Source organism: Ambystoma mexicanum, chromosome 4q (assembly GCF_040938575.1).
Source record: "Ambystoma mexicanum isolate Mex_15411 chromosome 4q, UKY_AmexF1_1, whole genome shotgun sequence".
Classification (NCBI taxonomy): Eukaryota; Metazoa; Chordata; class Amphibia; order Caudata; family Ambystomatidae; genus Ambystoma; species Ambystoma mexicanum.
Genome location: NC_090928.1, coordinates 600,050,566 through 600,122,654, shown reverse-complemented (window position 1 = coordinate 600,122,654; position 72,089 = coordinate 600,050,566).

Sequence of the window (72,089 nt, the reverse complement as noted above, 5' to 3'; positions counted from 1 at the left end):
TCCCAATTCCACCACTTACCCTTAAGTGTGTGATCCTGGGCAAATTGTTTAATCCTACTGTATTTTATGTGTTGTTCCTGGAAATAATTCAGTTCACAGTGTGTGCTACTATTAAAAGACGCCTCCCTCATGGTTTACTAGACTATACCGTGGTTCCCCATATAATAAAGAAACACAATTCATAGATTGCACACCATCAACTTATGTGGCCCTTGATTTGCACATAGCAACTTCTTGTAATGTCACTTCCCATGATACCCTGGAGTATCACAAACAGGTGACACTCCTTGGAGTGTTCATGTTTTGATGACACTTCTGATAATGTTAACACATATGCAAATGAGAAAGGTTGCAGTTGCTAGGTCTGGAAAAGACCCGGGGCTAAGCTGATGTCGGAACTGTTGGGACTGGGGGCTAGCTAGTCTTTTGGCTGTAGCTCCTGAGATTCTATCCGGGGCTACAACCAAAAGATCAGGGGCTATAGCCCCCTTAGCCCCCCCCCTAGCAACGCCCCTGGGTTGCATGCCTTTTCCCAGAGGGCCTCCGAAATCCCAAGACAGCTAGGTCCTGGTCTAACAAGTTGGTAATGTGTGTGCAAAATGGTCCTGTAATTTGTTGTGCTCTGAATATTTTAAAATGCAGTTTGTCATGAAGGGTTTCCCCCAAAAAAGTGGATAAATGAGGAAAACTTCGGCGTGAAAGGCACCGCCCGGAGCCAGTACATAACAGACTGCGTCAGATGCGCCACCGGGATATGCATTTTGTAAAGTTGGCCAGACTAGACCGGACAGAAAAGGAGACAAATTGGCCTGGGTAATCTAGTGGTGTCTGCTGGTCTTCGGACCTTTGCACACACTTACCGCGCGGACGATGCGGCCTGTTCCCGTGCTGAGGAAATTCACATGCACTTTGTAGAATCTGTGGGTGGAATTGATTTAAACAACTTTCATAGTCGGCAAATGGCTTCTTGCCTCACTTTCTCTGCCATGGAGGAGCAGCTCACTACACAAACCGAAACAAATCCTGCTAACACAGTGTGTGGCTGTTTCAGACGTCGTTCGGAAGACATAATCTCTGCATTGTCACCTTAGATGTCAACACAAAGGTTTAAACGCCGTGCTTGCTATCTTCGTGGAGTCATTCCGGTGTTAAAACGTGCAGAACAGCCAGTTGTGCAACTCGCAGTTTTTAAACTGAAAAAGGAAACTTGCGAAAAAAGGATTGTTCTGCTAACACCATGAGGGTATTTGGTGACAGTTCGCTGCGCAGCTTTCTCCGTACTGATGTATACATGTGTGCAGTAAGTCAATAGTAAATCTCCTTTCACGTGGCACTAGACCTTTTGATGCACCAGAAGACAAAATAAATGGGCTGACACTGCCCTCTACAGTCTTGCCATAAAATTGACATTCATTATAATAAAAACTGACGAAAACGGCTCACATCAGCGTACAATCAGGACCCCTGGTATGATAGGCAAAGGCCGATATCAGATATCAAGCTTCGAGCCCTGTAAAATGTATCACTTTAGTTAGCGGTGTTACATGGATTTCATAATCCGTGGTTTCCACCTTCACTCGCAACACAGTGATACGTACTCAGACGTATTGTCAGAAACACATGATATAATAAAACTATTGTCCTCACATTTACAATGTTCAGAATGTGTATTTGCTTAGGCAGTTATTTATTTAATTGGAGTTGTATGTTCGGCCCTCACCACTGAAATGTTGCGTCACATAGCTTAACCTGCTCAGTCTCTACCCGGGGAACCATTTTAACACAAATATTTAGCAGGGGGTTCAAATAATTGTAGACAACCCCGTATGCTGAATGCTGCCATTCGAATGCAGTACTAATATAACGTTGGTCAGGTATTCCTCACGTTGAAACACTGTTAGTTAAATATAAATCGGCAAACTCTAAGCAGAGTAAGAGCGAGAACAAATTAAATCAACAACGTATGTCACCAATGTATATCTCCGTCTGTCCCAGGCTGGCCCATGCCCGATTGAATAACTTTACCACCTGATGTATGTTCTGAAATGAATGTAAATAAAATGCGTATTTCCTTGAGTGCACGTTCTTCTCATTTACTAACGGCCACGTCACAGAGAGCAGTGCATGTTTGTCGCACTTCCTGTCGGAAACTAAGGGACGCATTTCCGGTGTGCATTTCCTTAGTAAGGGCCTTGGTCACTGAAATGCGCCATTGGAAAAGTGCTGTCAATCAGAGCGCGCAGGTAATATAGTTTAAACGTGTTGTCATTCCAACCAAGTCCTTTCAAATGTGCCACAATCCAAAATATGACGTGCCTGACGTTAAAAGGGGTTGGAGGTATGACTAGGAAAAAAGGAGCGAGTGGGTGCTCATATTCAATACGGACTTGTAGGTGTTACGTTCACTTGCAATATCCCCCCATTGGCCCTTTTCCAGGCACCCCAATTTCATATGAGGAAATGGCTGTAACCGAAAGCCGATGGACCCCCTGCCTTCCCTCCACTTGCGTAGGTTTGCACGCAGATAGTGCGCACGCGGCGCATTCCGCGCTCTAATTTGCTTCCGAGGACATTTCGAGAATTAGTTTCCTGTGGGGAAATTGATTTTTTTACGGACATTAGCACTTTAATTCTAAAAAAAAAGGTTTTGAATCGGACCAAGTTTTGTTTTTCTGCCAAATACTAATAAAGCATTGTGTGAGGAAAACTGTCTGCTACCCTGGAATCCTCCGAACGTGCCCTTTAACAGACTATTTCCATGCTGCTAGACAAGGCTTTTGATTAATTGAATTGTGTCACGTTTTATGGAAATGAAACTAATCCCCTCTTCAGTGCCCCCCCTAAAAGACCTTGGTATCGCCTGCCCCTTGGGAGCGGTATTTTCTGAAGTCTGTTTTTCCTCTTCCTTCTGCGCCTTCTGTGAGTTTGGGTTACCGAAGGTTCACGCAGGGTTCATCCTGCTGTGAATTCCTCCCTATCAGACCCCTGGGGAGGGCAGAGATAAGGCCGTATTTCTAAAATGGTCGTCCTCTTAGCTTTCGTCTGGTCAATCGCTTTATCTGATCTCCGTCATTACGTTCCACTTCCACAACGTGGCTAGATTACACTGACTTCACCCTTCCCTAGATCCTGTCGCTCACTTGCATAGGCTGCCATGCGATTGATATCATACGTTAAGTGGGGGCTGCAATTCTCTATTTGACGCAGAACTAATTCCACAATTACTCTTTCATGGTTTTAACGCCAGCGGCTTATGCAAGAAAAGTTTGGCCCCGTGTTAGTCCAGTTTTAAAATCACACCATACTTGTGTTTTTGTACGTTTTATTGGACTTCCTAAAAGTCTAAAAGTACTATACAGAAATGTTCCATCTCCTGCTATTGCTGATAACAATGAGGCGAGAGAGAGAGAGAGAGAGAGAGAGAGAGAGAGAGAGAGAGAGAGAGAGAGAGAGAGAGAGAGAGAGAGAGAGAGAGAGAGAGAGAGAGAGAGAGAGAGAGAGAGAGAGAGAGAGAGAGAGAGAGAGAGAGAGAGAGAGAGAGAGAGAGAGAGAGAGAGAGAGAGAGAGAGAGAGAGAGAGAGAGAGAGAGAGAGAGAGAGAGAGAGAGAGAGAGAGAGAGAGAGAGAGAGAGAGAGAGAGAGAGAGAGAGAGAGAGAGAGAGAGAGAGAGAGAGAGAGAGAGAGACCTACCTTGTGGACAGGCAGAGGCGACCAGCCACTATTATCAAAACGGCGAGTGGGGCTAAGTTTCCAAAGCATGTTTGCATGCAAATCTAGGGTCCAATTCATGGAATAGTTTTGCACGGTTCAAAGTGACTTGGCACTGCTGAGAAGTGACTTTGAACTGCCGGCAGAAGCCCTGATTCATGGAACTGTACAAAGTGGATTTTTGCAGTGCAAAGTCAGCGCAAAGTCATTCTTGCGGTACAAAATGACGTTGCACTGACTTTGCACTGCAAAAACACACTCTGCGCAGTTCCATGAATCAGGGTTTGTGTCGGCAGTGCAAAGTCACTTTTCAGCAGTGCCAAGTCACTTTGAACCGTGCAAAAAAATCCATGAGCCGGGCCCAAAGCCCTTTTTCATGGAAAGAAGTGTAAATGCGCCCGCAAGGGAGAGAAGTGGGAAGCCTTCCCCAGGAATCCAGTAGTTTGCTGTCAGCAGGTACAAGCGTTGCTGGCGGGACAGCATCCAGGGCCTGGTTTACAAGAACGCGTTTGAATGGGAAAACCCCACTGAAAAAGGCTTTGTATATCAGACCCTCGGTTTATTGCGGTTTATTGCAGGAGGAGTAGGAAAGATGGTGGAAATGGGGGGGAGGGGAGGGATTATCCAGGCATGTCTTACGTCTGCCTGGTTTGTCACCTCTTTGTGCGCACTGGGCACTTAGAAAAGGAGTCTGAATAGATTTTAGGCTGCAGTTGGTTCCATTAGAGCTGAGTGGGTTGCTTTTCATTCGCATGGCACACGAGAGAGGGTAAACCTACTAAGCCGGGATGACACCTAGAACTACAAAGCCCTCTAGAGACACTGCAGGGTGCATACATTCATTTGTAAACCTCCAAGCACGACACCTGTGGCCTCGCCACAGCCCTGTTTAAGTGATGTACATGGCCCTAAATCATGTGTGAGCGGGCACGTGCAAGCAGTGGGCACGTGCAAGCATAGTAGATGCAATGGGCGGTATTTAATATCAGGTGCATTTTGCCCGGAAACATAACACAGGTGGATCCAGTTCAAATGCTGGAAAACGTATCACAAATCATCGAAACCCAGCGAGAACCAACACAAAAGCTCAAACACGTTGAGTAAGCTTTATGGATGGGAAGGCATTCACTAAAACATGGGCATATTGAAATAACACGGGACTATTTAAACTGCTACAACCTTATAATGAATGAACGTATATTTTATAAAAGTGCTACAGTACATTTAATAAGCAAACATTTCGGAGCTGCTTCACAAAGGTAGGGTTTTACACATGTAAATGACACCTTGTAAATGTGTGTGTGTGAGTGAGTGAGGGCTGTTGCACGTGCGTGTGTGGGTATTATGCATGAGCAGGGATTCAGCAATGTTGCGCATTTCTGCATAGATGCTGAAGTTGGGCAGCATTTGCATTGCCCACATCTCGCGCGCCCCTGGCACTCTATTGGCAATGCCTTTTTGCAGAGCTCTAGTAGCAAATTAAACTGGTGCATTCTGCACACATGTGAATAGCCTGTGCTCACGTTGTGCACTTCCAGATTAGGCATGCAGTGTGTGGGGATCATGTGTGTGTGTGCATGCATGTCTAGGTAGCCTAGCTCAGGGGCAACGCGCTCGCCTTGGAAGCAAGATGACGCGGAGCAACACAGGACCCGTCATACAAACATCTGGGTATTAAGCGTGTTATAAATAACCAATATTAATGATGTCTTCTTTTCGATGTATAAATCACAGAAAAGCTTACAAGTCATGCCAACAAGCTGTGTTCTCTTGGGCGCGCCCTGCCATGCTAGGGCAGGATGTTGTGGCACAGGTGCATTGAGAGGGTGTGCAGAGATCCGTCCAGAAGATGACTGTCTTGCAGGGTTGCTTCATCCTAGCGGAATTAGCGTTTCATTAGGATGCTTTGCTGGATGGTCCACAGATGAGTTTTCTGATTACTCGGCAGATTCCGGATGTTTTTGTGGAAGGTCTTTTCAGGACTCTTTGGTCTGATTCACAGACGTGTTTTATAATGGCACAATCCCATTGAAAAACGATCTGTCAATGTGTGATCGGGGAAGTTTGTATATTTTTTTAGTTTTTATCCTTTCATAATTCAACAGGTATTTTTCAACTACCAGAAACTTTTCAGGCGGTATTAAAAAAAAAAAAGTGCAGGGCTGCAAGTGTAATTAGTGCTGGGAAAAATGACTTATTTCAATAAACACTTTCTTTCCGTGGATGCTTGTAGCAGGGCAACATTTGCTCTAGTTCTAGTACTTTGCCCTGGTGCTAAAGAGTAATTCAAGTCATGTTTCTTGCAAGCGCTATAAAAGCATTTGCACAGATGCAACGTTTCTGTAATACGGCTCTTGCAATACTTTTTCGAAGTTCTTCGCCCGAAATTCTTTCAAGACAATAAAGGCATGAACTTTTCTGTTCCGCTCCTTTAGGTTTTCGTGAAAAGAGTTTCGGTATTTGTCTTGCTTCACATTTGGCTCAATATTGAATTTTTAAATGTGTTTGACCTGCAAGGGTTGTTCACACCGACGTTCTTTTTTATTTTTATATTTGTTTCGAAATCATGTTTTTCTTTGTCTTAAATTCCATATTGTTAGACTCTGCAATGATGTTAAATCAGAATGGTTTGGGATTCCTCCCGGTGCAAAGTGTTCAGAATTTGCTTTTTTTTGCTGCTTTGTGTTTATTGGCAAATGCAACTGTTGAAATAGAAAGGTAGATAACACTCATTGACAGTTGGCAGGGTGGGCTCGTAGGCCAGCCGTCCCTAGCCTGCCTGCCTGCCGTGGCACATTCGCTGAGCTATGACTCGAAGGCAGCCAGTAAAGTTCTGCTCACTGTGGGACAGGCGTGGAATGGCTGAAACGGCTTTGGGTTCAGGCACGACAGGCAGGAACAGTCACGGTTATTGTAATATACGGCTACTTGATCTTCAGCCAACTATCAGTGAAGTGGTTTTTGAGGAAACGGGTGTGGTACCTTTTTATTTGTCCACCTTTTTAAGACTCCGGGGCCGATTCATGGAATTTTTCAGGCAGAAAAGCAGCTACTTGCACCCAATCTGAGGGTGCAACTCTGTTTGTCGATTCATGGAATCAAATGTGCGGGACTTTACCTGCACTTGCGTGGATTTCGCGCTGGCCTGGAACACCTGTGCGAGCCGTCGAGGCCCTTGTGCAAGACTCAGAGCAGTGGGTGGGCATGGCCTGCGCAGAGGCATGGCAAGGGGGCTGAACACCAGAAATGGGGAATAACTTGCAAAGAAGTGGGCCTTGAGAGGGACGGCCTGCAGGCGGTCCTTCCCATGCTCACTATTGTGTGACAAGAGTCGCATTCATGGAATCGACCGTGCAATATCTCGGCTGGGAAATGCCCACACACGTCCTTCACAGGATCCGCCACGCGAAAAGCTGGCGTAAGTACACTTGCACGTAGGATTTTCAGCATGCAGGTGGGATTGCATGTCGTATTTTGTGGTTCGTGGACTCAATCAGGGTTCCAATGTAACATAGGGGTGCGCGTACCCTGTGTCGTGGGGTGCAGGAACATTTTACGTGTGTTTTCACGCATTTACCCCTAGTTTTTGCTGAGTTACAATTATTTTTCATGCACATGTTGTCTGGGTGCCCGATACAGTTACGGGGGACACTGCACATGCTCCCCGAGCCACATGCCTGCTTAAGGGGGACCCCACGCACTGTGTGAAGGGTGCGTGTATTCGCGCCTGGCGGACCGTGCAAATGCAGCTGATCTGGCCATTTCCTGCTTTGCGTGTGTGCATGTCAGGGGCGTTCCAGTCGGGACTTGTGAATATGGTTACTTTGTGCAAACAATTCCATGAATACGCGATGCACGCAGATTTTCTCAATCGCGCAGTCTCGTGCAATGGCCTTTTCGGCGCACAGCCATTGTGCGATTTATGCGCATAATTCCATTAATTGGGCACCAAAGAGTTGGCTTAATCAATTACTAATGCACTTGAAAACTCTACATATTTTGGGCAGTGCTACAGAAACTGTGCTCCCGTGCAAAGGCAGTTAGCATTAGGGCAAAAACAATTGCTCTAGTTCAAAAAACACATTCTTTCAATGCATTTTTGCTCCCAGGTAAATAACTGTAACTATGGCAAGCATTGCCCTGCTGCAAAAAATGCTTTGAAAGAATAGGATTTTTTTTTCTATAGGGAAATGTTAGCCCCAGTGGTAATTCCACTTGTACCAGTGAAAAGTGTATGTAATAAAGTCCTATGGCCTTTCAGTGCATTTTTCCACGGGGTAATGCTTACCCAAGTGCTAGCACTTATGAACAATGTGCCCTTGTGCAAAAATGCATTTTACAATAGGGCAATGGTTCCCTATTGCTAATTGCACTTGAGGCTAGTATACGTAATGTGCCAAAAACCAGCTGAAAGAAAATTCCCTTTCCAAATGTTGGTGCAATTTGCCGTTGTGGAGCTTATTTGAAGGGCATCGCATCGTCCCAGGTGCCTTATGGGGATTTAGATCACGTGACCCTACATCCCGAAGATGTGCAGAGGGGCTTGGTTCTGTGCCGGCTTCCTGTTTCTTAGGAAAACGCAAATTAAAAATGAACAGTGGTCTATAAAACAAATGCAATATATAAGGACACATCTTTTCCATCTCGTGGAACTGATTATTTATATTTCTAAATATGTTTTCTAAGGATTGGTCTAAATGTACAATTTAATGGATGTGTTACTCGTTAACGACGCTTGAGACCACGAACCCAGCTGTGTAAATCAAATATGTCAGGCCGGGAAAGGTTTACAAGTTCTTCGGCCTACCAGGGTCTGTTTCATTAGTTTTCATTGAATTTGAATAGAATTCAATATTGTGTTCGTTTTTTATTGGTAACTGTGCGTCGGATGTGTGTCTCTGTATGAATAAATACACATCCGTACATGACAGGCAAAGAGGAGTTTGTCTAAAAAAAAGTGTGTCAGGATGTGATGGCAGTGATCTGAAGACGTCGACCCATTAGATATTGAGAAGTCGCTGCCCCTGCGCGCGCTCTGAGTGAGCAGTGTGTGTTTCTCTACAAGCAACTCTGCATAAAAGCTGATGAACGCATCATTACTTAAAATGCTGGTTATGTGTGGACTAATCAAGGGGCCCCACGTTAGATTGTGTAAAAGAAAGACCATGGTTTTAAAATGAGCCCGGATACACATTAGATAGCAGAGAAATAGAAAAAACACAATGCCTGGTTTGCAAACCACAGCAACTCCGAGGCTGCATTGCAGTTTGCTTGTTCATTGGCTTGTAAATGAGAACTTAACTGAGAAATGCAGTGTCCCACCTCATTTAACAAATATACTCTTCAGTTTGTGATTATTTATCAAAAACATCCATGAACAGTATGTGTTTATGTTCTCTTCTGATGCCTGTGCATTGGGGGCAGAGCACGCGCACAGCCATCCTCACCCTGCTAAAATTCTGCAATGAGAAATAAACATGACCTCACAGCAGGCATTTGGCCCTAATGGAATGACTGAGGTCACAGCCATTTTTATCCTCATATCAAGCCACTGAGTCTGTCTAAATCATTATATATGCTTCAATGTTACATCCACTGAATTGTTACTGTAATTGTTGTGAAAAATGAATGAGCACCAAGTCCAGTGTGCATTACATAGTGACTGAAGCATACAACCCTTTAATTACATATATTTGTCAAATGTATAAAGATCTGTGGTCATTTTTATGTTCCTAAAGTGCTCTTTAATTTTATGCAAAGAGGCCAGTAACCTTCATTGCTGCTATTTTGACCCTTTCCTTTCTCAAATTGGTATTTTTAACGAGTACAGTAAGTGTGTATCAGGCTGTCCCTCTTCAAATTATAACTTTCGATCAGAAAACAATGTAAATCGTTATTATAGGTCTGATAAAGTGATTTGCTCAGTGAGATCATTGTGATATTCTTATTATGACTATGCTACACTTTGGAGGTGGTTAGAAATATATATGTACAATTTTGAAAAGTACCAGTTTACAACTGTAGTAGAATTAAATAATTTCCTTTTTTTCATAGCTGCTTTGGAAAAATAGAAAACTGCACACATGAGATAGAATTTGTTTGGATCACACAGCTGTCTGCATTAGCTGACATAGCTCTAGCAAGCCCGCATGACAATAGGACTCTGCCCCACAATGAAATAGACAGAGACGTGTTGCCAACATTCCATCACTGATACATTTTGACTTGCATGATGGATCTGGTTGAAGTTTTAGGAGGAAAAAAGTGACTCGCACAGGCCCGCTGAGTTGGAATAATTAGGTCAAATTCGGGAAGCTAGTTCAAAAGCTATTAAGAGCAGACCAAAAATCTGTTTTTGGACTTAACCCATTAATTTAATTCTTTGAATAGGCACAGAGAGAAAACCTGCCGGGTGAAGTTGTTTGCCAAATGAGAAGCAAGATGGGCACAAAGCGGTGCTGATGTTGCCTTTTGTGGTTTGGTGTGAGTCCATCCCTGTTTCTAAAAAATGTAGAGGAGAAGACGGTGCTGCTGTCCACATGTTTAAAATGTATTTCCCATGGAGCATTGCACAGATGTGAAGGCTCATTTTTTTTTTTTGTTGGATGTAAGCAAAAAACAATTGCTAAAAATTAGATTTGGAGGAGGCAAAGAGGAGGATTCCCATTAATGTAGGGGTGGGAGGGTGAACGAGGACCAAATGGCGAGTTTGACACTTTAGGGAGAGTTTGGGAGGTCTTTTCCAGTCGTATCGTTTTTTTGTTTTACCGCAGGAATCCTGTGGGATTGCTGAGGTACACAGTGAGATTACTATGGCAATGGCATTGTGTCACGGGAAGAAACAAGGAAAACATTAAATTAGGAGAGGGTCTGGGGCATTAATGAAATGACATTGCTTGTCGGCGGGAACCTTTTTCATGGGAATGAAAATGAGTGCAATCATTTTCATGGTTAACATTTTACAAGTAATTCTTAGGGGAAAGTTTCACCCGAATGAAAGCGGGGCAAAGGAAAAAAAAAAGGAAATACTTGCCAGTGGGTCACAGTCTTTCACTCTAATCAGTGTAAAGTGCACAGTAGCCACGACTGAAGCCCACAGACACTGGGCCACAGTCGTTTACCCTAATTGGTGTGAAGTGCATAGGGGACACAATATTTAGCCTGAATTAGTTGGCTGTATACAGGGAGCATGGCTGAAGGCCATGCCCAGTGTGTTACTGTCTTATAGTTGCCCAATAGTGGACATAGCCCACTGCCAAAGACTGTGGTCGCTGGCCATACCCAAATGTTGTGGCCAATGAGACACAGTCTTTTATCCTAATTGGTGCAAAGTGTCAATAGGCCATGACCAAAGGTTATGGCCAGTGGGTCACATACTTTTACCCTAATTGAGGAATAGGATACAGTTGCCATGTCCGAAAACCGGTGACAGTGGGTTTGTTTATTTATTTATGCAGGGGATATAGCATAGCAAAACCTGAAATTCACTGAAAAAAACTTTACTTAAGATACAGTGGAGGTGACCCTATTACCACAACACATCCCATGAAATATTATGGATGTTCGAAGTGACAAGAACCTTACCTCAGAGTCCCTCCCATTGCTCGGGCCATAAGCACATGCATTGTGTCATCAACAATGGCATCAGGGATTACATTAACGGGGTGGGGGTTTGGCCGCATTGTCATATCCAGCACAAAGAAAATGTCATGGGATATATAGGTAATTTGACACATATACCACTTCGCCACCATCCATGCCTGGAAGTTCACCTCTAAAATGCATAGCTCAGTGGCTCGAAGTGAACTTCCAGGGACGGCCACTGGGTGGCCGTGAAGCATGTGTGCGTTGCTAGAGGACATGGCTTATTATACTCTGACATTTCAGGTCGAACGTTTTTTCATGCAATAATGCGTGTTTAAACCTGCCATAATATTGAAGGTATAATACAGGGCAGCGGTCGCCACTCTATAGTTAATATAAAAACAATTTGCATGGACTTTTGTCGAAAGCTCTATTGCTAATAACCTTTGACAGGTGGGTCCAAAGCTATTAGAAATAGAATTTTTGGAAAAGCCAATACTTATTAGTTGTCTCATAACTATAGGGTGGTTCGTGCCACCCTACACTATTGCATTTAAATATATAATCTATGGAAACCCTCTTTTTTGTTTTATGTTACAAAACATTTTTACGCAGTTTGGAATTTTATAACAGTGAAAGAGAAAAATGCATGCCAGGTGATGCCAGGGTTGTTTACAGATGGGAAAGCCTGTTTTTTGCAGTTCTTTCTCAATTTCAACATGCTGCACTATTCTGTGCTGGTCTTTCTTCTTTTTCAATGAGTGACAGTTTTATTTAAGTACTCATTGGTTAGTTGAACTGTTGCAAACCAAAATTGTTGGAGATTTTTCTTTCTGTGTTTTGGTCAGTGGTCAGAAGACAAGTTCCACTATCGCATTCAACACTCTTCATCAGGCTACTGTATTTATGATTAATACAATTAAGCCATGACAGATAGTCTTTATGTACGAAATGTGTTAGGTGTCTGATGAAAAATATGACTTTGCCACACAGATACTCCAACTGCAGTACCACTCAGTTTTGCATGGTGTAATGATACAATTAGTCTGGACACGCACCATGTGCTAGCAACTGGCATAACCAACCACTCAAATCCCAAGGAAACACATACATTGCAACCCCAGCATTAACATGCTGACAAGTACTGGTAATGAAACGTATGCTTTACTTTACTGATTTCTTATAATATTCTGGGCGGATTTCTCTCTGAATGCCCAATTCCAAAGTACAAATGTGCAACATGTTTACCAGCATGCAATTGTCCTACTTAATGGCATTTATTATTAAGCACTGGTGGACCATATACATTGGAGGTACCTGTAGCAGTGTTTTGTGGCATCCCCTCACCCGAAATCAAGACTAGTATCTCACAAATCACCTGTTTTGCATACAAGATCCCAACTGGTTTACCACACAAACTCATACATGATACCACGTAAGTCAATCCCAAGTGTATGTCCAGATCTGGGCTCAGTAGACACCATACCTTCAAAATTTCTCAGAATCATTCTTGTAAATATATCACAGTCTTTTCCAATCCACACACATCAAAACATCACCAACTGGTACTGTGACTTATCAAGTAAGTACCCAGAATTAAGGGATTTGACTTTTATAGAGCTGAAACAACTCACTTTAGAGGTGGATATCATTTCTATAATCTAATTGGTCGGTGTATGTGATTGGACAGTGTTCCAAAAGTAAGATCACGCTAAACCTTCCCCTCCATACCTATTGGGCATATTAATAAAGAGGGCAGTCTGAATGGAGTAACTTCCAAACCCAGCTTCCCTCCCATTTGATGGGATGTCTTGGAGATTTCCAAATTAAACAATTGCAGTTTTCTGAAACAGCATGTACCTCACATTCAAGTTACTAATGTGTGCATCAGATTACTCTCACCTATAAAAATCAAATAGTACACTTTTCATCTCGGCACAGCATGGATTGATGGGATGAGTGTGCTACAAATTATGGCTTTTCACACACTGATACTTTTACACAAAAATTCAATTTCCAGCTCAGAATAACAGGCTCTCCTGCACAGACACTAGTATATATGAATCACAGAGTGCCATTTATGTGTGAAAATATTCACATTGGCCTAATTTACCTAATGAAATAAACATTACAAAAAATCACTTTACATTCAGCTGATAGAGCTTTTCACCCTGAATATTTTTTTTAAAAATAAATCTCTAGGACCGTCGATTCAAAAGATACAAATGAAAACACAATTTCCAATGCGAATCTCAAAAGTCACTTATTTTTTCTAATTTCCAAAATATCATATGGCATTCCCAGTTAATCTGCTTTGCAACAGAACATCTGGTGTTAGTTCCTTTGGGCTCCAAAGTGGGGACATTTTATAACTCCCGAGAATGCTGTTCTTCATGGTGCAATTTCTTTGAAGTACAAAGTGGACATGGCAATTTACAATTCTGCTGCTTTTGAGTGATTCTAGGAACTTCCTATCACTTGAGGCAGACTGGCAGACTCCCAGTCTCCAAACGTGAGAAGTGTTTCCTTGTATAATCACCTGGCTGATCTACAGATCAGGTTATTTGAGAGGCGACTGGTGCTCACCCCTTCCCAGTGCAAATAAATTGTATTTGTAAGAGGCTTTAGCCTAAGCTCAGAGACAGATGTCTCCCGCTACCCTATCCTCACTCTTTCTTATCACAATCCCCTGGTACTGCCACCTCACTCTTCCTCAGCAGTCACCCACTATCCACACCCCACTCTCCCTCATCACAGTGCCCCACTACCCAACAACACTCTTCCTCATGACAGTAGCCCACTACCACCAACTCACTCTTCCTCGTCACAGTCCCTCACTACCCCCTTATCACTCTTCCCCATCACGGTACAGAAATAGATGGTAAGAGAGCATGTGATGAGAAACCAGTTAGCCAGAGATTCGGTTATTTGTTGCCTACGGTTAAGCTTCAAACAGCCTTTGCTACTCGGCAGGTAAATTTAGCCTAACATGAAGAAGGGAATAAACTGGCTCCTATTCTGAGTGCTATGGAAAAGCAGGCCCAGAAAGGAATGGGTTCTAACACGAGTAAGAGGGTAATAAATCCTGTTTCAAGTCATGTACCCAGAACCTGGCAGTCTGCTCATGTCCCTTTATACGAACACGAAAACCTTGCTATAAATTAAAAATATGATCTGCTACAAGGAAAACTACAGACTTCCTAAATACATATATGGCTATATCGAAAATAAAGCGTCACTAATAAATACATGTCTACATTGGTTTAGAAATGTTAGGGGCTGTCAATCGATTATAAGGAGTGATATTATGAAAGCCACTAGAATTTCTAGCCAGGGGGTTCTGCAATTAGATATTGTTATGAGTCGGCGTTCATCCCCGGCTATCAGCAAAACCCGGTCACTTACGCCGCTGGCGCTTCGGGTTTCCAAATCTACTACCAGAGGCAGTAGGAAATTTATAGCGCTCCCCAAAAGGATTCGGCATCAAACCGCGTCGTTTTATGCACGATGGAAGTTGCCGTGGAAGTTAGCGGCTCGGAGACTACACCCCCCAGGAAACCTGCTTCCGTACGGTAGTTCACCGGAAGAGCCTCACATTGGCTAGCCCCATTGACAACCCGGCTGCTCAGGCTTGTGTACGGGACCTGGATTCAGTCCGTAGGGAAGTTCGATCCCACCTTCTACTTGCACAGGAGAGGGCTAAAAAGTACGCTGATCGACATCGGCTTACCGCTCCAGAATACAAAGTAGGCTCAAAAGTCTGGCTGTCTACACGTAATCTACGTATTCCGGGCAAACGTATGCTTCTACCAAAGTTTGTGGGTCCTTTCTCCATTACGGAGGTGTTAAATCCAGTGGCAATGCGTCTTTCTTTGCCGCCTTCATGGAAGATACATCCCGTATTTCACGTCAGCCTCATCAAACCATGCCTTCTTACCACGCGTCTTCCAACTCGGCCTTGTGCTGTTCGCGTGGATGGCGAGGATGAATATGAAGTGGCTGATATTCTGGACTTTCAACTCCGTAGGGGTCGACCCTTTTATTTGGTCGACTGGAAGGGATACGGGCCTGAGGACAGGTCTTGGGAGCCCTTGGGCAATATCCACTCGCCTGTTCTTCTGCGCCGCTTCCATGCCCGCAGGGGGTTGCCGCCGCCTTTGGGGGAGGATACTGTTATGAGTCGGCGTTCATCCCCGGCTATCAGCAAAACCCGGTCACTTACGCCGCTGGCGCTTCGGGTTTCCAAATCTACTACCAGAGGCAGTAGGAAATTTATAGCGCTCCCCAAAAGGATTCGGCATCAAACCGCGTCGTTTTATGCACGATGGAAGTTGCCGTGGAAGTTAGCGGCTCGGAGACTACACCCCCCAGGAAACCTGCTTCCGTACGGTAGTTCACCGGAAGAGCCTCACATTGGCTAGCCCCGCCTTTCTCCATTATTTAGTTCCCGGAGACGGCCAAGACGCTGCTTCTGTTTACAGCTACTACCGGTAATTAGAAGTTCCTTCTTTGATTGCTATGTGCTTGTGGTTCTTACGGTTTTCGACTCGGATTGTTTATTGGACCTTCTATTTGGAATTCCCTCACCTTCTGATCTGCCTTCCCGTGTACCGAAAATCCTGCTTTCCTCCTGGACTCCTCTTCTCCACGTTCTGTTATAGTTCCTGTCAGCCAGTGTACCAGACCTTGCCTGTTTTTGACCTACCTGTCTCAAGAGTCATCATTCCGATTGGTTGCTCTGTATCCTGCCAGAATTTACCTCCTTAAAACCCATTCACCTGGAAATACCATCCCGACTGTCATCGTCCTTAATCTTTTTCCATCAGTGGGAAGACTTTTGGTGTTAAACGGAACATTGGGTTTGTGCATTTTCAGGACGCTCTGCAGCAGTGCACCATCCCGAATCTAGCGCGACCCTCGTGCCGCCCGGGTAGTAGAACCCTACTAACCTTACCTTTTTCTTATTTTCTCCCTGTCGTTGTGTTCTAACATTTCAAGTACTAAGTCAATTCCCACTGGTAAGATCCTACCCACCTTTTTGTTTGTGTAATTATTTAAACCAGTTAGATACTAAATCTTGTCCTGCTCTTAGGTGATTCCCGGGTTAATTCCTTCATCTATCCTACGGGGGGAGGAAAACAAGAACCCAGGTACTCCTCAGTTAGTAAGGCTTATAAGGGACAACCGTTACCTTTTGTATTACTTACTTGTTGTTCTTTTCTTTTCAGCCTGGTTCGTGGCGGTACGAATTCTCTCCGCCCTTCTGGGTGATCAGTCCCCTTGTCTGGTTAACTACAGCAAGTGGTCATATCATTTTGAAGGTCTATTTTCCCTCGCAGAGAGGAGGCTTAGGTAGAGGCCCTACTTAAGCTCCTTCAAGCAAAATTCTGGGTTTGGATGCTTCCTGGTTCCTCGCACTCATCCCACCGGTGAGTAACAGATATCATTGCATTGAATTATTCCTCTCAATTAATATTGCAGGGAATTATCAATCTTGGACTTTAGAAATTCACCCCGGTGAGTTCCTCTATACAGGTTCGAAGCAATGTGAAGTTATACATTGTCCTATGACACTTCTACATGGACTACAGCCTCAGAGTTGATAACTGATGTTGACAAATACAGCAGGTCAGAGTTTTCAGAGCAGCACTCTTCTGATAAAAACAATTGGGGTGAGACCCCAGGGCCCTCTGATGTTGTTTGACATGTTTCCCCACTTGGGCCTACCCAGTCTTCCCAGAAAATTCCTACTATCCATCATGAGGCTTTTAACTGCCTGAAACTATTATCATGGATTGTTGATGGTCTCGCTTTCGTTATAGGGGATTCTGACTGGCATACATTTCTATAAGAATTTCATGTTATTTTGCTTCAGGAGACGTGAGTTGGTGGAACTCCTGTGAGGCCTGGACATGCAAGCTATGTTGTCCCAGCCTTAAAGGGAGTCAAAGGTAGACCCAAGGGGGTCTGCTATTGTGGATACACATTGAGCTTGATGTTGAAGTGACAAACCTCAGCACTGGCTGTCCGGATGTACAACTTGTTAAGTTATGCTTACATAATGGATTACAGCTCTATCTCTTCAATGTCTGTTTATGGTCATTTGGCTGCCTGTCAGCTATGGCTGCTATTACATGTTTAACCAAATGGCTGGATATAGTAAATTGCTCAGATGCCAACAATAAACTGGATGTTATTATGATATCTGGGGATTTTAATGCCCAACTGGAACCCCAGAATTGTTTAGTTAATATACTTAGGGATGAGGATGATGCATGGGGAATTCCTAGTGCCATGGTACTGGCATTTTGAATTTGCTATAGGCATGCCTTAGAACTGGCACCCATTTTTGCCAAAAGAGTCTTCAGAGTGAAAGTAAGCATCCCCCAATAAGGCAGTTAACCCCCCTCAATGAGAGGCAATAAAGTACACACCCCAGGAGGGAATGAGACCACGACCAAGTGCATTTAAATCGATATAGGGCATGCAAAGGACTCTGCAAACTCCGAGAGTGCTCTGTCTGACAATAGCAAAGACAGTCAGTTATATTACAATTACACGTCATGCATGAGCTAAGCTATAGGGGCCACATAGTCTTGGGGATTGGATGGCGACGTCTAGCTACTATGTTATCTATATGCTCGGTGCTCCATGATTGGCAGGGATCCACGTGGTGGCATCACGAAGTGCTTGGGTCAGCTGGGCTCGTCGGGGTGGAGCTCCAGAGCACTGGCTGTCAACAAAGATTCACCACTTTGGTCCTAGAAACTTGCCCTTGTGGCCATTCATACACATTCGTCACACTCATTTATACCAAGTTGTTATGTAAAACCTTTAATCCATCAATCTAATACCAGGGTAGGGACACAGAAAAACATTATGCAATACAAGGCTTCCTTTATACATCATCATAAAGTTGTTATTAACAAAAGGTCCAGTCTCATGGGTTCAGGTGTCTTATCAGGGATCACGGGTCAAGCTACCTTCATCATTTTATCCTGTTATATGTAGTAAATGATGGCTCTGGGGGATGTTTGTACAAGGACGGATGACTGTCTTCGTGGTCCGTTGAATTTGGGGTGAACTAGAATACCATTAGGTCAGTGGGGGCACATATCTGGCACCTCAAAGGCAGCGGGATTTAGGACCGGGTAGCTCATAATTCACTTGGCCTGGCCATGGCAGTGCACAGTGGTTGTATGTCGGCCTCTGACATGGGGGAGGTAAATACTTGATGCGGGTCCAGCAGGAATGCGGGGAGGTGAAGCGGTGTTGTTCGAACACCAGCAAGCCCCGGTGGGCCTTGGCGGGAGGAGGGGAGATGGCCTTGTAACTTTGTGCGAGTCTCTATTCACTGGGCTGCACAAATACTATTAGTGAGGACAGATTGCTAGGGCTGGGGGCATTAGGTAAAGTGCACATTTCTGCCGTTTCCATGCGCTTACATTACTAGGTTCATAAAATGGAAGTTTTCATTGGCGCATACATTACATAACGTTAGTCAGTCTGATGCTTGCAAATCATGAGGAAGGGGAACATACAAAAAGATTGAGGTAGTACCAGGTTGGGTTATATACTCAGGGGCAAGGAAACAACGTGTTAATCTAACACTTTGTTTACAGTAAGAACTGGCTGAGTGTCCTAGGTGGCTCACATGCAGTACAACATATTTCATCACATCATACGCAAGCATTTTATATTGCTTTTTCGTTACCCTTTTTATGATAGAAGCAAATATTAGTCGGTACAAGGCGGATTTTCGAGTGGTCATACGTTAGGCATCAGAACACGAAGGTGTCTTGGGGTGGGGGGGTCACCTCGCTTTCATACGAGTAACTGGCATTATACGTTTTAACACTTTTTAACACACATCTTAGCAGCATGGATAAGACTGGGAAACTGGAAAGTTTTACATTCATGTTCAACCCTTCATCTGGGGGAACTGGTCTTGGGGTCATGAGCACCATATATCACAAGTGCAGGGGTTAGGTGCAGGGTTAGGGTATACTTGATAGGGACGGCTTTTGTTCTTTCCCAGACCCCAACTAAAAGTCTGGTCACTTCTAGGGCAATGATGTACTGCAGAAGGTAAATGATACAGTGTTGGTTCTGTTACTTGTTTGCGTCTAGTTGCTCATGCGAACGGGTCTTCAGCGGGTCTGCCATGGGGTGGAGGCTGGGGGGAAGTGCAGGACACTTTGTGCGCGGACGAGTGGGGGCTGAGCTGCAGCGTTTGTACGCAGACTGTTCCACTGAGGCCTGGGTTCAGTGTACTCAAAATGCAGTCTTGGTGTGTTACAAAATGGTGTCTATGTTATGCTACAAGGCGAGCCATGCAGCCTCACGTGTCGATCTGCAGCCAGCCTGCCTCCCGGGCCCAGGTGCATGGGGGGCTGCCGACGAGTCATGAGCCTCACGTAGGTGGGCAATGTTGGGTATGGGGGGTCCTAGAGACCTGTCCTCCCATACATTTCCCCTCTTTCGTTACTTAAGTAACAAATATTGTAACTCACCCAACCTTTGGCGTTCTTTTTCATTAGCTATGGCTTCATCCCACGCTGGTGTCCCCTTGATTGGCATCCAGGCTCGACACACCCCTCGGAGACTCTCCCCACCCTAGCATACTCATCCGGTGTGCAGGTCATGTATATGCATGCTGCATCCCACTCCAGGTCTACCAATACCTCCTTATACCATTCTCTTTCCAGAGGTTCTTTTATTGTTGTGTGGTATAACCTATCCACTATGTCCCCGTCATAGTATAATGCCACCATCCTATACTTGGGTTCAGGACCCTCACTTGTTTGCACTTGTGCCTCCTGCATAACGTGTGCTGCTCCCCTAGTGTTGCCCATTGTCACCGTCATCATTGCGCCATTAGGAACTGCGCTTGCACAGCACCGAAGACTTAGCTGGCACACACAAAAAATCAGAAGAAAAAATACGATGATGGGTATCAGCATTTTGACAGTCAATCCTAGCCAGGATGGTACCCAGGAAAAAATGTTGTCGAACCAAGAGCTCGGGTCCACTCCACCTTCTTTCTTCATCCGGTCGGGGGCGTGGCCTGATGTCCACGGAGTGAGGACGCGAGTTCCCTGAGCTCCGTCTGGGCCGCAGCAGTCCGATCCTTTTCTAGGTGATTCAGCCTACAGACACCGCATCCGAGGAGATCCACCGGCGGCCGAAGCGGGAGACCTTGTCTTCCACCCAACCCCGACGAAAATCGGGACCTGAGAAGCTTCTACCGCGACCCGGCGCTGGCTCCCCCTTCTTCCCGGGCGAGGCACACAAGATGGCGGCCGCCTAGCGCTGATAACCCAGCGGCTCGCACTGGATCCGGGAGCCAGCGACTCGCTGACACGAGCAGTCCCACCCTGCAGTCGAGTGCACCCCGGCTCAGGCCTTTCGAGGGCACCGTTAGGACCCGGTGCAGCAGCCAAGAAAGGCCAGAAGGAAGATCGCTACGCGGCCGATAGACACGGGGGAGAGGGTGGCGACGGCATCAAGGAGGCAAGATGGCTGCCGCGAGGAACAAAGCCAAGCACGCCACTCTGGACCCCTTTGTAACATCCAAGCCTGCTGCTCAATCCACACCGAAGACCTCACCAGCACAAGATGCCCCTGGGGATGAGACCAGACATAACGAAGTGCTTGAGGCGATCGCGGCCCTGAGGACATTCATCGATACGAAAATCGGGGAGGTTAAGACGGACATACAACTTATCAGGCAAGATGCCCGCAACTTAACGGAGCGCGTCACCATAGTCGAATCCTCCCAGAAGGACATCTCAGATGAGACGACGTCTCTACAGAAAGAGGTAGCGGACCTCAAACGGAAAGTGCACTTCTTGGAGGCGAGATCCGAAGAAGCAGAGGGTCGGGCCAGACGGAACAATATCAGGATCCTGGGCGTACCGGAGAGGTCGGAGACCATGGATCCGACGGCTTATGTGGAATCCCTGATACAGCAGGAAGTAGGGGTGACGAAACTCTCGCAGGGATTCGCCATTGAAAGAGCTCATAGATCCCTCCAGAAGCGCCCCCCGCCTGGATCCTACCCCCGCCCCATCATTGCCAAGGTCCTCAATTTCCGCGACCGAGAGGTGATCCTGAAATTCTCGAGGGAAGGAGGTATAATCGAGCGGGGTGACTCGAAGATTACCATTTACCCCGACTATACCCAATCGGTGCAGAGAGCAAGGAATTCCTTCGTCCCCATCAAGGCCCAGCTGAGGACACTGAACATAAAATACATGCTGCTCTATCCATCACGACTAAAAGTAATCCACAATGGGCGGGCAATATTCTTGGAATCACCAGAAGCGGCCACTATGTGGATGGAACATAATAACCTTGCTGAGGCTCCCAAAGAAACCACGCTAGAGGAACGCACTTAGCACGCCCAAAAAGCTGACCGCATACTAACGCGGCTGGAGCACCCATTTCCTTATTATACTCCAAACCGAACCGAGGCTATACCAATACTGAAGCAAAACTACCACATTAGAACGCTAAATGACTGCGGGCTCACTCGACCTCCCGCCCATGGACACGGACCACGGACCCACCATTGACCAGTGCAGACCTCTTTCCTGCACACAACCACTCGCGCCAGAGACCTGGATTAGGTCGGACGGCGCGAGGGCCCCCGAGCACTCCACCCCGGTGGCTGAAGCTGGGTGCATTAGTTTTAGTTACTTGTTTCAAGTTGTTATTGTTATGACTGTCCCAACCCGGATGAATAAAGATTTCCTGGGCCTGGGTGGGCCTACCCACCCCACACAAATGGCTCATCACCCATCCTACAATACGGCTCATGCAACAATGGGAGAAGGGGTGGTACACCCCTCATCGAGGAACCCACTTATGCAATGGCAGCAAGACTCAAGCTAATTACATGGAACGTTAGAGGGATGGGAACATACATAAGAAGAAACCGGATCTTTTCTTATCTAAAGAGGAAAAAAATATCATTGGCCCTCCTGCAAGAAACACACCTCACCTTGGAGGCCACAGACAAAATCCTGAAATACTGGGGAGGCCAGGGCAGCGGCGCATCCTTCTCAAAGTACGCAAGAGGAGTCTATACATGGGTGAGCCCGGACACACCATTTCAACAAATGGGAACGGAGCTGGATAAAGAGGGCAGGTATGTCATAGTGTGGGGCATGCTTGAGAACACTCCCCTGTGTATAGTAAACTCGTATTTTCCCCAGCACAACATACCCTCACACATCAAGGACCTATGCGCTAAATTGCTGCACTACCGAGAGTATACGTTCATATGGGGGGGGGACTTCAACTCTATTATGAACCCGGAACTGGACAGATCGACAGCTCCACGCATGCCCCATAGCGCCTCTCCTGGGGCCCTCCCCAGGATGGTGGCAGACCTACACCTGACGGACATTTGGAGAGACCTCCACCCCTCGGATAGATCATATTCATTCTACTCGGCTCCCCATAGCCTCCACACGAGACTGGACTACTTTTTCATCGCCAACGAACTAACCCCGCAAGTTGAATTGGCAGAATACATGGGCAGAACAATATCTGATCACTCCCCCTTGTTGTTGCAGCTCTCCCTCAAGGGCCCCCGCCCCCCCCATCCCGACGTGGCGCATGCCATCAGATGCCTTGACCGACCCAGCATTCAAGGAAACCCTAAGAGAAAAGCTGGAAGAATACTTAGCGATAAACGAGGGTTCGGTCGAGAAGTGGAGCACGCTTTGGGAGGCGCTGAAAGTAGTGACAAGGGGGGAGATAATCGCCGAGGCGGGCGGGATCAGGCGACAACTGAGGAGAGAACTGGAGGTTGTGGAGGAGAGAATAAAGCGACTTGAAAATGGCGTCCCACCAACCACCGAAAGGGAGGCTGAACTGAAACTGATCAGAGAGGATTGCAGGGAGGCATGGGAAAGACTCTCGAAGTTTGACTTCTCTGTGCGCACCTCGAAGGCCCACAGGGAAGCTGACAAACCGGGCAGAATACTTGCATGGCTATGCAGGAAAGAGCACCCGAGACAGGCCCTCAAGGAGATCAAAGATACGAATGAAAAGACCTGCAGAACACGACAAGAGATCAATGATACCTTTACGGAATTCTACAATGACCTATACACTCATGAGACGAAGGTCCCCATAGCAGATATAAAGGATACGCTGGCTGAGGTGGGATTGCCTAGGCTGAGCCAGGAACAACAGGACAAACTTGGGGAGCCTATCACGGTGGAGGACATCACAGATGCAATCAGATCCCTCTCCACAGGCAAGGCTCCTGGCACAGATGGCCTCATCCCAGAATTCTACAAGGCCTACGAGGGGATCATCTCTCCTATACTACACGCATGATATACGGAGGCATATGAGTCGGGCACTCTCCCTAACACTATGAGAGAAACCCTCATCGTCCCGATGCTCAAACCAGGCAAACCAGCCGAAAGATGTGACTCATATCGCCCACTGGCACTCCTAAACTACGACGGCAAGATATTGACGACCATATTGGCCAAAAGGCTCTCGAGGGTGATCGGTTCCCTGGTACATGAGGACCAGAATGGCTTCGTTCCGGGGCGTAACACCTCCGCCAACCTCAGGAGGCTCCAGCATATCATTTCACAGACGTCCGAAAGCGAGGAAGATCTAGCAGTACTCTCACTGGATGCCATAAAAGCCTTTGACTCTATTTACTGGGAGTGGCTGATCGAAACCCTGAGGGAGTTCGGACTTGGCGAACACTTCATCCGCTGGATAGAGGTCCTGTACAGCGACCCAGTGGCAAGAGTTAAAACGGGTGTCATGATATCGAGGGCCTGGCCCATCCAGAGGGGTACCAGACAGGGATGCCCACTGTCTCCAATGCTGTACATTCTAGGCCTGGAGCCGGTGGCAATATACTTTAGGAAGCAGTTCTTTGACGCTGGCATTAACATTGGAGGATCAGACAACATCATCTCGTTATATGCCGACGACGTCCTCCTATACCTGCGCGACCCCTTGGAGAATGCCCCGATTGTATTGGATGTTCTGGACAACTTTGCAAGATACTCGGGGATAAGATTTAGCAGGCAGAAGTCTTGCGCGTTCCCACTAGCAAGACTGAAAAATAAGCCTGAGGAGGAGCTTCCTGAGATCGGGATCCGTTGGCAGGTGGACACTTTTCGATACCTAGGCCTCAACATCACACATTCACCAATATCCACCCACAAAGCCAACACGGAGGCCGCAATGGGCGGAGTGCGGAGATCCATACAGTTCTGGTCAAAGCTCCCGCTCTCCATGATGGGGAGGGCGGCGATAGCTAAAATGATAATCCTCCCCAGGTTCCTCTACTATTTCACCAACGTGGTGTATTACATTCCCCCACCCTTCTTCAGGACACTCGACTCTCTGATCAGGGACTTCCTCTGGGGACGAGCCCGGCACCGACTCACACTGAATACCCTCACACTCCCTTACGCAGAGGGCGGCATTCAGCTCCCCGACTTCCAGAGATACTTTCTGGCGGCTCAGTCGACACACCTGGCAAAATGGCTCTCAGATGAACCTTCAGCTGAGCTAGAACTTCTATCCCACTCCTCTTCACCGCTGTATCCCAAGGAGCTACTCTGGAACCCTCGACTTGGACCCCCCAACCCACCCACTATACTAGAGGTTGGAAGGCGGGTATGGAACAAGGTGAGATCCATGGCGGGCCTGCAACGCTCTTATACACCCGACACCCCCATGATGACGGATGTCTGCAAAACCTCCACCGACCTGGCAACTATGAGGAGATGGGAGAACCATGGTCTCTACACATGGGGGGACATGTTTCATGATGGCCTCTTCAGGGACTTCGAGTCGCTTCGAGAAGGAGAGGGACTGCCACTGGGCCATTTCCTCTGGTACCAAAGGGTGAGACATGTGGCCAGAAAGAACTGGGTCACATGGCCTGAGGAACCAGAAACTCACCCCCTCCTGAGAGAAATGTACGACGTTGGTGACGGATGGAGACCGACGTCCAGGTTGTACACTCAATTGAACAATCGACCCAATCCAAAGAGCGCCCGGCTGAAGGTAAAATGGGAGGCAGACCTCCGGACTGAAATCACAGAGGCCGAATGGGCGAGAGCCCTAATATATCCAAAGGAGGTATCCAGAAACGCCAGGTTCAGACTGATCCAACTGAACGTACTCTACAGAACGTATATGACCCCTCACCGGATATCCACGTTCAACAACAAAGCGGACTCAAGGTGCCCCTGGTGCTCCTCAGACCTGGCGGACATGATTCACATGTTTTGGACCTGTTCCAAATCTCAGAAACTCTGGCAGGCCGCTGAACGGACCTGCAGGAATGCTGGCCTAGAAACCTACGAGTGGACACCCAAGGAGTGCCTACTGGGCACCTACCCGAGACTTGGTAAAATCAAACACTTGACGAAGCTTATGGATATGGCCTGCCTTCTAGTTAAGAGAACAATTGCCATGGCCTGGAAGGCCCCAGCGGGCCCCAGGTATGACCCCTGGATCAGGGAAATGGAAAGATGGACTACGGCTGAGACTGTAGCCTGGGAGGAGGGAAACAGATGTGGCGGCGACGATGTGAGCAATGTGCTGGAGGCCTGGAAAGCCCTCCTTAGAGACATGGTCTTTGCAACGAGCTACAAACTTCCTTGAACCCATCCCCCTTGCATCCTAGAAAGCAACAGACACTACGGATTAGCCCACCACACCCAAGGGCTCCACCCACCAACTGTACTGAGGGAGCAAAGCTGATACCCGCCTCCGGACCCACACCCCGAACCTGGCGACATTGATTAAGAAACCACACCGAGAGTTGGGACAGTCACTGTTACTGTTATTGTTATTTCTTTTCTCTTCTTTTCCCTTTCTTCCTTAGTTTGTTTTGCTCTTTATTAATAGTTTTGTTGTTGGTTATAAGCTGATCATTATATCACATTTACGCCAGTTATTGCATTTTAAATGTAACTGCTTTCAGAATCTTACTCTTGTACAAGTTTATTCACAAATGCCAATAAAGACATTTAAAAATAAAACTTTCTTCATCCGGTCCCCCAAATTGTGTACTGCCGCAATAACGCGTGATAGTGTTCCATTGTCCACATCTGCAGAAGGCACGAATGTCCAGCACACGCTCCCGATATTTCATCAAACACCTCCATCCATCGCCATCAACAGGTCTAGGACATACCTGTTCTGCATTGTCATTAGCCGTAGGGCCCTTAGCTCCACCTTGATCACGTTGGACCCTTCTTCAGTGGCGTTAGCCTATTGTATCAGCTCCCAGCGCGTGATTTACAGCCACTTTGCGTTGGCTCGCGCCTGGATTCTAGGGACGAGGGAGGCAAAGAATGTTTCAGTGGAGTTGAATAGCCGGAATCTGTCAGGAATTTGTGCCAACAGTTCTGTGGAGGCCTTGGATATGTAGTTGGATGATCTCTGCTTTCTTGATATCCCACCTTGTGCGTTGTCCGCGGACAGGACATACATTGGCGGTTCTCCTGTTGGTTGTGAATGTTCTGGACGACGGGCGGCTTACAGTCCTTCTCCTCCTTCGATGTGACTTTCCGGGATCACCATCAGGGCAGAGTGCACCGTCACCAAAGAACATGTGCCCCTCCAAGATTGTGGGTGGTGCAAGTATGCCTGTTTACCGCAGACCCAGTAAGTGTCCATGAGGGCAGCTGTCCCTTTCTTCATGTCTGGGATAATGAGCATTTTATTGCAGTTCTTATTTATGCCCATGTTGTTTTTCCCCTCACCAAGGAAGCATAGTTCATATGTGATTTTTTTTGCAGTTTGAAGGGTTTTTCTATGGCTGTCACTCAGGTTAGCTTTGTGATATGCTCTGTCCAAACTAGTGTGCAGGTTTTCTCGACCCATTGCAATTTCTCTTCTGGCAATCCTCATAGCGCTTCTGCTTTGCATGTTATTACTTCCTCTTTCCACTTATTTTCTGAATACAATGTTCCTTTGATCACTAAGAACGGTTCTTTTAAACATATCACTCCCTTGGGTCTCGAGTAGCAGGTCTTTTCGTTTTGCAGCATTTCAAAAGATACTGTGTGTGCCTGGAAGGTGTTCTCAATTCTACATAAGGTGAGATGAAGGAGACCCTGGGCATCTGCAAGAGGCAATTCTTGAGGCAGTAGTACCTTAGGTGTGCCTGAGGCGTGGGGAATCAAGGAGCATACGTAACAGCTCTCGTTAGTTGTTTGCTTTGCCGTGGAGCTCATATCTGCATACCATTTAATTGATTGATGTGGGTGTCTAGGTTCTTCTATTGTGCCTAGCCCCAGGCCAGAATACTCATCATATTTCCTCCTCCCTACCTTCCTCCTCCTTCTGTTGCTCTTGACGTACCCTCTCGCATTTCCTGCTCCTTGTAGTGTTGTGCCCTGTTCACCCTTCCCCCCCCATATCCCACTGATCATATAGGGACAAGAATCTTTCAGTCATTTCTGGATTTTCTTCCTGCATACTTTTGAGGGTTTCAGATTCTATGGATGGATGCACTGTTGGCGTGACCGGGGTGGCGGTAGTGTCATATAACCATGATAAAACAGAAGGATTACAATAATTTAAACCATAGACAATATATTCAGAGGCATCGTACGGGGAAGTGGGACGTGGGGTCAGCCTATTGCTGGTGTCATTTCGGTGTTGTGCGTGATCCGGGTGAGTGTCATATCCCCATATGATCTGAAAGCCGTCCCATATTAAATAGGCCCCCTCTTTGACCATCTTCGTTCCATTCCCATGTTGGTTCCATTCCCACCCCCTCCTTCATATTGATAGATATGAATGTGATAGCCCAGTAAAAAACTAGTCCAAACATCAATGTGAAAAATATAACAGCACATACGAACAGACCACACTCATACGAATATCTACGCAGATTAAAATTTATATTGCCATTCCTGTCTGCTCTAACACTACTAGGTGAGGGCGGCCCATTCGTTGCCATGGTTTCTCCTATATATTAAAACATAAAAGTGCATTAAGCATCCCCAAAAAAAATATATATATGTTACTTTCATTTTAACATTTTAGTCAGAGAAAGAGAGAGAGAGAGAGAGAGAGAGAGAAAGCTTTGTGTTGCATTTTCTAAATTATATACATTTTAACTGTTACACAGATATTTTACTCAGTTATTTCGTTTTAAGTTACATCACTATCTAATGATAGGGGGCAGCTACATTTTATTTTCTTCACTTATTGTGACACTTGTTCTTTTTCTTCTACTCCTTCATCTTGGCCTTGTGTGACACTATCATAGGCTTTTCGCACATCTGTTAAATGTATCCAATATCTCAGGCCCTTCACCTTAACTGCCATTGGTGTGCAATACACTACTTCGTATGGGCCATGAAATCTTGGGACATTCCACCTACGCATGAAACTCCTTACATACACCATCTCCCCTGACATTAGCTGACCTTTTGGGTTCCCTTCTGTGAGCGTTATGACGTTGCTTCCTTCCTCATTTGTGAATGGTGGCGCAAGCTGTTTTGCTATCATATGATCCGCTTTTGTGAGTTTTGTCAAGTACTCATTAAACTGTTCACCTAGTACAGTGGCGCTTCTATGGACGTCTGAATGTCTGCGGAGTGGGGAGTTTGCTGTGTGCATGTGCCTTCCTGTTACAATTTTGTGTGGTGACAGATGGTGGTCCTTGCTAGGCTGATTTCGCAGCTCGAAAAAGTCCAAGAGCAAACAGTGTACCCAGTTTTTCTTGAGTGAGAAACACAATTTCGACAACCTCCCTTTGAGGAGGCCGTTGATCTTCTCAACTATGCCATTACTTTGCGGGTGATAAATCGAACATAGTTTGTGTTTTATGCCTAACAAAGCTGTTACTTCTTTGAAGAGATCATTGACAAAATGTGTGGCATTATCGGAGCGAATTACATCGCAAATTCGCCAACGCAGGAATACCTCCCACACTAAGAATCTTGCAGCACACTTGGCATCCGGATGTGCACATGGCCCTGACTCGACCCATCCTGAAAACGGACAAACCACTACTATCATGTAACGTGAAACATTGCACCTCTCTCCTTTGTCTGCATAATCAATGTGCAGCTCTCTGAAGGGGCCTATTGGTTTTGATATTGTCCCTCGCAGTGTCCTCAGTGTCATTCCTGAATTATATATTTGGCACGTTGTACATTCCATTGCTATTTTTGAAAGTTGTTCCTGCAAACCTGGGACAAACCAATTCTCCTGTATTTCTGTGGCGATATGTTGTTCCGCACTGTGTGCTGGAAAATGTAGTTGTTGGAAAGCTATTTCTAATAGTTTGATTGGCATCACTACTTTACCTGTGCTGTTTTGATGCCTAAGAGGTCTGTTGATGACTGACTACACCCCCTTTTTTCCCACATTTCTTTTTCCTCTTCCATGGTCCCGTCTCGCAGCTCCAATATTTGCGATACGGGCATGGCATTATAGCCATCTGGGAGATCCTCTTCTACATGTTTTTGTATCAGGTACTCACCTGTTCTCTCCTTTATTAAGTAAGACGCTTCCTTGGCAGCAGCGTCCGCTGCCGCGTTTCCCAAAGAGATGACATCTGTATTGTTTGTATGGGCCTGGCACTTCACTATAGCTACCACGGTAGGGTCTTTTAATGCCTCTATCAGTTCCTTAAGAAGCTCTGCGTGTTGTACAGGTGACCCATCAGCTCTGTGGAACCCTCTCCGTCCCCATCTAGCCAATCCCCCGTGTTCTGTAGTAGTCATGTAAGCTGAATCTGTGTAAATTGTAACTGCACATCCCTTTGCTGCGTGTAATGCTTCAATGTGTGCTACTAGTTCTGCAGCTTGTGCTGAGTAATGGGCTGGTAGGCGCTACTGTATTAGCAGTTTGTACTCATCTTCCTCTAACCTTACAACAGCTATTCCCACGTGTTTTTCTCCTGTCTCTGAATTTATTAGTGCTGACCCGTCTATAAAGAATACTTCTCCTTCAGTCAGTGCATTTTCACTCACCATGGGTGTGTCTCCTCCCTCACCTCCATATGTTGCGCAATCGTGCACTTGCATGTCCTCCACTGTGCATGTTTCAGTAATTAATCTTGCAGTGTTCACTGTCTTGCATCTCACTATGTGTATGTTTGCACTGGACAGAATTATTTCGTACGCTGTGGCTCTTTGCGTTGTGAGTGTGCTTTTTGATCTTTCCAGTATAGCGAAAAGGGAGTGCTCCATGAACAGTGTCACGGAATATCCCATCACTTTTGTTGCACTTTTCTCAATGGCGAACGCTGTAGCTGCGAGAGATTGCTCACAAGCGAAGTGTCCTTGCATTACTGTATCCAGTGTTCCACTGTTATAAGCCAGGGGCTTGTGTCCCAAAGATGTTTTTTGTGTCAGTACTGCTGTCATGAGTGACCCCTTGCAATGTGAGAACAGATAAAACTCATAATCTGGGTTTCGCGAGTACTGGTGCGCTTGAAATTGGTTCTTTGAGTGATGTGAAGTCATCATCCAGTTCTGCTGACCATTGTATTTCTGTGTTTTCTCTTTGAGCTTCTTTGAGTCCCTTCAATAATGGCCTTGTATATGCTGCATAATCTAATATCCATGCTCGGCAGTAGTTACACATGCTGAGAAAATTCTGCATTTCCTTCACTGTTTTTGGTCTGCTTACTGCTGTAATGGCAGCTACTCTGTCTGGTATGATTCTCTTACCGTCTTTTGAAATTAGATGCCCCAGGTGCAACACTTCTCGTTGACAATATTGCAACTTTCCTTTATCCACCTTGTAACCTTTGTGGGCCACCAATGTCAAGGGAGTAATAGAATCTTTCCTGCACTCCTCCTCATTTTCTCCGCAGATCAGCAAATCATCCACATACTGAATAATTGTGCTGTCTGTGGTCACATTTCCTAAATCTTCATGTAGAATTCTTTTGAATATGCTTGGGCTTTCACAGTACCCCTGGGGTAGTCTGAAATGCTCATACCTTTTGCCTCCCAATGTAAATGCTGTTAGATATCGACACTCTTCCGCGAGTGGTACTGAGAAGAATGCGTTCTTCAAATTGACCACTGTGAATTGAGATGCATTGTTGGGTGTCTTGACCCACATTCAAGTTATTATGCTGCAACATTTGGTGCGGTGGGCTCAGAAAATCCAAGATGGCCGAAAAGCCCACATTTGCGCAAGAATCCAGGAAAACCGTGCAGTTTGCGCACACCAAAATGGTCGCCTAACCTGCCACCCACCAGTGCGAGCGTGATGGGCCAGGAGTGCCATGAGTGGAATGTGTGCCAAAGGAAAAACAGCAGTGGCTGTTAGCTCAAAAGCGCTTTGAAATCACCTTTGTTTCTCTGAAATGCAAGCTAAAAATGCCTATTTTAAACATTGCAAGATATTCAAAAATCTCACTGAACACCAGCAGACATTTGGCAGAATGTAGTCTTGTGTGCATACAAAATCTGGAAAGATGAAGAGCCCAAAACAATGTTTATAACAAAACTGGCTGAGCTGTGGATGTCAGCAGCTGAAGTGAAATTGGACTTAAAGCCACTAAAATCGAAATGTTTAAAATAAATCAGTGACCTACTTTGAGTGTCACATAGGTTTCAACTGTTTAAATGTCATAGTTTTGAACTTAGAATCAGCATTCTAGCTGCATGTGTAAAAATTGGAAGTTTGATTTGGATGAAGAAAAACTGGGAACAAAAGTCACATTTGGCTGAAGCCTGGCTTGAAGAGATTGAATTCTGCCCGACAACTACCCCCGACAGGAGTGGAAACTTGATGCATTCCCAGGCCTGGCTGCCTTCTGCTGTTCCCACCAAAAGGAGATGACACCTCCCTGATTGAATCAGGGGAGGAGCACCTGGGAGCAGGGAAACAGAACAATGAGCCTTCCTTGGCTCAGGCAAATGTTAAATTAGGGGGGGTCGTAAATGGCTTCCTCTTGAGAGAAACTGGGAGGGGCAGTGCCTCTGTGAGCAACTTGAGTTGGAGGAAGTGGACAAACCAGAAATTCCACCATGTGCTTTGGGAAACCACACCTCTCTGGGCCAGAGCATCATTTTAAAAAGATGGATAATTCATAGTACAGACTTGTCAAAATTATATAATTAATATCATTATTATTGTGATTTTTCTGTGCACATTTTAAGAGGTGTTAGGACACTCCATTTCCCTCCCCCAATCAAGGGGGAGAGGAAAACCTGGCCAATGATAAGTTGTGAGGGGTATGCTCACGCACACACCCATTTTCAAAAGACATAAAAAGGAACACTGAAACCCAGGAGGGACATTCACTTTCCACTTTCTTGCGACGCATTTTGCCGGACCAGACAATATCCAGAAGGACCATCTCCAGAACCAGAGACCAGACCACTCTGCAGTGCCAAGAACCTTTGCCAGAACCAGAGACCAGACCGCAGTGAAGTGCAGAGCAGAGCTGACCCAGAGAGCTGTGACTTCAGAACCACTTGCCAGGAGTCCAGTCCAAACCTGATCAGACCTTGACGGCCTATTTCAAATTTATAGTGTGAGTACTCAGCTAGAACTGTGCCAGAACTAATCTTTTAGTTTAAAATAATCTGATTCAAAACATTTGAACCTGTCCAGAACTGCATCATAGGAATCGTGTGTTCATTCTGTCATTTCAAAGCTGTAAAAGTGTAATTTTGTCATTCTGAAGTTTACTTTAATTTCGAAAAACTACCTTCACAAATTCGTCCATATCCTTTGAATCGTAGGTGCTAGGAATGAGATTTAACTTTCATTTGAAAGCCAGGATTGTAATCTTTCCAATAAGCCTAAAATATTCTATTCCTTATAGTTAATCCGTAATCACGCTCGACGCATTTGGAAAAATTACCGCAAATTGTCATTTCGCTCAGTTTCGTTTTCTGTCAAAATAGCCGCTTTTGCATGAACTGCTTAAATTCGTTTTCAACCTGCTAATCCCTCATTGAGCATTGCCAGTGTGACATGAACTAATCTTAAATATCTATCACCTACCCTGAACCTCCGACAGGGAATTAAAAATCCTTTTTAGCATATTTTACTTCATTGCCACCACATTTAAAAGGATTTGCCTGCTTTAAAATCATACCTGTTTTCCTCTAAGCTCGCTGGGGGGAACTGGAACTTTGTATTGCATTGGTTTGTATTCCTGAAAATTGTGTGCTCCCCTTCCATCTCCTTATATTGCATAGGGGGGGAGTGAATTGCCACAAGGGAAAAAGTGAACATATTATCTCTTGTGAAACCCTATCAATTATTTCTGTACTGCATTCTTTCCATCATTGTTTTTCCTTGAAACCATAAAAGCATTCTCAGTTACCTTTCCTTCCTATACTAACTCTTAAGTAATTAAATCAGTGTGCTAGTGTAACATCATCCATTGTTGATCACTGTCATATGCCTAAGTGTGATATCAAATATTAATTTATTATAAAAGTGTGATATATAAATATTGTTTAATTTGGCTCAGTGAGGTCAGGGGGATTCAAAGAGAGGGGCGTTATATAAGGGTTTATCATCCAGAGTATAACTTGTCATACAAAAATATATAAATAAGGGCTTCCCTTGGCCGTCCCAGACGAGGCACTGACTTAGTCGGATTGCTGAATTGAAGTCACTTGACAGATTGGGGTTCGAGTTGGGGATTCTGGATTAGATCTATCACTTGTGCAGATTAATACAGTGAGCTAAATGACATGATATATAAATTCTGTTGGATCACCACGCCGTGTTACACTGTAAAAACACCCCTCAAAGGAACGCTCTAAGGAAACAGTCTGTTTTGCTAAATAAAATACGAACTTCTGTAAATCAGGAAGGAAATCAAGTTCCAGAATGACGACCTTGGTAGATATCAAAATAGCCAGAGAACACCTCTTACATAAGCTATTTGTGAGAAGTGAGTGGGCTCATCAGGACAAGGCGGTCTGGTTGCAGGCAATCGCACCCCAGATCACTGAAACAGGGTCGGATATATGGAGAGATCAGTGTCCCTTACATTTGGCCCTGAGTGAACTATATATGGCCCCCAAGGCCAAGGATGAGCACAACAAGATTGTCAGGATAGCAGCATATTTATATTTATATATGGGAGCCATACAGTATAAATGTGCTGAAGGCCAAGATCTGGCAAATAGGCAACTGATGGCATTAGAGAAGGCCCAATCTGACCTGGTCTCTTCTGAGCAGAGGCTGCAGAGGAGCCAGGAGTCAGAAAATGATAGTAGGCAGTATATTATTAAAATAAAGGAGGGTATGGATATCCTGCAACAGGAAAAGTCTGACCAGGATAACAGATTTCTGGCCTTGCAGAAGGAGTACCAAGAAGGTTTGGACGCCCTACTGCAGAGCCAGAAAAAGCTGGAGCAACAACTGGACTTCAATAGAGCCTGCGCAGAGCAGGTAGTCACCCTGCAAAGCCACCTAGATAGGGAGAAGACAGAGAGCAATAAAATGATTTTGAAAGACCTGGATATCCAGGCAGAGTTTGATCAGGAACGCCAGAAAGCTGGTGCTTTTCAAAGGCAGAGGGACGACCTGGCGGCACAGATGCAGGCTCTTAGTCAGGAAAGGGACACCTTAGGCCAGGAAGTCTGCCAATTAAAAGAAAAAATTGAAGAAAATCACTCGGCTCTCCAGGGACTGGGTGACCTCCAAAAAGAGCATCAGAACTTGTTAGAGCACACCAGGAGGGTGGAAGATGCTCTGGCAAGAAAGGAGCAGGTCAGTAGAGATGGGACTCAGGAGGTAACCCTCCTGCAGCAAAGACTGGCCCAGTACTCCAGGACCAACCAGGAAGCGCAGAGAGAAAATGAGGCTCTCTGTCAGCACAATCATAGGCTCCAGCAACAGGTAGCCATGCAGGAGAGACTGATAGAGTCTAGTAAGGCCTTAACTGAGGAACTGAAAGCGCAGGCTCTTGCATTTCAACAGGGAGCAGGGGCTGACAGAGATGAAGTTTGCTGGGAAAGGGAAATACCTGAGCATAACCTCAGTAGCCCTAGTACCAGAGGCCTTCATCTCTCCCAGTCCCTGGACTCTGCCACCCCCATGTCCCCTGGCGCACATGAGCACAGGGCCACAGGGATGGCAGATTACTATCCAGCCAAAAGTATGGGGCTCATACGCCAGTACCGCCCAGGAATGGTTGGGCGGGCATACGGGTATGGGCACCTAAGTACAGTGCAATTTAGTGAGGAACCCCAGGAGAGTAGGCCCACTAAGGGCATCCTGAAAACCTCTGCCCAGTTAGGTCAGTGCGGGGGGTACCCATCAAATCCTGGCAGCAAGGAGGGATCTGAAGACTCCTCTGAGCGGCCCAGGACACAGGAGACTAGGTCCCCACATTCTGCCAGCCATTCCCAGGCTCAGAGAATATGGGAAAACCTGGAAGACCAGACGGGCACCTCTGGGAGCAGTGCTTCTGAGTCAGAGGATAAATGGATCAGGGTTACCCGAACCAAAAAGGCCAATAAGGCAAAAAGGGCCTTGCTTAAGGACCCCTTAAAACAGATTAAGGCAATAAGGAGTGACATCACGCCTTATCACAAGAACGCCAAGTATTCTGTTTGGGAACACTTGGAGCTTTATGAGCAAATGATGGAGACTTTCCATTTGAAGGACAACAGTAACTGCATTCAGTATGTGAAATGGACATTCTCCCCAGAATACTCCAGTTTCTTTGCGGGGCTGGAGGACCAAAATCATTCAAGATGGTCCACCTACAGGGCGGCCATCTTGAAACATTTTTCTGTTCACAGAAATCCCCAAGAGGCTCGCACGGCAGCCTACAATTTGCAATGTGGGGAGGATCAGGCCCCACAAGAATTTGTGCAGGAGTTAAAGCGTGATTTTGCCCAGACTACAAAAAGGGTACGCACGGACAGTAAAGAATTTGTTAATACGTTTTTCCATGCCTTACCCAAATACATAATGACCCAGCTTGTGAGAGACTTCACGAGAAAAGATCTTTAGACTGGGTCATTGAGCAAGCCACCCGCATCTATGAGGTGCAGAAACCGGTGGAAAATAAGAATCAGCCCAAAAACCCCAAAACCAACAGCACCCCTGCTGCTGCCAAGGTGGCAGAGGTAAAGGTTGCCCCCGTTTTAGATTTGGAGATGGGGGGGCCTAAAAACCTGCCTGCACTGAACAATTCACAGCCCAGAAGGCCCTCGGGCCAGTCACAGACAGGGAGTCAAGGAGGTAATCCCACAAATGGGGTCCCTCGCTCCCCTGACTATGTAAGTCCCAGCTACAAGGGAAACAGACCCATTGTGGTTTACGTGTGGACTCCTCCAGCCCAAGGGGGGGATCCAACCAAGCGCCCAACCCAGGGAACTTCCCTCCGCACTTCCCACAGGAGGGCAGAAATTCACCAAATCCTGGGCAGAACTTGTTCCCCAGGTATCCACCCAACTTCCAGCCCCAAAATCATCCATCCTTCTTTCACCAATTCCCTGAGCCCAGACAACCAAATCCGGGAGAGGGGAGGCCAAGGGTGGAGGGGCACCCAAATCTTTCCAACCCAGGGTACTACCAGAGAAGGGATAGCTACCCTTCCCGGGATCAGCCCAGGGGAGAAAACAGAACCCTGTATCAGCCTGAGCGGGTTTCCCAACTTGAGCGCCAGGTCCAAAATATGGCACGGGATCTGGGTCACATACTGAGGGCTCAACAGAAACCTCAGATGAGCATTCCACCGTAGAATGCCCCAAACTCTGGGCCTGGTGCTCCAGAACAATGACGGGGGCAGCACCCCGACCACCCACCGGTTCCCAGGGAGGAGGCACAAGGGGAAGGGGGGTGTAAAGCCTTGGAGGAAGCTTCCTTCCCCACTTGTAAACAGCCCCAGGAAACCCAGGAACCGGTAACAAAATCTCCTACCCCTGGAAGTCTGCCACCTAAGGAGCAGAGAGGAGGTAGGAGAAACAAAGGACCCAAACTGACCCATTTTGTGGAGGAGGTACAGGTCTTCCAATTTGAGGGAGAGTGATCCCAAGAGGATCCTGGGGAAAGGATCTTCTCCTTCAGAGATGGGGGAACTCCTCCCAAGGAAAAATGGGTCCCAAGGGATTCCAATCCAGACTGGGTAGATGTGGGGATTGAGCTGTCGCCGCCCACCATCCTATCCCAGAACCAACAGCATCAAAATTCCTGGGTTCAAACCCATTCTGGTGACTGCCTCCAAAAGGGGGGGGCAGCCCAGGACCGGAACCAGGGGAACTCGAATATCCTCTTTCAAGTTGCCAACTTTTTCTTGCAGATTCCCATGACTCTCCACAGAATTCTGCCCAAATCTCTTCTCTCGCAATGTCCAAAACCAGAAAATTAGCCCACCAGTTGTCCAAATATGTGCATTATCTATGCCCCCTTGAGGAGAAGGAGGGAAGATACTATGCCCCGGTACAAGTACAGGGGCAGGGTACAATTTTGCCACTGGTGGACACTGGATCCCAAGCTACTCTTCTGTCCAAAAGGGCCTTTGATGAACTAAATGCAGGAAGGAGGGAGAATTACCGAATTCCTCTCACCTCTCTTCCTGGACAAATCCAGAACTTCCCGTCGAGGGGACTGCGGATTTGGACATCAAAATTGGGTGACACAAGGTGAAACACCCGGTCATAGTAGTGACTCCAGAGGGCACCCCTTGTTTACGAGGCAATGACCTCCTGAGAAGGTTGTCACCCCTAATAGATTGCGTAAACAAGGTCCTCTGGACCCAGACTAGCCGACCAATAAAATTAAAACAGAGCGTCAACCAAGTTAGTTTAAACGCCACCTGCCACATGGTTAAACAAAAATCTGACCAAGTAGAATTTCACTTCCAGAACAACCAAATTCCAGACATGACAGTAATAGCAGTAGGACACAGACTGGTGATGGGGGGTCCTCTCTATTTCTGAAAATCAACCTTCCTTCCAGTTTAAGGTGGTATTTCACACTGGAAGGAAACACTCTTAAATTCTTTACTAATCCACAATCAGACATTCCCACTCCGATAGTCCAGAAAGATGTGAAATCAGCTCAGAGCCTGGCTGTTATTCAGCAAATTGGAGAGCAGTTGTTCATCCCTGTTCGTTTAAATGATGGGAAAGACTCTGTTCCCGCCCGAGTGTGTCTGAACAACAGTAAGAGCTTCATCAGCGAAGCCATGTTCCGCCAACTCCCAAAAGATCCAGCCATTCCCACATTCAAACTGATAGACAAATGGGAAATGGATCTGGAAACACCCAATTCCAAACATCTCCTGCCGAGCAGGTGTATGCTCAAAATCTCCATTGGCAACAAGAGCATAGTCCATAATTGTTGAGTCGTGCGAGACGTCACTGCCGCCTTTTACTTAGGCAGTGACATTCTCAATCGCTTTGCCATTAGTTTGGACCTAATAAACTTCAAAGCTTGGTCCCGATTAGCGGATAATCCCATGGGCTTTGATGATCCAGAAAAAGCATTTAGGTCAGCTCAATTGCTACCTTATGCAGTTGAAATTCAGGTTAAAGAGGAAGTCACCATCCCAGAAAGGACCCGCTAATTCTCCCTGGAAGTGAAAGTTAAAAGAGGACAAAAATTAAAAAACCCTGATACTTATATTCATCTAAATGCTTCTCTCCAACAGCAAGGGTTGGGGGTAAACCCAACACCGTTAGTCAACATAGAACATGACACCATTCCAATAGAGGTGGATAACAGCGACTTACAGAGTATTACTCTAGCCGCAGGCACCATTATTGGAATGGCGGTTGATGACTGACATTTCTCCATTGATTTAGGAAATGAACTGTTAGGACCAATCCCCAAGGACTGTTTTGACAGTGACAGTGATGACAAAACAACACCAGACATGATCTTTACCCGGCATGGGGGGAACTTCCTGGTGTACACTTCCTGCCTTATGGCAAGGAAGATGTGACTTGTGACTTCAGAAGGGATGAGGTGATTTTCCAGGTCCATGAGGGCTGCATTTCCCACTTGAAGCCACCAGTCCAAATCAGCACTCTGACCAGGGACTTCTCCACCCAGCTGGAGGAGGCCGCTGAGATAGCGACACCAGAAGTCTTTCCAGGCTTCAGGCAGATGGTGGAAGAGGGAGTCAACCTAGCTGATGCCTGCGTGACTCTGGAACAGAAGCAAAAGTTGAAACAAGTTTTCTTGGATTTCCGAGATCTCTTTGCGGTAGACTCATATGACTGTGGTCGCAACGACATCCACACAACAACAATTCCCACGGACCATGGCATGACTCCAGTGTTTGTGAACCAATATCGTTTGCCTCTCGCATCCATGGAGTCCCTTACTGAAATAATTAAGAAACTTGAGTCCCGGGGGATAATCCATCCATTACACAGCACCTTCAATAATCTGGTGCTTGGAATATTGAAGCCAAACGGCCAGTGGTGACTCTGCGCCGACCTTAGGGAGCTCAACAAACGGGTCCATACTTCCCAATGGCCTCTGTCCTACATTGACCAAGGGCTGGCCCAGATTCAGGGGTCACAGGTATTCACTGCAATAGACCTGACCAATGGATACTGGACCGTACCTGTCAGTAGGGAGGACCAATACAAACTGGCTTTTACCTTTGGGGGCCAGAAGTACACATGGACCCGAACTCCCTTCAGATACCTCAACTCCGGCAATGAATTCAACATTTTCCTACACAAGGCCATGCCCGACCTGGGTGCGAGGGGTAACCTGGCTTATGTAGATGATGTCCTCATCAAAAGTTCATCTGTGGAAGAACACATAGCGGAGATCCGTTATGTTCTGACCCAGTTGAGGGCTGCCGGGGCAAAGCTTTCCTTTCAGAAAGCAAGGTGATGTAGAACCCGTGTTAATTTCTTGGGGCATGAGATTACTCCTCAGGGTCTCTGTCCCCAGGAAAAGATATTGGAAGCCCTCCAAAAATTGAAGGATCCCACAACTCTGCGGGAACTAAGGAGCCTCCTTGGACTGACTAATTACAGCAGAAAGTTCATTGAGGGCTACGCAGAGATCACTAGACCCCTGATTCATCTCTTGAAGGGGGGGTCAAGTGGGAATGGGGTCCAGAACAATCCGAGGCAGTAAGACAACTCAAAAGAAGCCTCTCACAAGCGCCCTGCCTAGCTTACCCTGTCAGAAACAAGGAGTTTTTCCTTTAGACAGGGTTCTCTAATACGTGCTTGACGGCAGTATTATACCAAAAGCATGGCAAGGTCAATAAAGTAATCTCCTATGCGAGCAAAACTTTATCCTCTGTGGAGGAAAAATTCAACGATTGTGAGAAGGCACTCCTGGCAACGGTGTGGGCATTGAAGAATTACCGCCCGTTCATCCAGGGAGAACACATCATAGTGGAGACTGCACAACAGCATCTGCAATATCTCCAAAGTGACAGAATCCGAGCCGGAAATGTGAGTAATTCCCGAATTACTTCCTGGATACTGTCAATGCAAGGCTTTCCTGTGGAGGTCAGATATGGCCAAAACAAGAAGAGTCCCCTCGCGCAAGGGCTGGCTGACTTGCACGATTGTGCCAGAGAAAACTGTCTCGAGGACGAAAGTCTAAAAATCAAGGACAACATGGAGGCATACCTTAATTCCCCACACAAAGTCTTTGAAGAAGACAAGTGTGAGGGAATGCCCACTGTCTATGTGGATGGATGCTCTTACCATGTTGACAACAAAGGGGAGAAAGAAATGGTGGCCGGCGTAGGGAATGCATGGGTGAATGAGTCCCCAGAACCCTCCGCTGGGTGCAAAATTGGTCCCCGAAGTAGTCAGTTGGCAGAATTGATGGCTGTGCATCAGGCCACATCCTCACTGCTGTCCAACATCAACTCCACAAACTGGTCATAATCACAGATTCAGATTATGTACGGAACGGGTTCGTGGAGCACCTGGTTAATTGGAAAACCAGAGGCATGTTATGTGCTAATAACAAACCCTTGAAACATGGGAAGTTAATTCAAAACATTGATGATCTGGTCACCTCGAATGGGATGACCATCTACTGGAAGAAGATCAAGGGTCATTCCAAAGTAGAGGGACCAGACAAAACTGGAAATGACTTAGCTGATCAGCTGGCCGAAACCGGGGCCATCCAAGGGAATCTAATAGAGATTGAGTCCCTGTTGGGGGAAATCCAGGTCACTGCTATCACTAGGTCCCAGACAAATGCTCACAATGATCTTTCAACTGCACAATGGAGTAAGGAGACCCCAGATGCTGATTTGATTACGGCTCAAAAGGGGGATCCAATAATTGTTAAGTTTTACCAACAAATTGAGGACCCTGAGAACTTTCCCCCGACGGATACCGATTACATTGGGAAAGAGGACCTTAGAGTGTTGATGAAATGTCCAAAGATGTTCTGAATCCAAGACAGTTTGTTGGTAAGGAAATCCCAAGCTGACTATGATCAGTGGGTGGTCCCTACCTCATTCCGAAGCCTGATGTTAAGTCACGCCCATGATGCGGCCACCGCCGGTCATAGGGGGTTTCATACAACACTTGAGATCTTAAGAGAGGTTGCATACTGGCCACACATGGGCAGGACCTCGACCAATACTTGAAGGGGTGTCTTGTGTGTGCACAATTTCAGCCAACATCCCTCACACACCGGGCGCCTCTCCAAAAGAGGGGGATGACACTGCCATGGTCAGATTTGCAAATCGACTTCATGGGCCCTGTGATTCGCTCCTCTAGGGCAAACAAGTACATGTTGACGGTCACATGCTTGTTTACCAAGTGGGTGGAATGTCTCCCGGCCCCAAACTGCAAGGCAGAAACAGCAGCTGCCCTGATGATTAACCACATCTTTTCCCGTTTTGGTCTACCTCAAAGGATTGAGTCAGACAGAGGTAGCCATTTCACCAGCGAGGTAATGACAAAAATGTGGGAGATACTGGGGGTCAAAAGGAAGCTACATATTGCTTACTGGCCAGCTTCTTCTGGGGCAGTAGAATGCTGCAACCGGACCATTGTGAGCATATTAAAAAAGTTTGTGGCAGATTCTGGGCCAAGTTGGGATATCCGATTACCTCTGGTCCTAATGGCCATCAGATTTACCCCTTCACCTGCAACTAAAATGTCACCATTTGAGCTCATGACTGGACGCAAGATGGTGCTTCCCCAGTATTTGCTCTACAAGACCCAAGAGCAGACATTGATAAATGCCTCCACAACTCATGAGTATGTGGAGAATTTAAGGAAACACCTTCAACATGCTTTTGCCTATTCTCAGCGGAATCTAGAAAGATCATCTGATAGCATGAAGACTCATTACGATTTGAAGACCACCCGGAAAGAATACAATGTGGGAGACCGGGTCTATCTATACAATTTCCAAAGAAACCAGGCCAAACAGCGAAAATGTTTGCCTACATGGAAGGGACCGTTTGAAATTGTAGATCAGATCTCCCCAGTTGCCTACAAGATCCGCCTCCCCAAAGGTAGTTTGGCAGAAGGGGAAGACAAGTGGGTCCATATAAATCAGTTAAAGTGTTGCCATCCCTGGCACACTCTGCAGCAACTGGAGGAGTCCTCTACAATACCAGAGGGGGCCGCTCCAGAGTAATTCAGTTCCAACCCTAAAATATCCCACATATAGTCTCTAAAATATTATGATTCTTGAATGAAAATAAATCTTGATTATATCTTTTTTTAAAAAAAATAAGAATGTAAATGTCTATTGATTTATAAAATGTATATGCTGCCCCACTATATCAATAGTGGGGGAGAAATGTCTACGAATAGGTATTGCCGCTTTGCTTTGTCATCCTAGGAGAAAGAAAACCTGGAGACTAACCACAGAAGACGACCTGGGGACCGGAAGCAAAGATCCGAGTGGCCCGGGCTACCGCCCAGTACTCCCATCAGGACCGGCAAGGAGAACTGATCGATCGACCCTGATGAAGGAAAAATGCTGAACTGTGCCATCTGCAGAATCAGAAGAAGATGATGCGGACATCCCAGCGCGTGGATCAAAACATCCTTTGCACTCGACTCAGCCTCGACTCGAAATCAAAGTGCAGTCGGGCGGGGGGGCTTGTTGGGTGTCTTGACCCATGTTCAAGTTATTATGCTGCAACTTTGGTGCGGTGGGCTCAGAAAATCCAAGATGGCCAAAAAGCCCACATTTGCGCCAGAATCCAGGAAAACCATGCAGTTTGTGCACACCAAAATGGTTGCCTAACCTGCCACCCACCAGTGCGAGCGTGATGGGCCAGGAGTGCCATGAGTGGAATGTGTGCCAGAGGAAAAACAGCAGTGCCTGTCAGCTCAAAAGCGCTTTGAAATCACCTTTGTTTCTCTGAAATGCAAGCTAAAAATGCCTATTTTAAACATTGCAAGATATTCAAAAATCTCACTGAACACCAGCAGACATTTGGCAGAATGTAGTCTTGTTTGCATACAAAATCTGGAAAGATGAAGAGCCCAAAACAATGTTTATAACAAAACTGGCTAAGCTGTGGATGTCAGCAGCTGAAGTGAAATTGGACTTAAAGCCACTAAAATCGAAATGTTTAAAATAAATGAGTGACCTACTTTGAGTGTCACATAGGTTGCAACTGTTTAAATGTCATAGTTTTGAACTTAGAATCAGCATAAATTGGAAGTTTGATTTGGATGAAGAAAAACTGGGAACAAAAGTGACATTTGGCTGAAGCCTGGCTTGAAGAGATTGAATTCTGCCCGGCAACTACCCCCGACAGGAGTGGAAACTTGCTCAGCCACTGCATTCCCAGGCCTGGCTGCCTTCTGCTGTTCCCACCAAAAGGAGATGACACCTCCCTGATTGAATCAAGGGAGGAGGACCTGGGAGCAGGGAAACAGAACAATGAGCCTTCCTTGGCTCAGGCAAATGTTAAATTAGGGGGGGTCATAAATGGCTTCCTCTTGAGAGAAACTGGGAGGGGCAGTGCCTCTGTGAGCAACTTGATTTGGAGGAAGTGGACAAACCAGAAATTCCACCATGTGCTTTGGGAAACCACACCCCTCTGGGCCAGAGCATAATTTTAAAAAGATGGATAATTCATAGTACGGACTTGTCAAAATTATATAATTAATATCATTATTCTTGTGATTTTTCTGTGCACATTTTAAGAGGTGTTAGGACTCTGTGGTATGTTCCTGGGGGTAGAAGTGGAAAATGAGGTATTACTCTGAATGTCTGTATGTTAAAAATCTGACACTTTATCATCTGATGCCCATATTCCTTGTGCATGTTTGTGTAAATTCTGGAAAAGTTTAGAGGTTGTGTTCTTGATGAAAAGGGCAGAATTCTGTCATAAGTGGACACAACACCTTACAAAGACAGGGATCGGATGGTTTGGTGCTACAGAAAATATGTTAACTGGACATATAATATTAGAAAAATTGTACACAGATAAATGTGTATTTGGGTCAAATATAGATTTGTGTGCAAAGTGACCAGGGGTGGACCCTCTGACTCATAAACTACCTCGTCACGATGACACTCCATTTCCTTCCCCCAATCAAGGGGGAGCGGAAAACCTGGCCAATGATAAGTTGTGAGGGGCAGGCTTAGTTATGCCCACGCACATACCCGTTTTCAAAAGACATAAAAAAGGAACACTGAAACCCAGGAGTGACATTGACTTTCCACTTTCTTGCGACGCATTTTGCCGGACCAGACAATATCCAGAAGGACCATCTCCAGAACCCGAGATCAGACCACTCTGCAGTGCCAAGAACTTTTGCCAGAACCAGAGACCAGACTGCTGTGAAGTGTAGAGCAGAGCTGACCCAGAGAGGTGTGACTTCAGAACCACCCGCCAGGAGTCCAGTCCAAACCTGATCAGACCTTGACGGTCTATTTCAAATTTATAGTGTGAGTACTCAGCTAGAACTGTGCCAGAACTAATCTTTTAGTTTAAAATAATCTGATTTAAAATATTTGAACCTGTCCAGGAATCGTGTGTTCATTCTGTCATTTCAAAGCTGTAAAAGTGTAATTTTGTCATTCTGAACTTTACTTTAATTTCGAAAAACTACCTTCACAAATTTGTCCGTATCTTTTGAATCGTAGGTGCTAGGAACGAGATTTAACTTTCATTTGTAAGCCACGATTCTAATCTTTCCAATAATTCTAAAACCGACTTTCTATTCCTTATAGTTATTCCGTAATCGCGCTCGACGCATTCGGAAAAATTGCAGCAAATTGTCATTTCGCTCAATTTCGTTTTCTGTCAAAATAGCCGCTTTGGCTTGAACTGCTTAAATTAATTTTCAACCTGCTAATCCCTCATTGAGCATTGTCAGTGTGACTTGAACTAATCTTAAATATCTATCACCTACCCTCAACCTCCTACAGGGAATTAAAAATCATTTTTAGCATATTTTACTTCATTGCCACCACATTTAAAAGGATTTGCCTGCTTTAAAATCATACCTGTTTTCCTCTAAGCTCGCTGGGGGGAACTGGAACTTTGTATTGCATTGGTTTGTATTCCTGAAAATTGTGTGCTCCCCTTCCATCTCCTTATATTGCATAGGGGGGGAGTGAATTGCCACAAGGGCAAAAGTGAACATATTATCTCGTGTGATCCCCATCAGTTATTTATGTACTGCATTCTTTCCATCATTGTTTTTCCTTGAAACCATAAAAGCATTCTCAGTTACCTTTCCTTCCTATACTAACTCTTAAGTAATTAAATCAGTGTGCTAGTGTAACATCATCCATTGTTGATCACTGTCATATGCCTAAGTGTATTATCAAATATTAATTTATTATAAAAGTGTGATATATATATATTGTTTAATTTTTCCAATAAATCTTTTAAATGTCTAAACACACCTACTTCTTGGCTCAGTGAGGTCAGGAGGATTCAAAGAGAGGCACGTTATATAAGGGTTTATCATCCAGAGTATAACTTGTCATAAAAATATATAAATAAGGGCTTCCCATAGGCGTCCCAGACGTGGCACTGACTTAGTGGGATTGCTGAATTGAAGTCACTTGGCAGCATCTTTTGGGATGATGCATAGGATTGATGCAGGATTGGGAACCAAAGGGCCTTTTGAATGATGTCATTGAGTGGGCGCAGATATTGGATCAACCTCCAAGCCCCTCCTTTTGCTTTTTTAATGGGGTAGATACAGGTATTACATGGTGAGTTTGATGGCACGATTATTCCCTCTGCTAACAATGCAGTGATTGTTTCTTTTATCCCCTCTTCTGCTTCCCGGGACAGGGGATACTGTTTTACTGTGGGCAATGAAGCTCCTTGTTTGAGTTTTATCTTAACTGGCGTCACCCCATGCCACAGTCCCACATCATGGGGGCTGGTGGTCCACAGGTCACCCGGCACTGACTGCATGTCATCGTCAAAGAATTAAGGTGGTGCTCCTACCACTGCCATCAGTTGCACTGGCCCTTGTCTTGTCTGTATCATTATATCACAGGGGATTGCTATTTCCATTATTATTTCCCCATCACTATCTGAGTCTGTGAAGAGGTCTTTATCTGATAAATCTTGCAGTGCAATGTCAGCATTGATGCACAACACTGTGCGCCACTCGCATCCATGTATGTCCATTGCAATGACCGCTATTCTTTGTGCTGAGATCTGAACTGCATGTAAATCTAATGACATCACTGTTCCTGGAACTATCTCTGGGCGTGCTATGGGGCAGAAAACAAACTCTGCAGGCACCCTCCACTCTAGACGCTTCAATTCTGGGACCACCCGTGCCAATGTTTTTAAGCCCTGGAGGAACATATCTGGGTCCACAGGTATGCAGCGCACTTCTGGTGCTGTCGCTCGTGTGTGCACTACCAGCATCACTCGCATATGGCAAATCCCGGGTGTTGAGCAAACTATTCCTCTCTCTGTAAAGGAAATAGTCATGTTAAGCTTACTGAGGAGATCCCTTCCCAACAAGTTAATCGGGGATTGTTCATAGTACAATAGGGGTGCTCTTACTGTTTTACCCCCCACTGTTACATCCAATTCTCCTGTGTAAGGAACTTCGACCACCGCTCCAGATTTACGATAAGATAGCGGAAACCTGCCTTCATGTAGGCATGATTTTTTGGCTCCGGAATCCACCATAAAAATTAATTGTTTGTTCCCTATCTCCGCCCCATCAATGGTTCCTCTGTTGCATCGAGGGTCGTCGATAGTACTGGACACGCAAGGGCTCTCTGTGGGCTGTCCTACGCGGGGTGCCTCGTGGTTCCCCCTTGGCTGAAAACATTTCCTGATACCGCCGCCACTCCTCCATATGGTGCAGGTGCACCATTTGCTGTTGTGGCGAAGGCGTTACCCTGTGTGTATGGCATGTGTTCGCAGCATTGTGGGTGCTGTTGGACATTATGTGGTTGCTCTCTGTGTTGTTCTGAGCACCTTTACTCCTGCTGTCCTTGACTCCCTCCCATCGGTAACCCGTATGGGCTCCCTGGGTGGGGGTGACCATAATGCTGGTCATCTTGGTAATTATTGTTTGGCCTGCTTCTACATTCTCGTGAGAAGTGCCCCCATCTCCCACAGTTCCAACAGTTTCCTTGTCCTCCTCTAGGTCCTTGCCCCCCATACCTGCCATTTCCTCCATACCCTGGACTACCCCCTCTATGCCCTCTGTACCCACCTCTTCCTCCCCGGATGCTCCACACTTGCCACTGCGGTCCCCCGTACTGTTCCTGTCCATTCCACTTTGACTGCCCATTGCCAGCCCAATTTGCTGCCATCCTTCCTTGTATCACTACCGATCCTTCCTCCTCCGCGTCCCTATCTGTGGGGAGTGCTGCTACGGCTGCAGCGACCTTCACCAGTTTCGTTTGTATTAACTTTGCCTCGTCTGCCAGCCTTCTCTGTGCTATCTCCTTCTCCCTTTCTTTGATTCTTTTGCAGTGGTGTACTATTATACTTTGAATTTCGGGCCAGCCCTTCGCTTCAATCCCTGCTATTTTGTCAAGTGCTTTTTTAACTTCTTTTGGGAGCCCTCTCTTTATTATAAAGTAAAATAGGGATGTTGATTGATCCCAGGCCGTACCTGTCTCCGCTCTCTACACTTCCTACACCCGTAAAATGAAATCCATAGAATCTTCCCCATCATTCATGTTACACTGAATTACTGACTGTAAATCAGGGGTGTCTGGGAATGTGTCTCTCAAAGCATCCCATATCCTTGCGCGCACTGTATTGAAGGAACCTCCATCATGGCGGTCACAATCTAATGTTATTCCACAGAAACCAGCCTTTACCCAGACCCGGTCTACTTGGTCACCCACTGCCGATACCAACAAACTTTTGACATCACCCACTGCTAATGGCACCCCCGCTATGTGCTTCTCGAATGCATATATCCACTTACTTGCTCCTCCCGATAGCGGGGGCAATAATTTTAATAAGTTGGCCTTATCCATCTGAGCCCAGGGTATGTAATTTGGCCTCCCAGCCCCTCTATGTATCAACGGGAGCTGCAGTTTACTTTTTATTCCTTTCCCAATACTCACCTTTGACCCTTTTCTCACCAACGTTGCCATTCTCCCCATGCTATTCCTCAGTCTCCCCGTCCATTCTTCTTCCATGGCTCTCCCCATAGGTGTTTCAACCATCCTTTCTGACATCCCCCCTGCTGCTACCCCCAGCCTTCCTGCTTCCAACTCGTCTTCCTCTATGTACACCACAACTCCTCCAGTCTTCCAGGGGCCATTCCCCCCTCCCCTGTATCTTCTCTTGGCTCTTCCTGTATTCGGAATAGTATTTCCCCCTTTTTCCACCCTTCCTCAGGGGACCTGTCAAGTGCTTGTGCCCTAGGTGTTTGCTCAGTTCTTGCCATGTTTGACCCACTTTGCTGACATATATTTCATATTCTAGATAGCTCACTCTGGGCCATTGAGAGTCAAGAGTCTATGTCTTCTGTTAATTTTTCAATATCTACTGTAGGGGTACTTACCTGCCCACTAGTTCTGGGGCAATCATATGGTGGCGGGGCAGTGGGACGTGGGGCAACTGCAGGAGTAGGTGTGGACACATGCATGGGATCACTATACCCCTCAGCGGGCACTGGTGTATTCAGGAGGGGGTACAACCGCGTTACCTCTATTGACCCCTCTTTCCCCCTACCCTCCCCTTCACTTTCTTCTGTTGCCAGGTGAGTGGTTTTAGTGGTTGTTTGCTCCTGTGCTATTTCTTTCCTTTTGAGTGAGGGCACCTCTTCAAACAGCCTCCATATATCTAGTATTTCTCTACTATTATGGAATTGTTTTCCCTTGTATTTTATGAATAAGCATGTGGCTACCATGTCCAGAACACATTTATCGAACAACCCTCCTTGGGGCCATACCTGGGGTAGCCCTTCTCTCTTTAATTCCGTGACCCACTGGTCGTGGTACTTGGTTATGCGTTCTGCATAGCCTGGTACATTTTTACAAATATGGGCCAGGGGTGTCATAGCCCCCATGTTACCCTCTCCTTGTTCATTCTCCTGTGTTAGCTGCGTCTATTAGGGTACCTTATGTGTGCATGCTTAGTAATAACAATTCTTAAACATTAATGTATTCCTGTGAAATATCTCAACCCTGAATCTTATCAGGTCACACTTACAATGACCATTTCACAGAACCCCTGTTACCATTAATTTAGCATTTTAACCTTGCATTGCAAAAATAGCATGTTCAACACATGATAGACATCCAACAAACATTTAACTTACAGCACATAACAAAGACCCTCCCTTTCTTTGTCCTGTAATTTCCTTTGAAAAAGACCCTTTGTCCCTTACCCAGTTCTTCCCTGTAACACTTAAAGTTTATAGAGTATTCCCTAATATAATTTCACCCAGAATAAGGAAAGAGAGAAAAGCGTTTTCTAATCTATACACCATGTCTCTTTCTTCTGAGACACCTTTATTTCTATTCTCCATTATTTCACTTATTCCGAGCACTAGTCAAGATAGCACTATGCGGTGCCGCCTTCTACCCCCTTACAGAGCTAGGTTCCCGTCTTCCTTTTTTCACCTTGTTATATTAATGGCAATATGCAGAGAAAGAAAAAAGTATTAGAGTATTAAAGTACCAGTCTATTTACCCCTAAGAAAACCCCTTTCTACCTCGCTTGACCTCGTACACTCTGGTCTCTATCCCCCTCCTTTCATTGTCACCCGCACTTAATACTCACATGGCCGTCTTGATCCGAGACTCTCCGGAACGGGTCCGTCCAGGCCCTGCTGCCTCACACTCAATGGCCGCCCCGGCTCCGGCGAGCGCTACTAAGGGTTTTTTGGAGTGGGACCCGTACCCTTTAGCGTTACTGCGTGCGCAGTTGCATTGGCGGGCAGCTCTCTTGAGGGGGCACGCCGTTTGTCTCCACTGTGGCCGGGGACGTCTCGTGCCAAAAGGGGACAATAAAGACGAATCACGTCTAAGGGGTCACCACTGAAAGTAAGCGTCCCCCAATAAGGCAGTTAACCCCCTTCAATGAGAGGCAATAAAGGACACACCCCAGGAGGGAATGAGACCACGACCAAGTGCGGTTAAAAGTAAAAGGTTCTTTATCTAAATCAATAAAGGGCATGCAAAGGACTCTGCAAACTCCGAGAGTGCTCTGTCTGACAATAGCACAGACAGTCAGTTATATTACAATTACACGTCATGCATGAGCAAAGCTATAGGGACCACATAGTCTTGGGGATTGGATGGTGATGTCTAGCTGCTATGTTATCTATATGCTCGGTGCTCCATGATTGGAGGGATCCACGTGGTTGCATCACGAAGTGCTTGGGTCAGCTGGGCTCGTCGGGGTGGTGCTCCATGGCACTGGCTGTCAACGGAGATTCACCACTTTGGTTCTAGAAACTTGCCCTTGTGGCTGTTCATACACATTCGTCACACTCATTTATACCAAGTTGTTATGTAAAACCTTCAATCCATCAATCTAATACCAGGGTAGGGACACAGAAAAACAGTATGCAATACGAGGCTTCCTTCATACATCATCATTGTTATTAACAAAGGGTCCAGTCTCATGGGTTCAGGTGTCTTATCAGGGGGCACGGGTCAAGCTACCTTCATCATTTTATCCTGTTAGATGTACTAAATGATGGCTCTGAGGGATATTTTTACAAGGACGGATAACTGTCTTCGTGGTCTGTTGAAATTGGGGTGAACTAGAATACCGTTAGGTCAGTGGGGGCACATAGCTGGCACCTCAAAGGCGGCAGGATTTAGGACCGGGTAGCTCATCATTCACTTGGCCTGGCCATGGCAGTGCACGGTGGTTGCATGTCGGCCTCTGACATGGGGGAGGTAAATACTTGATGCGGGTCCAGCAGGAATGCGGGGAGGTGAAACTGTTTTGTTCGAACACCAGCAAGCCCCGGCGGGCCTTGGCGGGAGGAGGGGGAGATGACCTTGTAACTTTGTGCGAGTCTCTATTCACTGGGCTGCACAAATACTATTAGAGAGGACAGATTGCTAGGGCTGGGGGCATTAGGTAAAGTGCACATTTCTGCCATTTCCATGCGCTTACATTACTAGGTTCATAAAATGGAAGTTTTTCATTGGCGCATACATTACATAACATTAGTCAGTCTGATGCTTGCAACTCATGAGGAAGGGGAACATACAAAAAGCGTGAGGTAGTACCAGGTCGGGTTATATACTCAGGGGCAAGGAAACAATGTGTTAATTTAACATTTTGATTACAGTAAGAACTGGCTCAGTGCCATAGGTGGCTCACATGCAGTACAACATATTTCATCACATCACACGCAAGCATTTTATATATTGCTTTTTCGTTAACCTTTTTACAATAGCAGCAAACATTAGTCGGTACCAGGTGGATTTTCGAGTGGTCATATGTTAGGCATCAGAACTGAAGGTGTCTTGGGTTGGGCGGGGGTCACCTCGCTTTGATACGAGTAACTGGCATTATACGTTTTAACACTTTTTAACACACATCTTAGCAGCATGGATAAGACTGGGAAACTGGAAAGTTTTACATTCATGTTCAACCCTTTATCTGGGAGAACTGGGCTGGGGGTCATGAGCACCATATATCACAAGTGCAGAGGTTAGGTGCAGGGTCAGGGTATACTTGATAGGGACGGCTTTTGTTCTTTCCCAGCCCCCAACTACAAGTCTGGTCACTTCTTGGGCAATGATGTACTGCGGAAGGTAAATGATACAGTGTTTGTTCTGTTACTTTTTCGCGTCTAGTTGCTCGTGAGAACGGGCCTTCAGCGGATCTGCCATGGGGTGGAGGCTGGGAGGAAGTGCAGGACTCTTTGTGCGCGGTCGAGTGTGGCCTGAGCTGCAGCGTTTGTATGCAGGCTATTCCACTGAGGCCTGGGTCCAGTATACTCAAAATGGAGTTTTGGTGTGTTACAAAATGGTGTCTATGTTATGCTACACAGCGAGCCGTGCAGCCTCACGTGTCGTTCTGCAGCCACCCTGCCTCCCGGGGCCAGATGCATGAGGGGCTGCTGACGAGTCATGAGCCTCACGTAGGTGGGCAATGTGGGGGGGGTCCTAGAGACCTGTCCTCCCATTCAAGAGCTATAAATGGTTGAATAGCTGGTTATATTCCGGCTAGGCCAAATTTTAGGGCTCTGAATGCTGTTAGTTTAATCAATCATTGTTTGCTTAATATTGTACCCTGGAAGTTAGCAAAAGCTATGCCAATTTTGGAATGTCAAGAGAGTGATCATAAAGCACTAGCCATCACTCTGAGTTATGTACTACGGGATAATCATGATGCATTATATATAACGCATGTAATAAGTTCAAGTAATGGTCACAGTTGGAGCATGATAGATAGTGCAGATTTGCTCTCAGAAATACATGATGCAATTAACTCTTTAATAATGGACTAGCTGTTGCCCGGCTTAGCTCGCCCGTTTGTTGGGATTGGGTTCAATAGTGGTTCCACCTTCAGGTGCTAGAATTAATCCGAGAGTTAGGTGAGATCACTCTGTAACAGGCCACATAAAACTGCCCAATGCGAGAAGCAGTCTTCCCTTAGGTCAACCCCCCCTACCTTTAAAATGTGCCCCTGAGATTTGTTGATGGTCATGGCGAAACAAACCTTTAAGGGAACTGAAGTCTTTTGAATTCAAATGGATATTCTGAAGGTATAAGAGGTATTTGTGGTGTGAACAAGGACTCCCTCTGTCCAGCACCGGTTAGCACCATAGCCTCAATTACATTTCTGTGGAGAGCTTTCACTCGTATTCTGGTGCCATTACAAAGCTTAGATGGACAGAGGTTCTGCAATAATATCGCAGGTGCTCCCACCTTGAGAAGACATTGTGTCTGGGAAGACCAGGAGGATTTAAAGTGTTCAAGTACTCAACGGGGTTGTGGACTGTGTCATCACTTTGAACCACTAATTTTTCAGATTCGTACTCCATTTAGACTCCTCCAAAATAATTAATAATTATCTTATTGATTACGGCAGCCATGCTGTTCTTTGGCGTTAAAATAAATGTGAGGTCTGCTAGGGAATTGATGACTGTGTCTAGGTCGTGAGGCATGACAACCTAGCTCTCAAATATGGGATACTCTCTGTCACCAATTTTAATAAGCAGTTTGAAACATCATTTTTAATGACGATTTAAAAAGTGAATTTTTACTTTTTTAACATCTTCAGTTTGTGAGATATGGGCATTGTTCAAAATAAATTCACCCCCCTTTTCCACCTGCCTTAACTGGATTTTCTGAAAACGGTAAAACATTTGTTTCTCTATTTCTGAAGAGGAATCCTCATACCAATCTTCACGTGTTTGGTTTTACACATATAGGTATCCTCATAAAAGAAATCACCCTCCACTTTACACACCCTTAGGGGCGGAATTTCCAGAAATACATCCTTAGAATGTGCCTAATTTCACAGTCTTAGGTTAAACGGTTTGAGCTGGGAGTTGATGAGTCATTCACAAATTCACCCCAGCTTTTTCACCCCCTTACGGACTGAATTCCCCCAAATCCTTCCTGAGTGGGTTCCTGTATCATGGAAACAATGTACCTTCCAAATTCTACGGTCCTAGGTTAAATGGTTTGAGCTGGGTGTTGATGAGTCAGTCAGTCAGGACTTCTTTTATATATATTCAGTGAAAAAACTTTGTTAAAGGGACGTCATGGTTAAGTTGCGCTACTAAAAACCTATGAAATTCAGTAAAAAAAACTTTGTTAAAGGGACGTTATGGTTAAGTTGCGCTACTAAAAACCTATGAAATTCAGTGAAAAAACTTTGTTAAAGGGAAGTTATGGCTCAAAGTAAAACCGAAAAACCCCTGAAATTCGGCAGTTATGGTAACATAAGCAACCATAACTCGCGCCACCGTGCACTGCTAACACTAACAACCAGGACATCAAAGATGACATCACAAATGTCATTGATGACATCACTGATGACATCACATGTGCATTTACTTTTCATAAAAACTCTGTACAAGGGATTCTTATAATGCTGACCAAAAACTGTCAAGGATCATTGGGATAAATATCATGAGCTAATTAGTGCATTAAGCAATGCATTGATATAAATAGCATTCTATTATGAAGTTCTGTCCAGTATACTAAGCTACTCATGCAGAAACTTAGGCAGTGTGTGCAGCATACATGATGAAGGTGCCATATTCATAATCTTGCCATGTTGAATACTGAAATGATAACTGCTTTCTTATTAGAGTTTTGCGTACTGTGAAACATGTAATAAGTAGATAATAAAACCCACTTAGTACATAATTATTACAGACAAAACACAAAGAGACAACAACACATACAAATATGAGTATATACAGGGACAGTGAAGTAACCAAAAAAGCAGAAATAGTAGCAGAAAGAGTTCATAACCTAACCGATTGTCTTTATGCAGAGAAATTATTGCCCTGTTTCAAAGCTGCTACTTACCATATGTATGTATATCACATGATGTGACTGCACCCAAAGGAAAGGAGAGTGAGTATAATGTATACAAATATGAGCATATACAGGGAAGGTAGAGTAATAAAAATGAAACTATGAGAAAGTGCTGATAACCCTAATGATTATCTTCATGCACAGAAAGGATTGCTCTCTTTCAAGCCTGTGTCTTCCGCTATGTATATGTTTCATATGATGTGACTTCACCCTGAGTCTACAAATATAGTACCTTTTCAATTTTTACTTCCTGACTGTTACTGAAGAAAACTATGTGGCTTCGATATGTCAGTAAAGGATAAAAAGGGAGAGCCAGGCATGTGATGTCATCAGTGATGTCATCAATGACATTTGTGATGTCATCTTTGATGTCCTGGGTGTTAGTGTTAGCAGTGCACGGTGGCGCGAGTTATGGTTGCTTATGTTACCATAACTGCCGAATTTCAGGGGTTTTTCGGTTTTACTTTGAGCCATAACGTCCCTTTAACAAAGTTTTTTCACTGAATTTCATAGGTTTTTAGTAGCGCAACTTAACCATAACGTTCCTTTAACAAAGTTTTTTCACTGAATTTCATAGGTTTTTAGTAGCACAACTTAACCATAATATCCCTGATTTCATATGCATGTAACATAGAACATACTAACCCCCTCGTAGTGAATTTCATGTCCGCGGACTACCGCCATGTCCGCGGACACATCGAAAATCTGCGCGTGGTGAATGTAAATTTAAGTAGTGTGCCCCATTTCCCCTTTGAAGTTGGCTCTGAAAAGAGCTTTTTTTTTTTTTACAGATGCTTGACAGACACCTGTTATTTTGTATTTTTTTTCTTATTTTTTTTTCTTACTTTACTCCTAAAATCTTCACATAACCTTCTCCAAAGCAACCATTACATTCCAAAATAGAAAGGCATTTCCCGTAAAAGATAAAGAAATGCCATCTTCTTTAAAATTAACAGCTTTACTGGCATCAATATTCTAATTGTTACAGAAGAACATACCAGCTGTAAGCATGAAGGCACACATAGCTCGGTTGATGACACACCTAGCAATATTTTGCTGAGGACAAAAAACTGAACTATTGTCCCATATTGCCCTAGGTAGTATTCCAGAAAAAATTACTTTCGCATTTGGAAGGATCTTCATTACTGCTTGAACCAAGCGTTCCAAATCAGCCAACAAAGTAGGGGCACTGACGTTGCCCAAATGGAAAGCACCATAGTGCAAAACTACCACATGCGGACTGTTCATCGTGGCCATATCCTCACAAACCTGTACAATTCCCTGTACATTGCAATCAGGCACAGTGCTCCACACCACCTCCACTGCTTTCACATCAAAGTTCTTTGCAACATGCCTGCATTCAGCGTACTGCTGTAAACCATGCACAAACATATCTCCGAACACCAACACCCTGACTTTCTCCACTTCTGCCATCTTCACCACACACAGTCTCTTTCAACACAAATCCACAACCTCGACATCTGATTGGCTGATCCGTACAGTCTTCTTTCCATGTTGGATTTCCTGGAAAAACCCGGATGTTGCACGCCCTGTCCACGAACAGCCGCGGTGTCCGCGGACGGCGTCCACTTTACTCTCTGTGCCATTCTCTCATTGCATACAGCTAAGCAATCACACAATACGAATAACGTCCTCAGAACACCCCCATTTTGTGAATTTTCGAACATTTCAGGACAATTATTATTTCATTATTCAACATATTAACATTACAAATATTATACTTTCATCTTGTACTCTGCACACAATGCTATGTTTCTCCATTAGTAGCTCAGTATACTAGATAGAATCCCATAATACAATGCTATTTATATCAATGCATCGTTCAAAGCACTAATAACGGTATGATATTTATTGCAATATCCTTGACACTTTTTTCGCAACATTATAATAAAAATCCCTAGTACACAAATTCCATGAAAAGTACATACACATGTGATGTCATCAGTGATTTCATCAATGACATTTGCGATGTCATCTTTGATGTCCTGGGTGTTAGTCTTAGCAGTGCACGGTGGTGGCGCGAGTTATTTTTCATAGCTTACCATAACTTGCGATTTTCAGGGGTCTTTCGGCTGTACTTAGAACCATAACCTCCTTTAAACAAACTTTTTTTTAATATCACGCAAACAATATACAAACATGGCGTGCAAAAACCAACTTCTACAGATGGCTTTACACAGAATGTTGCAAAGTAAGAATTTATGCTCGTTCACAGTGAAGGTCAGCTGCTTCCATTTTTTTCTCGGGCCCCGGAGAGGCTCACGAAGCGGACTATAAGGTTGTATTGTGTTTTGACCTTGACAGACAGAGATTGTGATGAAAGACTTCTCTTGAAGGAGTGTTGCTAAAACCTAAGAGAAGATAAAGATGACATTTCTGAAACGAAACCACTTTTATATATTATATCACTATACGAAAGATCGTTGGCACACGCAGAGTCGTATTTTGGGACTGCACCACTCGTAGACAATGGAAATTGCAATTGTACTGTAAGTAACCCTTTAGATTACTTTATACCAAATATAATTACAATAGCGTAGCATTAAAGACCACTCAAGTTGAACTTGTTCGTTGAAAGTGGCATAATGTTTTCTACCGCGCACTATCACCGCCGAATTGATCCCCTGTCGTTTAGAGGGCTCTGAAAAGGGCAGACGACACAGGGTGGGTTAATAGAAATAATTTAACCGGTCTTTAGGCGGTCAAGCGCTCTACTCGCTGTGCCACTTCACTGTAGCCTGTCAAGTGGCACAGCGAGTACAGCGCTCGCTTTGACATCCGTGCACAGCTTGTTAACGCAAGTTTGAATCCCGGCAAGGCGAAACTCAGCCTTTCATCCTTCCGTGGTCGATAAATGAGCACCACACACCGTGTTCTTAGCGCTATATGAATGGGAAAATATTATAATTTTATTATTGACATACTCTGTTGCACTATCTTCGATAGCAAATAGTTTCACGTCCTAATAAATAAAATGATAATTTTTAATGAAGATCGGCCGGTGAGACTAATTTCTGTTTTTTAAAACAGGTACGTGGCCCCATTTTGTCTATGTCACGATTTACAGACTCCAGCGGATGGGGTCTTCAACTGCCAGGTGCAAGTCCAAATATGCAACTTCATGACCCTCACCATTTTATGGGACAATCGCCAAGGACCAATTTGCCCTTACGCAGTACTAGCGGCTACAAACAACATACCAACGAATAGGGTGGTCTAATGGCTCGTGGTTGGAGCAACCTTCCGACTATCAGAGCGACCATTTACTGCTTTTATCATAAACCAACAGCCTATCTACCGCAAAGGAACAACGCGTGGCTCCAAATAAACTTTTGCTGATCGACAGCAGAGACAATAGCAAATCGCTGAATATTCACTAAACGTTTCATGTGAAATAAATGTACTTTACGAAAATGTACAATCCTGCTGTTTACTTTTAAACCACAGTTTCATATTCCGAATTGTGGCACACTGAGTTGTAAGCCGATCTAACACTCTCTGTACCGCAAAGGAACATCACGTGTCTCAACATGAACTTTTGAGGATCGACAACAAAGACAAATGCAAATTGCTGAATATTCTCTAAACATTTGATGTCACATAAATGTACTTTACAACATTTACAATCTTGCTCTTTGCTTTTAAATCACAGTTTCATATTCCGAATTGTGGTGCGCTGTGTTGTGACATAATGTGTGTTGTCTTCCGGGTTCTGTGTAAAGTCACGTAGTACTGGAGACGACTGGGCGCGTTTCATTACGCACCCTGTAATGTCACGGAGAAAGGCAGGGAATATGAATGTTTTGATAATATCAGGCTTAGGAGCGGGAGATATGATTTAGTGTCGCAAAAGCAAGTCAGACAGGTCAATAGCGCCAGTCATAGGATTATCACATAATGTCGGCGCACACCAGCCGGATTTATCGTTTCTTTAGTGGACAAAAAGTCGGTTGACGCCCCTAGGAAATTGTACTATTAGCGAACAAAAGGAGTGCTCTTAAAACACTTTCACCCTGACAACGAACAATACAAACAACGTTCTCAGAACACCCCCATTTTGTGTAATTGCAATCATTTCGGGACACTGCGAGTGTTCTTAGAACACATTCAACTAGACAGATTACAATATGGACAGCGTCCTGAGGACACCCCCAGTTTGTGTATTTACAAACAATTAAGTACACCGCGAGTGTTCATAGCTCATTTTTACCTTCCTTGCGAACAAAAATGACACATACTCCGTCCTCTAAACACCCCACCATTTAGTTTATTTACAAAATGTCAGAACAGCCTTGTTCTCCGCGGACAAATCGAATGCAACAAAAAGGTCTAGCACATAAAAAACCAAAACATTGAACCTATCTCATACTCCCCCACCCTCCCCAAACACTCATACACACCAACACACGGCACAAATACAATTTTTTATCCACGTTTCACTGCGCTGTAAGCGGTCAACTGCGAATACAAGATGGCGGGCGCCACAGAAAATCTGACGCGCTCCACGCCCTCGCCGTCCAATCAGCGAACACGTCGCATGTCCGTGGACATGACGCAAGCCCATGGGCCAATCGGGGTGCTGTCCGTGGAGCGAACAGGGAAGTCCGTCCGTGAAGCGAACGCAGAAATCACTAATTTTTTTGCCTTACATTTTGGTCATTTTTAAAAAAACCACTGGACAGATTTACACCAAATTTACAAAAGCACGCTTTTGGGACCAGGCCGCCGCTCCTGCCGCAAATTTGGTGTAAATCCGTCCAGCGGTTCGGGCTGTAGCCGTGCACAAAGTTTTTTCCCATTCAGTCTATGGGAAAAAAAATGTTTTGGGACCCCCCCTATAACTTTTCCCCCCCTGGACGAATCCTCACCAAACTTTGCAAAACAAATCAGAGTGACCCAACTACTTATTTTGCAAAGTTTCGTGTGGATCCGTCCAGGGAGAGCGAAGTTATAAGCCGCCCAAAAAGTGCTCTTCCTATGGAAACAGCAACTTAACCATAACTACATGGCCACTACCGTGGCCATGTAATATATATATATATATATATATATAGAGAGAGAGAGAGAGAGAGAGAGAGAGAGAGAGAGAGAGATTTTATGCATGAAGACTTCGAGCATGTACTCTTAGAGCAAACCTTTTATAAAAATTTAGTGAGGGCTTTACAACCTCTTTTTATTTGTCAAATTAAGAAACTTCGGGTTGATAATTTGCTGAAACAGAAGGGCTGAGTTGATAAAGACTGTAAGTTAGCTAAAAAGACATCCTGCTGGCCATTAAATCTGAAGGTAACGGCAAATAAAAACTATGGAAATCAAGTCCAGGTGGGAGAATTTATTAAAAGCAATTTGTGATCATGACCAGAAGAAATTTTAGAAAATAGTTTCACATTGGAGCGTAGAAGTGGATCTCTCCCTGGTCATGACCATTCCTAGTTCTGTCTGGTACGAACATTTTAAAACCCTCTACTCGACACATGAGCCAGAAAGCTCTTTTTGCCCTCTCTTGGAAAACTTAGAGTTATGTAGCAAAGCCCCTCTTGAGTTCAATGCTAATAAGATATGAATGCCTCTTAAAAGTAAAAAAAAAAAAAATGAAAAAGCACCAGGCCCAGATGGTATTTCTGTCAACCTTTTTACGATTTAATCAGCCCAATGGATACCTGTTTTATTGCAATTCTTTAGTCTGATTAATAAAACACATCAACCCCATCCTTCATGGTGATCTGCAGTCAAAATCCCGATATATAAAAAGAGAGATTGCAATGATACTTCAAGTTTCATACCTATCTCCCTGGTGGATAGGCTAGGCAAGATTTATGCTAAATGGTTTGGCTAATCGTTTACTTGCCCATATTGAAGAACAAAGATCTTCTTCATCATATACAGGCTGACTTCTGTAAGGGCCTATGCACTACATAACAGCTATGCAGGCTCTCTCGGATTGTACAACAATCTATGGCGCAAAAGACCATGCCCTTATTTATGGATCTCATCGACCTAAAGTCACCCTTCGACAATGTTGTTCGAAGCCTGTAATGGGCACCTCTGTTTGATCATGGGCCCCTGATCAACTGCATAAGGGTGCTTTATACTGATTGTTAAAATGGATTCCTGAACGCTGACCTGGTGGGCAGAGGTTCAGAAGGCCAGCCTAATTTCTAGGAACAGGGTAACCTTCTGAACAAGCCAAACCAATCAAGGTAGCATTGGCGGTGGTCAAGACTAGGTCTCAGGAGGGGTGAGAGTGACTGAAAGACCTCAATGAGCACACAGAGTAAAGGCCACTTACAAATCACTCCCAGTCAGGTGTATAGATATTAAAAACACAAATACATTTATTCAAGGCCTTTAAGTTTCAACACACAGTTATCATCAACAGTAAAACCTTTAAAGCAATACAATCCTATTAAAATACATATCTACAAATCCAAGTGGCCAAAAGGGTTAAACGCACAGAATGGGTCCACAACCTGCAAGGGAAGGAAACAGGCAGTGCAAATTATCTTTACACAGTTCTGCAAAGTTCAATACCCAACTGAAAGGCAGTCCAGTCCCTACATTGAGAGGAGCCTAGTGTTCAAATGTACTTTCAGGTGCTGGTGCATGTGATACGGCAGAAGGGCGAAAACTGTGTCTCTTGTAGGGTCTGTAGCAGCTCAGGGAAGTGGGTGAAGTGATGCAAAATAAGTTCCCACTATTCATGGAGGGTCTCCCCAAAAGGTCAGGAGTTGTGAATGGTTCAATAGCTCAGGCTATCTGTGTAAAGTAGAGTGACCCTCAGGGGACACTTGTGCGTAAAAATGGGTGGATGCACTAGGGGCCCCAGGTAAGAGTTGCAAGTACACATCAACACCCTGGGCACTGTGGACCAAACTTCGGCAGTCGAGTCCACTTCGGTTGCAGTTTCAAATGTAGCAGTTGTGCGGCACTGCGGCTTTCAGCGGCAAAGTTACAGCATTGATTCCCAAATGGGACAGTGGCAATTTCTCCCCTGCTGGTGGATGGATCAGGCCAGTTTCACTGTAGCAGGCTTAAGGGCACAGAGGGGCACAGCAGCAAGGCACGTGTGAAGTTTGTCACCACAGCTGGGCGACACAGTAACCGTGTGCACTCCGGTTCGGGCACTCTCTCTTTACTTCAGACCTGGGAATGACAAGTGTACGAAATTCGGTATGATAGTGCCGTGAAAAGAGCTTGCGATTTCCCAAGTTTCAAGTGTCGCCTCAAAATGGCAGCGGTGTCAGAGCAAAGGGCCTGTGCACGCTGGCCAGCCCAGTGGTTGGCCCAGGGACACTTCTGAGAAGGCTTACTTGCAGGGTTTGATGAAGGTGCCGGGAATAGTTGGTCCCACTATTCCAAAGGGTCAAATCTTCTTCGCATACATTCTAGTTCGATCAGATGCAGGGGGGTCCAGCGGGACAACAGCGGGCTCTAGGTGCCAAACCTTCCATCGGGTCACCAGAGGTTCCTCGACTCGGCTTCTTAGTTTCAGGATGCTTGCATCACATCCTTTGTTCAGTGGAAACTTAGGAGATCGACATGGTATGGGTGTTTGGAGCCTTCTCTTATCCAGAATCTCCTTTGTGCCAAAACGAAGAAGACCGAATGGGAGATCTGCCCACATACAGGTACACCATACATGGACCAATCACGGACCACGGTGGTCCCACTCATTCACAGCAAACCAGACACTCTGATATGATATGATATGAAATTTTATTTGCATTGCGCTCGTACACAAGTGTTTCAGAGCGCAACTAGGCAAGGGACGGGAAACATGGGAGAACACAAAACAACGATCTTACTAGGCCCAGTGACATTGAGAACGCGCAAGTTCATGGGAAAGGGAAAAGGTGCATGGAAGGGGGAGAGTGGAAAGTGCAGAGCAGAGGAGAGCAGATAAATAAATAATAAATAAAAATAGGTAGAAAATGGAGGCAATAAACAGTGGTAGTGCAGCCATCAAGTGGCAAGTTCTGTGTTTATGGCAGCAGACTGGGTAAGTACTATAAGTGCAGAAAGAAGAAAAAGGGGGGCTGTATGGGTACAGATACAGTCCACCAGTCCAAGGGGTGGCCAGGAGGCAGTGCAGGAGGGCGGCAGGGTAACCAGGTACCTTGGCCAAGGGGAAAGAGGTTGGCCAGGTGCACAGTGCCAAGATAGAGTCGGTCAGCAGGGGAGATGGGGAGAGAAATCAGAAGCAAAGAGTAAGGTCTTGGGGTGCTTCCAGAACCAGAGATGGTTCTCCACATTTTTAGAGTGGTAGGGAGGCTGTTCCAGAGGGAGGCCCCAGCCGAAGATAGAGATCTACCCCCTGCTCATTTCTTTGAAAAACAATTGATCCCGAGGGAGTTAGAGGTGGAGGAGTGAAGAGCTTAAGAGGGGAGGTATTTGCGGCACCCAGGAATTGGGTTGCAACTAGACGGTCCAGCCCACATCCTGGGGGCACACACACAAGACACACAGAAGCCTACGAAAGCTTGGTGTTTCACGGGAGAATGCATGCCCAAAAAAGGATTAACCCGAGTCGGCTCAACCTGGGGAAGGTGAAGGGGCAAGATGGCCAAAGGACAGGACAAATAACCTTATGGCATGGCCAATTTTGGAGCCAGGCCACCTTTCTGTGCCAAACGCGGTAACCACAGTTTGCATGGACGGAAAGGGTTGAAAATATATGAACAGATAAGCTGCCACCCGCCCTGTCCAAGGCACATCCACACTTCTCCTAAAAAATCCTTCAAGGGAAATGAAAGGAAGACCCAAGTGCACTGTAATGTAAGGTGCATTGTGCACTTGCAACATGTTGCAGAAAAGTTGCAACATTGGAAAGGACTAATAGAAACAAAGACTCCCAGTACTGACTGTCTTTAAGGGCATGTCATTTTTCCCCAAAACAAAGTGAGCGAAAAGCCCAGGGGAGTGCAGCTGAAGGCTGTGCTCCACTGGCAAAGTCAGACTATGGTGTTTTAAACAGCTGCAAAAAGTTGGGGGCTACACTAGTTGGGGGGTACACAACTGGAGGGAAAACTTCACATAAATGGGAATCTTTCCTAACACTCGCCCCTCCCACACCAAGGACAGGGGGAATTAATCCACCCCTGGATAAGTCTCTGTGGACCATCTGAGCTCTCTGTCCTTAAACTGGTGACTAAGGAAGCTAATCATCCTTAATATCTATGTGAATGGCACTGTCTTGGTCCACCTGGATGCCTCTTGTCCTCCCTCTTGGCTCTTTCGCAACCTCTGCAACTCCCTCTCCCTCTCTATTCTCCCCCTGGGCCTGACTCACTCTGCAGGGCACACTCTGGATGTGCTGATCTCCTCAGACCTTCCCCTTTCTGTCCCTCTCACCACTCCTCTCTCCTGGAGTGATCACTTTCTCCTTTCCTCTCATCTCACCCTCTCTACCCCCCAGGCCAAGCCACCTCCATCGCTGCCACCCACCTTCTTGGTCATCCGACCCAAGAAGCGCATGTCAGTCGAGGCTTTCGCCGCCACTTTCTCACCCCTCGCCCCCCTTTGGCTGACTCTCACCCTGACTCAGCCCTTTCCATGCTCCACTTTGCTATATCTGATATTCTTGATATTCCTGCTCCTGTCATGATAATACGCATGAAGACCAAAGCCAAGTGCAACTCCTGGTATGACTCAGACCTCATCACCCTTAAGCACAAGTGCATGGTTGCTGAGAGGAAATGGCGCGCATCATGGACATCCTCTGACAAACTGGCCTGCCACCTGCTCCAAAGGCAATACCGGCTCTCTGTCCTCACCAAGAAGAGAGCGCATATCCAATCCCGCGTCTCTGTGGCATCTAATAACTCGGCTGAACTGTTTAAAATCTGCAAGGAACTGGCCAATCCTGCAGCAGTGTCTACCTCTCCGGTCCCTTCCCAGGCCCTCTGCACAGAACTGACTTCTCACTTCATCTCTAAAACTCAGGACATCCTGTCCTCACTCTCCTCCTCTCCCCTCCCCCACTCTACTCCCTGCTCTTCCTCTGGCCCTTCTACAGCCACCTCTCCTCCCACCTTCTCTGCCTTTCCCTCGTTCTCCGCTGATGAGGTTTCTAGACAAGTCCAATCTATGAAAGTCTCGTCTAAACGAGTTCACCCCAGCTCCTCCAAAACCATTAAGCACCACATCGACTTCCTGGCTCCTGCCCTGGCCGACTTCTGCAACCACTCCTTAGCCACAGGAGTCTTCCCAACCCCCCTGAAGCACTCCCTTGTGCATCCTCTTCTTAAGAAACCCTCTGGCGACCCTTCCTGCCCGGCTAACTATTGCCCAAATCTCCATCACTGCCTTCCTGGGCAAACTCCTAGAAGTGCTGGCGATCTCCCAGCTCAATCTCCACACTGAATCTGTTGGCTGCCTTCATGACCATCAGTCAGGCTTCAGAGCTGCCAGAAGCACGGAAACTGCTCGCCTGAACATCCGTGAAGACCTGCTCTCCAACCTTGATTGTAACACCCCCTGTATCCTCATCTTGCTTGATCTCTCTTCGGAACTTTGACACGGTCAACCATGCCATCCTGCTCAAATGTCTCTGTGATAACCTGAGTATCACCAGTCAGGCCCTGGTGTGGCTGAACTCTTTCCTCTCTGACTGACCCTTCCAGGTCCAATTTGGGTCCTTCCTCTCCACTATCCTTTTCTCTACCTGTGGTGTCCCCAAAGGGCCTAACCTCTCTCCCTGGCTGTTCAACCAATACCTGGGACTTCTTGCCCAGCACATTGCTGCATTATGCCCCAACATTCAGTGCTATGCGGATGAAACTCAGATCCTTATCGGGCTACCCTCGGCCACCTCTTCTCCGTCTCTCGTCATTGACTGTTTATCTGCTATCCAGGAGTGGTGTGCTGCCAATGACCTCTGCCTTAATGCCAGTAAGACTGAGATTCTCCTCATCTGCACACCAACTCCCTCCTTTCCTGTCACAATCTGGCCAGCCTCTCTTGGCCCTCTTCCTGCACCCACCTGTGACGCAAAAAACATCGGTGTCATCTTCGACTCCACACTCACCTTCTCGCCTCACATCTCTGACGTCTCTAAGAAGTTACACTACAAGCTGCACCTCCTCAAAGGTATTCTTCCTTTCCTCTCCTTCCCCCTGAAGCTCACTGTCTCCAGAGCTCTGGTTCTCTCTAGGCTGGACTATTGCAACAGCCTCTTTCTAAATCTGCCTACCTCTACTCTCCGCCCTCTGCAACTCATCCAGAACAGGACTGCGAGACTTGTCCTTGGCCTCAAGCCCAGTGATCATATCTCTCCTGGGCTGAAATCTCTGCACTAGCTCCCAGTGGCTGCATGGATTAAGTTCAAACCCCTCTGCATTTTCTACAAAGCCTTCTGGGGCGTGAGGCCTCAATACCTTGAACTCTCTCTTCCTTAATATCTCCCTTCTTGAGCCCCACGCTCCTCCGCCTCCAACTCCTTCAGGGTCAGTCGCTTCTCCAAGCAACGAGTTGGTGGTAGATCTCTTTCCTCGGCTGGGGCCTATCTCTGGAACAGCCTCCCTGCCTCCCTGAAACTTGAGTAGAACCATCTCCAGTTCCAGAAGCACCTCAAAACCTTCCTCTTTGGTTCTGCTTTTTCTCCCCCTCTCCCCTGCTGACCTCCTGGCTGAAACTGTACTGGCTACCTGGCCACCCTCTGATCTCGGGCCCAGGTCCCTTCTCCATTAGTCACACACACCTGCATTACCTGCTTGACAACCCCAGCACTTTGGACAGTTCCTGTATCCATACAGTCCCACCACCAGCACTTGACACCCGATTCCTGCACTTACCTTTGCACTTGCCACCTGCTGGACGTTACTTACTTGGGATTACTTTCCCTGGTACTGCACTTTCCCTTCCCCCATCCCATGCACTTATCTTGTGGCAGTTCTGCAACGTTCAATGCCTAACTGAAAGGCAGTCCAGTCCCTACACTCAGAGGAGCCTAGTGCTCAAATGTACTTTCAGGTGCTGGTGCACGCGATAGCGTAGAAGGTCGAAAATGGGGTCCCTTGTACGGTCTGTAGCAGCTTAGGAAGGTGGATGAGGTGATGCAGAATAAGTTCCCACTGTTTGTGGAGGGTCTCCCCAAAAGGGCAGAAGAGGTTCCAGGAGTTGGGAATGGTTCGATAGCTCTGGCTATCTGTGGAAAGGAGAGTGTCCCTCAGGGGACACTCGTGCGTAAAAATGGGTGGATGCAGTAGTGGCCGTCGGTAAGGGTTGCACGTATTCACCGACCCCTGGCGCACTGCGAACCAAACCTTGGCAGTCGAGTCTACTTCGGTTGCAGGTTCAAATGTGGCAGTTGTGTTGCTGTGTGGCTTTCAGCTGCAAAGTTACATTGTTGATTCCCAAACGGGACAGTGCCAATTCCTACGCTCCTGCTGGATGGATCAGGCCACTTTCACTGTAGAAGGCCTCAGGGCACATAAGCAAGGCACCTGCAAAGTTTTTCACCACAGCTGGGCGATACAGTAACCGTGTGAACTCCGCATCAGGAGCTCTCTGTTTACTTCACACCTGAGAATGCCAAGTATATGAAATTCGGCATGAGAGTGCCATGAACAAGGAGCTTGCGATGTCCCAAGTTTCAGGGGTCTCCTAAAAATGGCGGTGGTGTTAGAGCAAAGGTCCTGCGTAAGCTGGTTAGCACACGGGTTGGCCCAGGGACACTTTCAAGAAGGCTTACTGTCAGGGTTTGATGAAGGTGAAGGGAATAGTTGGTCCCACTATTCCAATGGGTCAAAGCATCTTCGTAGAGCTTCTAGTTTGATCAGATGCAGAGGGGTCCAGCGGGGCAACAATGGGCTCAGGATGCCAAACCTTCCAGCGGGTCACCAACAGTTCCTCGACTCGGCTTCTTAGTTTCAAGATGCTTGGATCCTATTCTTTGTTCAGTGGGAACTGAGGAGATCGACATGGTAAGGGTGTTTGGAGCCTTCTCTTATCCAGAATCTCCTTTGCACCAAAATGAAGAGGACCCAATGGGAGATCTGCTCACTACAGGCACACCATCCGTGGACCAATCACGGACCACAGTGGTCCCACTCATTTACAGCACACCAGACTCTCTGGCCCCCAGGATGTGGATTGCAACTAGACAGTCCAGCCCACATCATGGGGGCACACACACAATACATACAGAAGCCTGCAATAGCTTGGCGTTTTGCAGGAGAATTCATGCCCAAGCAAGGAGTGACCCAGGTCGTCTCGACCTGGGGAAGGTGAAGGGGCAAGATGGCCAAAGGACAGGACAAAGAACCTTGTGGCATGGTGATTTTGGAGCCAGACCACCTTTCTGTGCCAAACGCGATAAACACGGTTTGCATGTCAGAAAAGGGTTAAAAATATATGAAAAGATAAGCTGCCACCAGCCCTGTCCAAGGCACATTGGCACCTCTCCTAAAAATCCTTCGAGGGGGTCTAGGGCCTTTAGAAATGAAAGGAAGACACAAGTGCACTGTACTGTAAGGTACATTGTGCATTTGCAACATGTTGCTGAAAAGTTGCAACATTGGAAAGGACTAATAAAACAAAGTCTCCCAGTACTGACAGTATTTAAGGGCATTCCAGTTTCCCCATAACAATGTGAACGAAAACCTTAGGGGAGTACAGCTGAAGGCTGTGCTCCAGTGGCAAAGTCAGACTATGATGTTTTAAAAAGCAGCAAAAGGTTGGGGGCTACACAACTGGAGGAAACACTTCACATAAATGGGAATCTTTCCTAACACTGATAACAGTGCAATGGTTAGGTGGGGGCAATAAGGTAAATTGACAGAGCCATTTATAGTAACAAAGAGGTCAGACAAGGTTGTGCAATTGCCTCATATGTATTACATTTATTTATAAAAGATTTAGCTAAATCCTTGCTTGCCAAACACACAGACGTACCATTGATTAACAGTGAACCTGTTAACATCCTTTTGTTCACAGATGATGCTGTCCTCCTATTTACATCTCTGTGGGGCTTAAAAAAAGATTGTGAGTGAATTTGTTTCTTTATTTAGCCAAACAAAATTATTTATTAATGATCCGAGACCGAAATAGTGACATGCTACAAAAAATACTGCCCCCCCTATTGAAATTGAATTGAAAACAGAAAAATGCAAAACGTCGATTATGGTGTGCGATCAAATAAGAAAGTGGACTGGAACTTCATATCCAGAGGAGTAACTTAATTATGAATGGAAGAACTAGGGCTCTCTTTAGCTTCTCTGGAAAATGTGGGGGCTTTGTAATTGAACCAACCGAGGCGGTATGTCTAAAATGAAGTTTGTGGAAAACAAGTTATTTAATAAGCTACTATGAGTACCTGCAGACACTCTAAGTTCAGCAATCAAAATAAAACGTGCTCAAAGTGGTATTGATTACCACGCCCAGATGAAACCCCTCATATTCTGGGTTAAGTAATGGGCCAAGAATAACTAAAGGAATTCAGAGAGGCAATATTGGATGCTTTGACAAACAATCATGTGAAACCCTGGATATGGTTTCAACATTTTAAGAATGTGTTGCTTAAAATCGGTTTAGGATCATTCTGGCATAACCAGGGAACCCTAGTGTCTGCAGATTCCATGCAGATTTCATGAAAATAAAGGTTTATTGCTTCGGATTGGTTTCTAAGGACATCATGGCCTGATTCATGGAAGTGTTTTATAATGGTGCGATCCCATAGGAATACGTTCCATGAATCAGGCCCTATGTGTAGCAATGTGAGAAAGCGTACATTCCAAAACTATTAACAAAGATGCTCACCTTAGGACTGGAACAGCATCCTTCTTGGATTACTAAAACAGGGATTAGAAATCGTTATATTAAGTTATGTCTGGGTAGTCCAGCTGTACGTTTCCATACTAGAAAATGGTGTACACAAGCTTGTTCTTGTTGTCCGATCTATCTGTACTGCAGAAAGGGAGGATGATTATAATTTCCTGTCTGGTATTGATGCCTTTTAGAAGAAGATGCCTTTTAAAAGCAAACAATATTGACACTCTAATTGGGGCTCTTGAGTTTTGTAAAACACCTACTTGTATCTCAAGAGTGTATGTGCTTGCTTGCTATCTAACTAGAGATTGGAACTATCGCAGGAAGTACTTTAGATTAAATGATCCTATGAATTGTTTATGATGCAGCTGCATTGAAATTGTATCGTGTTATTTGTGCTTAATATATATATTTTTACGGGATTGTTCCATTGCTTGAATCTTATTTTTTAGAATGTAATAGGTATGTTTTTAATGCTGTGATTTGTTTCTACTCGCTTTCTTTTACTTGTCTAAGTTGAATGTGTAAGACCTTCATGTTTCTGAGTGGATTTTGTTTTTATAACCGAAATAAAGCATCAATCAATCAATAACATCACAGCCCTCCACTACCACTACCTCACTCTTCCTCGCACCGTCCCCCATTACCAACAGGTCACTCTTCTTCATCACAGTTCCAACTACTACAACCTGACTCTTCCTCGTCCCAGTATCCCAAAAGTAATCTGTTGCATTCCCCCACCTTCCTGTCCCTCATTCCAGACAACTATTAGTAATACTTTCTTACCTAGTGGACAACAAAAAGACAAAATACATAATAAACTTCATGTTGCGTAGATGAAGAACACATATTGAAAACAAAGGATATGACATCAGTTATGGTATCAGAAACCCTTGAAAAAGCCTGAGTGAAGGGGCAGTTAAGGTAAATAGGTTCAGTGCAACAAAGCACTTGGCGTTCACTAAAGAAACATTTGTTGACATATGTTACTTTCCCCGTTTAATGCAACAGAACACCATAAAATCAGACGTGCTGGATGCTACACCACTTTGACTGTGAACCCCCCCATTGCTCAGTCTGAAAAACACTGATGACAAATAAGTTATGGTGGAGTAGCTTCCAACACCTGCAAAATATATGGGGTTGTGTTGCATTTAATCAACACCTTAGCTATACTTCACCTACAGTTTTTTTCACTGAATTTCAAGAATTTTGTTGCACTGAACGTATTTCCCTCAACTGGCCCGTAACAAAAGGTTTTTCACTGAAACAATTCTATTATTAATTACATTTGATTTGTGCGATGGATTAGGACACAATTGTGAAGTTTGTTAGGGATGCGTAGCCCCCCAGACTGCAACATTTCATAAAGATTTGTTAAAAAATAAAAAGGTTATTAAGAAGACAAAAAGATTTTTTTCTAAAGTTGCGGCCTACTTCCCATTCATTTTCCCATAGATAAACAAGGTACATTTTTGCCAGACCACACAGACCAAACTGCTGGACGGATTTGGACCACAAAGCATTTAAAAGAGGCCTTTTTCTGATTTTAGGTTATTCTGTGCAGTAGTTTTCTAAATATTTGATGGAGAAGGGGGTAGCTCCTTCTACAAAATAGATAACTATCTCGGGTAAAAGTGAGGGAGTGGCTAGAGGTCACCAAGTGAAATTTGGGAGTTGGAAGGGGTCTAGAGAGTAATCTGACTGAATTTGCAACTCAAAGCTTTTCTGAAACCTCGGCTATGACCTCAAATAGCCAACATCTCAAAGCAAACTGTGTCACAGAAACAGCATGTGTTGTGGGGGGAAGGGAGCGAGCAGGGGAGGTGAGGAGGCCATATGGGGGATGGGGGAGCTGGTACAGATGATGAGGGCACTTGGTGAGGGCCTGGGGGGGCAAAAAAGCTTTTTTTCAGCCGTTTTTCTGATATTCGCGGCTATAATAAACTACAGATAACCGCGGCTATCGGTAGTACATGAATAAAATTACTACAGATAGACAAGGTTATCTGTAATTCTGTACCGACGGCTATAGAAAAAAGTTAAACATTATTTAAAAAAGACATGTTGACAGGTACAGTGACTTTGGGGATGAGAAATCACTGGCCAGTGACACAAAGGCATCTGGGACAC